General features: G+C 35.7%; 3 protein-coding genes and 1 pseudogene across 3 annotated transcripts; 2 read left to right on the top strand and 2 right to left on the bottom strand.

The window, feature by feature from the left end:
- The first annotated feature begins 4170 nt into the window (after positions 1-4170).
- On the top strand, positions 4171-6039 carry LOC143543218 (1-aminocyclopropane-1-carboxylate synthase-like). Its single transcript, XM_077035590.1, has 2 exons — positions 4171-4676; positions 4782-6039. Exons 1-2 carry the CDS (start codon positions 4207-4209, stop codon positions 5773-5775), a joined length of 1464 nt encoding a protein of 487 aa, XP_076891705.1. The 5' UTR covers positions 4171-4206; the 3' UTR covers positions 5776-6039.
- An 11752-nt stretch (positions 6040-17791) lies between these two features.
- LOC143543199 (protein ROH1A-like) lies at positions 17792-20073 on the bottom strand. Its single transcript, XM_077035570.1, has 3 exons — positions 19081-20073; positions 18617-18784; positions 17792-17962 (listed from the first exon to the last, which is right to left on the bottom strand). The coding sequence occupies exons 1-3, from the start codon at positions 20023-20025 to the stop codon at positions 17792-17794; spliced, it is 1284 nt and encodes a 427-aa protein (XP_076891685.1). The 5' UTR covers positions 20026-20073.
- Positions 20074-28289: 8216 nt separating this feature from the next.
- Positions 28290-29910, bottom strand: LOC143543187 (geraniol 8-hydroxylase pseudogene; annotated as a pseudogene).
- Positions 29911-51171: 21261 nt separating this feature from the next.
- On the top strand, positions 51172-54146 carry LOC143543217 (COP9 signalosome complex subunit 5a-like). The gene is made up of 5 exons (XM_077035589.1): positions 51172-51606; positions 53041-53470; positions 53553-53635; positions 53708-53785; positions 53874-54146. The coding sequence occupies exons 1-5, from the start codon at positions 51202-51204 to the stop codon at positions 53961-53963; spliced, it is 1086 nt and encodes a 361-aa protein (XP_076891704.1). The 5' UTR covers positions 51172-51201; the 3' UTR covers positions 53964-54146.
- The last annotated feature ends 6802 nt before the right edge of the window (positions 54147-60948 follow it).

Genomic DNA, 60948 nt, shown 5'->3' with positions numbered 1-60948 from the left:
GTCTTAAATGAAATTAAAAAAGTATGAGATTAGAACTATTACATAGCATTTTGAATGAGAAAAAAGAAAAAGTAAGAATTTTATTTCTATTGTAATCTTAGTAGTAGTTTTGGTGGGGGTGATAAAGTGGTTAGTGTATAGAATAGAAAGTTAAGAGTTCAATCCTTGTAAAGTGTAATATTTATCTGTTCAAAAATAAATAAATAAATCTAAGCATCTTGTTTGCCGGTTCAATGGTTCGGCACTCAAATGAAGGTAATAGGTTAACCTATTTTTAAATGGTTTATACATGAGTAACATATTTATTAGACATGTTAATAGGCCGTGTTTGGATTAATATGTTTATTTTTGAGTAATGTTAGGATTTATGTGAGCAAAATGCTTACTTCAGTTGTATAAGTAAATTAGTAAAGATACTAAGATAACAATATAAACATAAATTAATTGGTCTTTAGCGTAGATATATAATGTGTCTGATATATGTGTTCCTACTCATTTGGTCACGGTTAAAGTTTTGTGATGAACAAATATTATAGACTTAGAAGTATGATAGAGGGCGCGTGAGTGACATTGTAAGAAAAGTTATAAAAAATAGTTATAAGTTTTTTTTTCTTATTGTTAATAAATGAATAACAGTATAAAAGTTTCAAGATTTATTGAATTTTAATAATTCTAATTAAAGGTTATGGATGATAATGATCCCAACTGAGTTATTCTTCACTGATGGTCTCAATTTTAAAGAACATGCTCTCAATGACCATTCGTTAAAAAAACTTAACAACGTTAAGTTTTTTCCGAATTTCAAAATGATTTATAAAGTTTTTTTTATCAGACGAAGAATACGGGTTTAACAGCTCGAAATGATTTGATGTTAAAACGAAGATTGAAGCATTTAGTTATGACTTATGAGCATCTCTTGCCCACTCCATGGCATTGGAGTGGTGGTCCGACAGGAGACCAAAGAAACGGTTGAGGATGGGGGTGGGTTGTAGGAGGAAAAAAAAATTTGTTTATAATAAACATAATTTTTGTTTTACTTCCTTAACTTTGAGAAATGACATAATTTGTCAGAAAACTAACAAGGCTAGTCAGCGTTAGAAAAAAGGCTTGGTGAAAAGCCAACATGATGAAGATTAGAATTGACCTATGAAATTTCTTAAGTTGTGAATAATGTCAGCCAATAGACCAAAGTTTAGATTATTCAAATCCGATATCTTTTTTGTTAATTTCAAGAATTAAATGATAAACAACATTTTAATAAAAATAATAAGAAATGATAAATATTCTACTTTTAGAAAAATGTTTCCCATTTAAAAAAGACCCTTTAATTATCTTTGAAGTAAAAAAACAAAAGTTTTAGAAAAAAGAAACTATATGGACTTATAGTTACAAAATATACGTTCATATAAACACTTTTACAAGGGAATTGATGAAAACACCCAATACTAATTGCTTTGTATAGAGGTATTATACACCTTTTGTTTTTAGGTTATGCTTATGCGATAGATGTGATTGATATAGTGCACATTCATGCACTTGAAACACCAAACCATACCTTTAGAAACATCCTTTAGTAATTGATTTGCAGGATATCACTTTTATTAGAAAATGCAATGCCTTTTTAGATATTAAAAGGGAAGGACAGAGTGGGATAATAGGATATTCATGCACTTGAGGCACCTAAGTATACCTAAAAGAAACATGTTTTAGTAATTGCTTTACAGGATATTATTAGAATAGATTAGTGTTGAAATATCCCAAAGTTTTGATCTTTGATAAATAAAAAAATAAATAAATAAACAATCAGTTTTTACTTAATAATAATAATAACTTATAAAAAGAAAATAAATAAAAATATACAATATACACACACACTAAGCACTCGTTTCTCGTGGAGTGCCCACGAGTGTGTTGTTGCCCCATCGACAACATTTGCTCATTCCCTGGCAGAGAGATTATACAAGTGTATGTGGTACACATGTCCGTTAGGAGGCGTATGAATTGATACTAGAATTTATTATAAGGAAGTGGATAACTCATAACGGGTATGCCAACTCGCCATCTTGTGTGATAAACGTGCAAGAGTAGCTACCTGTGTGTTGTTTTAGGTTTGGCTTATGGGTACATCCGTATGGTATGATTTAGTTAACTGAGTTACCTTATCTTATACCTTGAGATCATTTCTAATGATAATTATAATTGTTTGAGCCTATTATTCAGTACTGATCATTTAGTTCATTCCGTAAAACATTTGTATCCAGAGGTTACTTTGGGTGGGGTGAACATAGATGAATAAATTATAAGACTAATATGAAGAGGTTTGTTAGCTATGTATTATCAGATAATTATGTATTTGTGGTTCGAGTTTGAACTATCCTTCAGTTGTATTTCCAACTTTTACATTAATAGAAAACATGTTTTTTTTATGTTTTTTTGTTTTTGAACAACTGTTATAGTGACAAGTAAGCCCATCCGAGTTAGGTTGTTACAAGTATAGTAGTTTAACTTAAAAAAATAAAATAAAAATGGTTGTCATGTTACCATCACATAAATAGAATGCTCTCACTCATATATATTTTTTCCCACTTTTTTTGCGCAATACTTTAACTAGGTAATTAAATAAAAGAAAAAAAAAACAATTACAAACAAAAAGGCTAAAAGTGAAACATGTATGAATGGGATTGGTGAAAAATTGATGGGGGCATTCAATCTCTACGCCTTTGCACCCGTTACTAGAGGTGTGCATGGGTCGGTTTGGAGCGGTTTTGAGCCAAACCCATAACCATAACCGATATGTCGGTTAATGGATAACCATAACCATAACCGATCCGTTATGGTGGCTTCGGTTAATCGGTTTTGAAGGTTAAAGCGAGTCGGTTATGGGTCAGTTAACCATAACCAAAACAATATAATTAAACCTAAAAGTTTGATACCAAATATTAGAAAAAATGACTTGACATAATTCAACAATATATGTAATCCATAATATTAATATCACATGTTGAAAAAATGGCATTATATAATCTAACAATGAAATTTAAGATAATTTGATAACAAAAGTTGAACCGAGCACATCAAAAGGGTATAATCTGACAATATTTTTGTTGAAAATAAATCCCAAACATATTGTTGGTTAAATAAATGGGTCGGTTCGGTTATGGCGGATTTGGAAGTGTTTATAACCAAAACCGACCCACTTTGGCGGTTTTCAAAACTTCATTAAAACCGACTCACCGGTTATGACGGTTATCGGTTAAAATCGGTTCAGTTATGGCGGTTATGGTTCGGTTAACGGTTATGCCGGTTAAAGTGCTCACCCCTACCCGTTACCAACTTAACGGAAGAAGGGGCTCAAGCCCTGCTTAACCCCCTTCCCTCAATAAAGATTAGCGGATGAAATGTGGGTGAGGTGACAAGAGCGTCACCCCACTACACATAGTTTTATAAACTCGTATATTACATAAACAAACAAATATTAAACAATAACTTTTTTTTCATTTTGCAATTCTAAATCTATATTCTATATATTACAAAGAAGTGAAAAGAAAAAAAGTAGGTTGTATTTATAGAATTGTAAAACGTGACGCTAGATACTTATAGTACAAATACAAAAGTATCCGTATTGGGGCATTGCCAACTTGTTTTTTTTCTTTAAAACGCCCCCACCTCGCTATTCGTGGGTAATTTTTGACTCTTTTCCTTTTCCTTTTCCCATCAGACGTTTTCTCCATGACGGTTTTGCTACATGTGAGGGCCAGTCACATTTTTGCAAGCTTTGTAATTAATCGCATCAGCCAATCATAATTTCTCATTTCCATTTTTTTAATTGTTGTTTGTTTAATTACTTAAATTTTATTTAATCATTACAATTTACACCACTAAGTTTTTCACAATCACTACAAATGTGAAATGTGAAATACCTATTGTCTTTATGTATATTAAAAGGAAATTAACAAAGGGTAGAGTCAACTAGTCAAACAAGGATAACTTCATCAAGTCAACATTATGAAGGTGGGACCAAAATCTAGAGCAGATGATTTGGCAGCCACCGAACCTTCTTCCTCACTTCACCCGAATCATCATCTCATTATATGTCTATATATACCTCTTATCAGCCTTAACAATCTCCCAACTCAATATCTATTTATTCACACACCAAATCAATTCTTCTTCTTATTATTATTATTATCATTATTATTCAAACCAATGGAGTTCTCCATGATCAACAACAACACCAACACTTTATTATCAAAGATTGCAACCAACGACGGCCACGGCGAGAACTCGCCTTATTTCGACGGCTGGAAAGCCTACGACGCCAACCCGTTCGACCACCAAAACAACCCGGAAGGCGTAATTCAAATGGGTCTAGCCGAAAACCAACTCTCCTTTGATTTGATCCAACAATGGATTGAATTGAACCCAAGTGCATCCATTTGTACCCCCCAAGGGGCTGCCAGTTTTAAAGTGACAGCCATTTTTCAAGACTATCATGGATTGCCTGAGTTCCGGTCCGCCGTCGCTAATTTCATGAACCGGGTTCGTGCCAACCGTGTCAGGTTCGACCCTGACCGGATTGTCATGAGCGGTGGCGCAACCGGAGCTCATGAGACGTTGGCTTTTTGCTTAGCCAATCCTGGTGAAGCATTTTTGGTCCCCACACCTTATTATCCAGCGTATGTATATTAATTATTTTTTAGAACGACGACTTTCTTATTTTATGCTACTACTTATTATTATTTATTGAATATAATTTGACTTTAATTTGTTGACTTTTTCAGTTTTGATCGAGATTTGAGATGGAGAACCGGAGTCAAGCTTGTATCGGTTGTTTGCGAAAGCTCGAATAACTTTAAGGTTACTCGAGAAGCTCTTGAAACCGCTTATGAGGAAGCGAAATTGGCAAATATTAAGGTTAAGGGGTTGCTTATAACGAACCCGTCTAACCCTTTAGGTACTTTCCTAGACCGGGCGACTTTCAAAGATATTGTGAACTTCATTAATGACAAAAGCATCCACCTCGTGTGTGACGAGATCTATGCCGGCACGGTAACCAATGGTGACGAGTTCGTGAGTATCGCGGAGGTGATAGAGGAAGTGCCAAAATGCAACCTTGATTTGATTCATTTAGTTTATAGTCTTTCTAAAGACATGGGGTTCCCCGGGTTTAGGGTTGGGATAGTGTACTCGTATAATGATAAGGTTGTGAGTATTGCTCGTAAAATGTCGAGCTTTGGGCTTGTTTCGACTCAAACCCAACACTTGCTCGCTTCCATGCTCTCGGATGATAAATTCGTTGAGAATTTTATTTCTGAGAGTCGGATCAGACTGGCACGTAGGCATGATATGTTTACTCGTGGGCTGGGAAAAGTTGGGATTAGGAGCTTGGAAAGCAACGCGGGCTTGTTTATCTGGATGGACTTACGTCGGTTTTTGAAAGAACCCACTTTTGAGTCAGAGATGACGTTCTGGAGAATTATAATTAATGAAATTAAGCTTAATGTGTCACCAGGCCAGTCATTCCATTGCTCTGAGCCTGGATGGTTTCGTGTTTGCTTTGCAAACATGGACGATGAGACCACAATGACCGCGCTATGGAGGATTCAGTCATTCGTGCGAAAGAACAGAAACCTCGAGATCAAGACCAAGAGACAATGTTGGCAGAACAACCAACTTCTAAGGCTATCATCAAGAAGGTTCGACGACATCTTGACTCCTCACCGAATGTCACCTCATTCTCCTCTTGCTTCGCCCCTAGTTCGGGCACAAAATTAGGTTGCAATATACGGTATACCGTATACGGTTGGTGTACTATAAGAGTGATACAAAATATATATAATTGTCAATAAAGTGTGTGACATTGAAATAGATATAATTTGACCCAAAAATAGGGTTTGGGAATATTAGTGTTATGACATAAATATTTGATGCATGACATTACATGACCGGCTTATTGTAATAAATGAAAGTTGATGTATGTGATTGGAAATGTATTATATATAGTTTTAAATAAAATTCAGAATAAGTTCAAAACTGGTATCCTGATTGTTACCTTATTTGGTCCCCATGCTTCATAAACTATACCTATGAGGCTATGAATTAGTCATTTAATATTTTGGGTTAATGTTTAGTTGTATGCAAACTAGGCGTGATAATCGTGTCACGTTGACAAATTGTTATGTTAGTTGACACGTTGATCGTTTAAGGTTGGTGCCTTGGTGGGTTGTATCCCGAACACGACCTAAATATTAATTCGTATTAGAAACATCAAACCCTAGCGTACATATATTTAAAATCGTGTAACTCCAACATGACCCTTTAAATCATTATGTAAACATGTCAAACAGGTTGGCGGGATCAAGCTGTAAACATGTTAATCAAGTTAGTGAATTGTAGTATATGGTTTATATAGGGTGTAAGTGAGTTAACAAGTTGATCTATTTGTTTTAACGGGTTAAGCATGCTAATTCAACCCCAACGTGTTTATTAAACAGGCATAGATATGACAAGTTGACAAACTAAAACTTGTTTATTTTCGTGTCGTGTAAAAATGCGACCGATTCCTTTTAGAGATGTCACTCCTGTCGTTATTTAAATTCATATTATAAAGATTATTTTTCTTAATCAACACAATGAGAGGAAATTACTCCAAACTAGTTATACAAATAATAAAGGAAATAATACTCGTCTCCTTGAGACATTGATGTAACACCCCGACCAAAGGCGGATTATACATCGGGGAACCACATATTGCTTCATTACTCGCGACACTATTGGTGTCAATATTTATTAATACACATTTTATCGCGCACGCGCAGCGGGGAAAATAAAGAACATAAATCAAACATAAATCAATATATTATAAATTATAACATTCAAACATCATTAACTTGTCCTGATACATTTTAATTCTAGGTCCAAAAGTAAAAACGTCCTACGTGTCCACAAGCTCCAAAACAGCTACTGCAAACCTGAACATGTGTTAAAATAAACGTCAAACACTTGCGTGTTGGTGAGAGATCAAGTTTAATACAATACATAGATAACAATAAATCTGCGCGCAACATGTGTATGTCTGGTTTTCAACAAGGGTGTAATCTGATCGGGACCAACTCTAAGAGACAAGACTGCCAGTGCTCACAATTGAGCTCACAAACAAGACTAACTGTGCATGTGTAAACAAAAGAGAAAATCATAAACGAATGTTCTCCCGTGTTCATCTAATGGTACCATGAAAACTGCGGAATAGACCGTCCATACGGTTAATGATCCACACATACAAATAAACAGCCAAGTCTACGTCCTCAACACATGGGATACTGCGCGACTAAAGTTCATAAACAGTTTAAGACTCAAGTTTTGTATGAACACATGAACATCCCAAAGCATTTAAAATAAAAAGGGATTAGATACGAGATAACTCACTTGATAAACGATGCGGTGTAAGATAAAGCAAGAACCAACTTTAAACAAGCACAAGTTAACCTATAAATAAGATTATTGTTTTAATGATCTGTTTTAAGTCTTGATTATAAGTTAGCATAATTAATAAGTAAATTATTATATATAATATATATATTACCGGAAAAGCAGGGAGGAACAAGGAGGAAGACGGCAGGACAACGGCAGAGAGCAAAAAGGGAGGAAGAGATAATAAGAGAGATTAAGTGTTTTGTGTGTGAAGTGTTAGGAAAATATTATTATTACTTATAGAGAAACCCTAGGAGACATAAACCCTAGAAAAAGGGGAAAAGATCTCAAAAAGTAAAAGAAAAGATATCAACGGTAAAAAGTTCTGAAAAGTAAAGATATCAAAAGATATGGCAGCTGCAGGGGGCAAGATAAAGCTGTCAGGGAACAGTAAAAAGCATGGGCGGATCAGATAAAGGTACTGGTCAAGCATGGCAAAAGCAGATCTCAAAAGATAATGTCAGTCACTTTTTCTACCAACCAATGGGGGTTGGTACGCATGCTGCGCCGAAAGTAACTATTCAGACATTAGATAGGTTAGGTCAACAGCACAGAAGATAAGACAACACAAAAGCAAACGGCTAGATTTAAACAGAAGATACAAGGGTTAAGCGCGGGAAGGCTGAGTGCGCGAGCGCGAAGGCTGGCACAACAATCCTTAGCGCACTGCGGGAAGAATCACATCCTTAGCGTGCTGCGTGAACTAGAATTCTAAGCGCATCGCGGGAAGAACATGCATTCTTAGCGCGCTGCGAGAAGAGTTCTCTTCACGCATCGCAGGAACAAGATGTCTTCACGCAGGCTTCCATGTAAGGAGTCTGGCGCGTGGAGCTGCAGACATCCTTAGGCGGGAAGAACCAAAGGACAAGCAAAGAGTTAGAGGGAAACAAGGCTTAAGGGCGGGACGGCGACAAGAGGGAAAAGAAGGCGGAAAGAGAGAAGGAAGGGGGAGGGGACGGCGGAAAGAAAGAGAGAGAAAAAGGCGGGAAGGAAATATATATTTTTATTAAAAGTAAAATATAAGTATAAATAAATATTAAATCATAAAAGAAAGAGATCGGATAAGGGAAACGGGTACCTGGGTCGGGTCGGATCAGGGCAGATGTCACAGTCTCCCCTACTTTAAGAAATTTCGTCCCGAAATTTATCTCGAAGTAGGTTGCGCAGAGAACAGGTGCGGGTACTTGATCTTCATTTGATCTTCCCTTTCCCATGTAAACTCGGCTCCGCGCTTGGACTCCCAGCGAACTTTCACGATAGGGATACGACTGCGCTTGGTTTGCTTAACCTCGCGATCCATAATCTCAACAGGCTTCTCAACGAAATGCATAGATTCATCAACTTGAACTTCATCGAGTGAAATGTGAAGGTTCTCGTCAGCTAAACACTTCTTGAGATTGGATACATGGAACGTTGGATGCACATTACTGAGCGCGGGCGGCAGGTCAAGTCTGTAGGCAACTTTTCCCACACGCGCGAGAATCTTGAATGGACCAACATAACGAGGAGCAAGCTTACCCTTCTTCCCAAAGCGGACAACACCTTTCCAGGGCGACACTTTGAGGAGAACAAGATCACCAACTTGAAATTCGAGAGGCTTTCGCCTACGATCTGCGTAACTCTTCTGTCGGCTTCTGGCAGTCAGCAGATGATCACGGATCTTGGCGATTTTATCGGTTGTCTCTTGAACAAGTTCGGGTCCTGTGATTTGAGTTTCACCCACTTCGCTCCAACAAATCAGGGAGCGGCACTTACGACCGTAAAGTGCTTCAAATGGGGCCATACCGATACTGGAATGATAGCTGTTGTTATAAGAAAACTCGATCAAAGGCAGGTGTGAATCCCAATTACCTCCAAAATCAAGAACACAAGATCGGAGCATATCCTCAAGAGTTTGAATAGTTCGCTCAGACTGTCCGTCAGTCTGAGGATGATATGCAGTACTCATGTCCAAGCGAGTTCCTAGCGCAGATTGGAGAGATTTCCAAAAGCGAGATATAAAACGGCCATCGCGATCGGATATGATGCTCAAAGGAGTACCATGGCGGCAGACGATTTCCTTGACATAAAGCTGCGCGAGATGCTCAACACGGTAGTTTTCACGAATGGGCAGAAAGTGAGCAGATTTAGTCAATCGATCCACTATTACCCAGATGCTATCATGTTTGCTTGCTGTCAAAGGTAACTTGGTAATAAAGTCCATCGCTATACCTTCCCATTTCCACGTAGGAATTTCTGGTTGTTCGAGCAAACCAGATGGGCGTTGGTGTTCAGCTTTAACTTTAGAACAAGTCAGGCACTTAGCTACGAACACAGCAATATCCTTTTTCATACCGGGCCACCAATAAGTTATGCGCAAATCCTTGTACATCTTATCAGCGCCGGGATGAATAGAATACCGAGATTTGTGTGCTTCACTCAGGATATCAGTGCGAAGATTCTCATCAAAGGGAATCCAGATGCGATTGAGATAGCAGAGAATTCCACTCAGATTAGGTACAAAGAGTGCTTCCGCGCCACACGCTAACTCGGCGCGAAGGTTACCGTTACTGATGGATGCGCGCTGCGCGTCACGAATACGCGATTCAAGGTTGCTTTGAATCGGCGCGAAGTGAAGCTGGGTGCGCGGCAAGATACAGTTAAGTTGGCAGGGTTTTCGGCTGAGCGCGTCGGCTACCACATTAGCCTTACCAGGATGATACCGGATCTCACAATCGTAATCGCTGATGAGTTCGTTCCATCGGCGTTGCCTCATGTTAAGTTCCTTTTGATCAAAGATATGCTGAAGGCTTTTATGGTCAGTGTAGAGGATACACTTAGTACCATAAAGGTAGTGTCTCCAGATCTTCAAGGCAAAAACAACTGCACCAAGTTCGAGATCGTGAGTTGTATAATTCTTTTCATGAACCTTGAGTTGCCTTGATGCGTAAGCGATAACCTTGCCTCGTTGCATAAGAACACAACCGAGACCTTGGTTGGATGCATCGCAATACACGACAAAATCATCATTACCCTCAGGTAGCGCAAGAACAGGAGCTTCACACAACAAACGCTTGAGCGTTAGAAAGGCTTCTTCTTGCTTCGAGCCCCAAATATACGGTTTACCTTTGTGCGTCAGAGCTGTTAAAGGCAAAGCGATCTTCGAGAAGTTCGAAATGAATCGCCGGTAGTAACCAGCTAAGCCCAGAAAGGAACGGATCTCAGAAGGAGAGGATGGCGTAATCCAGTTCTTGATTGCTTCAATTTTGGATGGGTCGACATGAATACCCATCTTGTTTACAACATGACCAAGAAACTGTACTTCATCAGACCAGAATTCACACTTGGAAAGCTTAGCATAGAGTTGCTCAGCTTTAAGCTTTTGCAATACCAATCGGAGATGTTGCTCATGCTCGGCCTTGGTCTTAGAATACACCAGAACATCATCGATAAACACAATCACGAATTTATCCAAGAAAGGCCTACACACCCGATTCATTAGATCCATGAAAACGGCGGGTGCGTTGGTTAGACCGAAGGACATGACCAAGAATTCAAAATGGCCATAACGAGTTCGAAAAGCAGTCTTCGGAACATCTTCATCGCGGATGCGCAACTGGTGATAGCCAGAGCGGAGATCAATCTTCGAGAAACAAGAGGCACCTTGGAGTTGATCAAAGAGGTCGTCAATACGCGGTAAGGGATACCGGTTTTTAATGGTGAGTTTGTTCAACTCGCGGTAATCAATACACATGCGAAACGATCCATCTTTCTTTTTAACGAACAACACCGGAGCACCCCAGGGCGAAGAGCTAGGGCGAATGAATCCTTTAGCAGTCAACTCTTGAAGTTGGCTGGCCAATTCTTGCATCTCAGCGGGTGCAAGACGGTAAGGAGATTTAGCTACGGGGGAAGCACCAGGGACAAGATCAATACGGAACTCGACTTCACGAGCGGGAGGGATACCAGGAAGATCATCAGGAAAAACTTCAGGGAAATCACGCACAACAGGGATATCGCGAAGCTTCTTTCCTTCATCGGGTTTAACCACATGGGCTAGAAATGCAATACACTTCTTCCGCATGAGTCTTTGGGCTTCGGCGCAAGACATAAGTTTAAGACCACTGGAGGGTTTTTCGCCGTAAATGTAAAGATCACCATTTTCTCGAGGTAGGCGAATCAATTTCTTGGCGCAAATAACTTCGGCGCGATTATGCGAGAGCCAGTCCATACCAATAATAACATCAAAGCTTCCAAGAGGCATAGGGATGAGATCGATCAGAAAATCGTTTTCGTTAAGGTTAAGCGTACAATCTTTAATCACCGAGTTAATTAAAACAGTTTCACCGTTAGCCAATTCAACTGAAAAATCCTCTTTTAAATCGCTGCGCGGTCGCGCAAGCTTCTGCTCGAAGGCGCGAGAGATAAAACTTCGATCGGCGCCAGTATCAAAAAGTACAGAAGCATAAAATCCGTTAAGCAAAAATGTACCATTAACTACGTCATTATTCGCTTGCGCTTGGTGCGCGGTTATGTTAAAAGCTCGTCCACGCGTCACTTGGTTTGAAATCTGGTTCACCGGATTCGCCTGTGTAATCTGAACTTGTAGTCTCGGGCACGCGTTCCGGAAATGACTGGGATCACCGCAGTTAAAGCACGATCTGGGTCGTGGGTTTTGGTAGGTTGGTTGTGGGTTCTGCGGGTAGACTGGTGGTGTTGGCGCAATTGGATTGGCGGGAAGGACTCTACAGTTCTCAGCAGTGTGACCAGTACGGCCACATCGGTTACAAAGTCGACACGGGGTTTGGGTTGGGTGGTGAAATCTACAGGTTGGGCAAAAGGGATGGTTTCCTGTGTAAGGTTTCTTAGTTGGCGGGGCAGGGAGTGCTGGATTGGTTAAGGCATAGTTGTGGACTATAGGGGGAGTTGGGTAGGCTGATAGTGGGTTAGGCGCGTAAACTGAGGGTTGGTATGCGGGTTGCTGGACAATGGGCGGGTTGGTAAGCGCATAGGCCTTGCGTCTGCGCTTGAGGTTGTTATGGTTTGAGGGTTCAGGTTTGGTTTCTGTTGGTTCAGGGGCAGTCTTGGTGGGTTTGGTCTTCTCAGTTCCCCGCAGGAACAGGGTTCCTGCTCTGACATGGTTGTCGCTGAGCACAGCGGCCAACTTGATGGCGTCAGAGAGGGTTACTGGGTTTCTGGCCCATACAGAATCTTGAATTTCCATGGGGAGACCCCCAAGGAATTTCTCTATGGCTCGGCGGGAAGGGGTAACAAGGTGAGGGACAAGCAGGCTTAGTTCATGGAAGCGCGTCGCGTACTCGCGCGCTTCACCGCTGTATTGCTTCAAGTTCCAAAATTCTTCCTCCAGGCGCTTAACTTCGTTGGGAGGGCAGAATTCTCGCGTAAGAATTTCCTTGAATTCCTCCCATGTCATGCTAGAAGCAGCCTCTGCGCCACGCGCATGAGCTACTCCATTCCACCATGTAAGCGCTCTGGATTCCAGGACACTGGAAGCATATAGGGTTCGTCTTTCTGAGGGGCATTGGGTATGGAGGAAAGTGTTTTCTATTTTCTCAAGCCACTGGAGCATCACGGTGGCTCCTTCAAGACCTGTGAACTTTGGAGGGTTACCCGCATTAAATGTCTTAATGTTATAACTCGAGGTGTTGGTATTGTTTTGGCTCAAAGCTTGGGCTATTGCGGCGGCCATTTCCTGGGAACGTTGCTGTCTACGCATGCGCGAGGCTTCTCTTCTCTGAAATCGGCGAGATAGCGGAGGCATTCTATAAAAGTTTTAATTTTAGTTAATATCTTGGTTTTTATCGCAAAGTTTTAATCTTATAAAGCTTGGTTTCACGGAGTTAGATGCTATCAAAAGTTAAAGTAAATTAAATGACTTTAAATGCAGACTTAAGAAAGGTAACAAACTTGAATCAAGAATCGACAATTCATGTATCACCATGACTTTCCGAATTCCCAATTTTAAAATATACGAGCAAACGAGTATTGGAGATTGACGATTCATGTATCACCATGACTTTTCAATCTTCAATATAAAACATACAAGAAAATGAGCATTGGAGGTTGACAATTCATGTATCACCATGACTTTTCAAGTCTCCAACCTCAGAACATAATCGTAAATGGAAATTGAAAATCAACTATTCATGTATCACCATGACTTTTCGGATTTTCAAACCCAACAAACGAATATGTAAGAAAAATCAATAAAAATCGAAATTCGACAAAAATCGAAATATCGCGAAATAAAACATAAAATCATATACTGCGCAAGTGCGAGCATATTCATAAATAACGAGTAATTAACAATAAGCGCGCAAACATGAGATTTCTCTCATGCGCGAGAAGGGACTCTTAGGTATTCTAGGCCGTTACGTCTAACCACCTATCCTAAAGTCGACGAGCTCTGATACCAATCTGTAACACCCCGACCAAAGGCGGATTATACATCGGGGCGCCACATATTGCTTCATTACTCGCGACACTATTGGTGTCAATATTTATTAATACACATTTTATCGCGCACGCGCAGCGGGGAAAATAAAGAACATAAATCAAACATAAATCAATATATTATAAATTATAACATTCAAACATCATTAACTTGTCCTGATACATTTTAATTCTAGGTCCAAAAGTAAAAACGTCCTACGTGTCCACAAGCTCCAAAACAGCTACTGCAAACCTGAACATGTGTTAAAATAAACGTCAAACACTTGCGTGTTGGTGAGAGATCAAGTTTAATACAATACATAGATAACAATAAATCTGCGCGCAACATGTGTATGTCTGGTTTTCAACAAGGGTGTAATCTGATCGGGACCAACTCTAAGAGACAAGACTGCCAGTGCTCACAATTGAGCTCACAAACAAGACTAACTGTGCATGTGTAAACAAAAGAGAAAATCATAAACGAATGTTCTCCCGTGTTCATCTAATGGTACCATGAAAACTGCGGAATAGACCGTCCATACGGTTAATGATCCACACATACAAATAAACAGCCAAGTCTACGTCCTCAACACATGGGATACTGCGCGACTAAAGTTCATAAACAGTTTAAGACTCAAGTTTTGTATGAACACATGAACATCCCAAAGCATTTAAAATAAAAAGGGATTAGATACGAGATAACTCACTTGATAAACGATGCGGTGTAAGATAAAGCAAGAACCAACTTTAAACAAGCACAAGTTAACCTATAAATAAGATTATTGTTTTAATGATCTGTTTTAAGTCTTGATTATAAGTTAGCATAATTAATAAGTAAATTATTATATATAATATATATATTACCGGAAAAGCAGGGAGGAACAAGGAGGAAGACGGCAGGACAACGGCAGAGAGCAAAAAGGGAGGAAGAGATAATAAGAGAGATTAAGTGTTTTGTGTGTGAAGTGTTAGGAAAATATTATTATTACTTATAGAGAAACCCTAGGAGACATAAACCCTAGAAAAAGGGGAAAAGATCTCAAAAAGTAAAAGAAAAGATATCAACGGTAAAAAGTTCTGAAAAGTAAAGATATCAAAAGATATGGCAGCTGCAGGGGGCAAGATAAAGCTGTCAGGGAACAGTAAAAAGCATGGGCGGATCAGATAAAGGTACTGGTCAAGCATGGCAAAAGCAGATCTCAAAAGATAATGTCAGTCACTTTTTCTACCAACCAATGGGGGTTGGTACGCATGCTGCGCCGAAAGTAACTATTCAGACATTAGATAGGTTAGGTCAACAGCACAGAAGATAAGACAACACAAAAGCAAACGGCTAGATTTAAACAGAAGATACAAGGGTTAAGCGCGGGAAGGCTGAGTGCGCGAGCGCGAAGGCTGGCACAACAATCCTTAGCGCACTTCGGGAAGAATCACATCCTTAGCGTGCTGCGTGAACTAGAATTCTAAGCGCATCGCGGGAAGAACATGCATTCTTAGCGCGCTGCGAGAAGAGTTCTCTTCACGCATCGCAGGAACAAGATGTCTTCACGCAGGCTTCCATGTAAGGAGTCTGGCGCGTGGAGCTGCAGACATCCTTAGGCGGGAAGAACCAAAGGACAAGCAAAGAGTTAGAGGGAAACAAGGCTTAAGGGCGGGACGGCGACAAGAGGGAAAAGAAGGCGGAAAGAGAGAAGGAAGGGGGAGGGGACGGCGGAAAGAAAGAGAGAGAAAAAGGCGGGAAGGAAATATATATTTTTATTAAAAGTAAAATATAAGTATAAATAAATATTAAATCATAAAAGAAAGAGATCGGATAAGGGAAACGGGTACCTGGGTCGGGTCGGATCAGGGCAGATGTCACAATTGACTAGTCTAATTTTTGCAAACTATTTCTCTCATTTTATTTAATAGGTTCACATAAAACGTATATCTAACATGCTGTAAATTGTATATATGGCAAACATTTAAAAAAAATATTTGATAACAATCACCTGACGTATCCTTTAAATTAATATGTGCGAACGCCCATTATGAGACTAGGACCTTCAACTACGTAGAGATAAACACCTTTATTACACGCCTTGAAATAGCTAGGCTAGAAGATCTTAGGTACGGGTTTTTTAAATAGCATACTTGTATTATTATTATTATTATTATTATTATTATTATTATTATTATTATTTTGTAACCACTATTGTCAAAATCGGACTGGATCGGCCTGCTGATTGTGATTTTTACATACATCTTATTTCATCTTAATAATCTTATGTTACATCGTTATTATCATTAATTTATATTATGTTGAAAAGAATCAAAAGTTTTGAAATCAATTATGTTGGTGAACTCTATACAACTATACATATATTTGGGCATAGTTAGGAAAACTGTTTGGGCTGCGAAATTATATGATCACCAAAGTGATGGAAAATATCAAATCTTTTGACTCATCTTTGGAACAAAAATAGATTGTCCTTTTAAGTCTATATTTTGGATTGATTAGTGTAATTTATCGCTTTAATTGTGTTTTTTTTACCTCTAGCATCTTGCTTGTTATGTATTTTATAATGAAAGTTGCCGCTTGAAAAAAAAAATTATAAAATGGGCTAGGCCAGGAGTCGGGTAGGAATTAAGAAACGCTCATTTGCGTCGTAAAATTAGACTGAAGCATAATATATAGAAAAAAAATAACCAAGTCAACTTAACGTTTGCGCGTTGTGACGGGACTGTTAAACGGGAAAAATAGGCATAAAAACGATGAACCACACACACGTTGCAACGTGTTAGCTCGTTAAATTTAGACCGAAATGTTAACAAAAATTTGTAAAAGATGAAAAGTATATGAGATCATAGTTGAAAGTGAAAAATGTTAGGGGCTAACACTAAAAAATGTGACATATTTGTAAACTATGAAAAGTGTTGGCACAAAAAAAAAATCACAACAAAGAGGGTACAACCATATAAGCATGAAGAACAAATTTGGAAACACAATACTCCCACTTTTATCTATAATATAATACATATAAACGAAAACATAAAAATCCTACGTGTCGCGATGTGGTCGCTCCCCCTTTTTTTGGAGTCATCAGATTTGCTTGATTTTAAATTGAGGCTTCTCATGCATTTGACCCGAATTCACGGGTATGGGTCTTACCAAACCCAGATATTCCTTAAACGGGCTATAGGATCTCATTTAATTAAAAATTATTTTCACCAAATTATTGATGTGAAAATCCTATAAAATAGGATATACTAAAAATTATCATATGATTTTTTTTTAAATATTATTTATAATTAAGAAACAATTTTGTAGTACATAAGCGGGTCTTGGGTCTTACTAAACCCATATAACTTTTAAACCGGGTCATAGCATCTTATTATTTGTGAAACATTTTTATCATCAAACTCTAAGTATGTTATAAATTTTATTACAATAATTAGAATTAAACCCAAAAATGTATGTAAAACAATCACCGTAATACGGGGAATAAAAACTAGTTATTATATAAATAATGTTTCAAATAGACAGGCCCAAGCTTACCAAATTTCTAACTTAAGACACTCCTTATAAATAAAGGCCCAAAGCCCCAAACTCATCAACTCTCTTGTTCCAACTTTATTTTTTGGCCCATTCGTTCAACGTTTTGAAAGTTGGAACTTTGCTAGAGTTTGAAATACGGTTAACCGACTCATAACCAAACCAAATTAATGTTCAAAGCTGATTTACCGAAACCGATCAGTTTTGGTTATAGTTATGATCTAAAAACTGAACCATGCACACTCCTAAATTTTACACGTCTCTAAAATTCAAACAAGTGTAAATATTATTTATATTTCAAAGAGAAAAATGATATACACTTGAATCACAAATTTGATGCATGAACATGTTTATCTAATATGGAACCTGTGAGGTCATCTTGTTGAGTTGATCAAGCACATCAAGCGTCTCCGCTCGGCTCCTCACAATCCGGTTAAACAACTCTCTCACTTGCATATGCAACGCCACCAATCCGTCCTCCATTCTCTGGCATATCTCCCCCATCTCCGTCACCATCACCGCCACCTCCTCTGCAGTGGCGGACCCAGGATTTTTTGTCAATGGGGTCCCAATTTTTCCGGTTTACAAAATTTTTGGGTCGGTCGTTATTCGGGTCGGGTCGAGAGGAGGAACATAATAAAACACGAAAATATGGTGTCATCGGAAACGAGTAAGTAGAAAGAATATAGATTAGAAACTAGATAGAACATACACTTTTAATTCATTTTTATTCATACCCGAAAAACATAAGCGTAAGCTATATATATATGGTCTTACATGAATAACCAGGACATGAAAAACTAACTCTTACACAAATAAATGATTAATTATAATATACATACACAAGATAAATAATTTAAGTATATGTAAAACTCATGTTGTCATTATATATGTTGCATGGTGATAATGGTTATATGGGATAAACTAAAGAAAAAACACAAATACCCTAACCAAATAACTAATATTGACTAGAATATTAAAAAAACAACAAAAACTGGGTATGGTGAAGCTTGAACCTGCAACCTCTCAAAGAAAAAACAAGGGACTTTCCACTAGACTAGTTCAGCCTTAATAGTATGGGTTCTAAGTATTAATTTTTATGGGGTCCTTACAAAATTTAATATATCGTCTCTAAGTAATTTTTTAAAAACATTGATGTCCCGGGACCCCGATGGGAACTATGTGGGTCCGCCCCTGCTCCTCTGCCTTCTCGACCTCCACGGGAAATGTAAACCCCTCCGAAAATTCCACCAAACTCTGCCCTAATTTCTCCAATCTTTGTGTCTCATCCAATAACCCGCTCCTCCCTTTCTTCTCCTTCTTCTTCCACTGCTCCCCGATCTTTTCCTGCGGTTAGAGGTGTTCAGTATTTAAATCAGATTCAAAAGACTCGAAATTCTATTTTATTGAATTTTGAATCGAATTATAATTTATGATTTTTAGTTTGACAAAAAATCTAACTTAAAATAGTTTTTGTAAAAAAAAGTTATAAATTTGTAGTATTTTTTAAATTAGAATTAAAATAAATAATTTTTTGGTTGAATTCAAACCAATTAGAATTCATTAAATCATGCGGCTTCAAAATTTCAAAATTCAGATAATTAATTCAAATATACGAAATTTTATTCGTTGAATATCCCTACCTGTAATCCAATCATTGGTTGGGCCCACGCAAACTGCTTCGATAACTGCAAATGCGCGCCAAGCCCTGTACGTTCCTGACACGGAATGGCAGCCACCATGGCCCACATAACAAACACCAAAACAGAACTCATTAAATAAACCGGGACCACCAATCCGGTCGGCTCCCCGCCACGTGGCGCTGCTAAATTCGACGACATTGCTTGAATTTGGTTCGACGCTGACCATGACTTCGCAAAAGGATACAATAACGATTTTAGATTTCCTATCGTCGCATGATCCTTCAACGACGCAGAGGTGGATTTACCGCCGTGGTGGTGGCTCTCTTTATCGTCGATTGCAATAGACGATAATAAAGTGTTTAATGCCTTTTTCGCCCTCCTGACATGGCCTTCTCCTATTGGTTTATTTTGGAGCGAATCCACGGCTATTTGGGCGAGTTTTTGCCAATGTAGAAGCAAATCTAATCCATGAGTAATGGCATTGCATATATCGAGGGCTTTCACCGTGCGATCAAGGTGTTCGGGGATCAAACGGTCTAGTGGCGATTTAGAGAAGTTGTTAGCGTCATGCCCCATGATCACAACCGCTTTGAATTCGGCCTCGAAGCATAAAAATGCGTCGAGGAGTCTACGAAACCATGCAATGGACAACATTGTTTCGGGCGGTTCATTGGTGTCTTCTGGTGGATGGAAGAGGTCGAAGAGGCGATCAGCGACGTGTTTTTGGAACTGTTCGAGGTCCTCGACCTCATGCTCGTACACGACTTGGTTTCGACGGATGCTGATCCGGTTTAGGAAGGATCCTTGGTTGTCCGTTGGTGGCATTGTTGTGGGTGTTGCCAAGAAAGATACAAGTTTTGAAAAGAGGTAATAATTAGGAGGAAAAAGGGTGGATTTAGTTTGATTTGAATGGTTGGTAATTAAGACTAAGAGGTGATTATGCATATGTTTGGAGTTAATTACTAAATATGTAGTAATTAGTAAATACAATGTTGTTGACAAAGACATAAGAGAATGTTTTTGTTGGTCACCATTCTTTCTCCACAATTTCTTGGCTCGCCGCACTGTCGTGCTTCGGTTGAGTGTCTACGGACGTTGACCTTAGGTGAGGGTTTACGGTAAAATATCATACTACATAGCACATACCATATTACCATGTTTGCTCTATAGTCTATACAACTATACATTAAAAGCTATACAAAAATATAACAGAAGTGAGACAAAACACTCAGTACCAAGTTGTAGTTTGCCCAATACAATAATTGTGTCATTCACATGACCACTTGCTCTCTACTATCATTTCCAACTCAAAACTAATAAAAGTTAATATATAAATAATGTTACCCAAACATTGATAAGGTAAAAGACCACTAAAATATAGTATAGTAACATGCTCCACATCCCTATAGCAGGTTTTGCTACTGTCAACCAATATTAATTTATCCATCTTTTTAAGCACACCACTTGCAATTTTCACATAATAAATTACTTGTAAAAATAAATTCAAAACCATTCAATCAAAAACTGAATTAGGGGTGTGCAAGAAACTGTTAAAACTGATATGAAACCGAAAAACCCAAAAAATTCAAACCGAAAAATCCGAACCGAAACAAAAACCAACGGGTTGGTTCTATGTTTTTGTAAAAACCGAACTAACGGTTTGGTTTTGGTTTGCATGTAATAAAAACCGAAAAAACCAAACCGAACCGAATTCCTATATTTTTGTTTTTTAATAGTTTATATTAATTAATATACAAGAATTTAATGAATATGTTAATAAGATATTTTTGTTCAACTGTATAATAGTCTATCATTTTAGAATTAACAAATTATTTATACTTAAATTCATTATTTTTTTTAAACGTATTTTTCGGCCTAAATTTTTCAAGCTCAAATGGCAAAAACCGAAAAAACCGAAACCGAGCGTTTTCAAAAACTCAAAAAACCGAAGTTTTTATTTTGGTTTGGTTTTAGCAAAAAATCGCACCGAACCACACCATGCACACCCCTAACCTGAATTCAAAACCCGTGAACACATCACCTGGTTGACTCAGTTTTTTAAACAATTATGAGACAAAACGAATCATGGGCTCAAAAGAATTTGTTGGCATTGTCAGTTTGTCACACAACCACCTACAAATCACCAATCAAAATATTAAAAAATTAAAGATCTTGTACAGTGTAACACAAAATCTTGGGCTATATAAGCCCAACTCAACATCTAATTGATCATATATTCATATCCATTAGATTCAAGTCATTCAACTATTTAAGAATTTGGTTATATTTCTTCAAGGTTTTTAAACATGCAAAACAAGCTAAGAACAAGTTTAACAAGTCGAAGGCCGATACCGAAGAGAGGGCAAATCAAGGTGAAGATAGTAGCAACAGCTTACCACTCTGTAGTGTCCGTGTTCTTAAAGACGCCACACACGGCCACCACATTTCGTGTGGTGGGTCGAACTTGAGAGAGGTCATGATGAATGGAAGTTATTAGTTTGATGCATCTTGTTAATGTAGTACTTGTAGTTTCTAGATGTGTTTTCCAGTTGAAGCATTGTTCTTGAATGTCAATATGCTAATTAATGAGTATCTGATAATGTAAAGAAAGCTTTTTCCGAAGCAATATTGCTACTTAAACTTGATTATTATGGGAGCAAATATTAATAAATTTAGACTTTTCATTATTTTTTTTATCAAAAATTCATCCTAATAAGTTTTATGTTTGTCACATAAGATATGGACATGCGTATGATACGTACATAAAAACCATCAAACTAATTTATATTGTTAACAACGCAAGTATAAGTTATATAAATGAATTTATATATGACACTAGTTGGTTATTCTTTTGTTGAAATTTATGAGAGATTAATGATAACCATTACATTTATAGTATTTCCTTTTTTATTTTCTAGCTTTTTGAAATTGAAAACTATTTTTTTTTTGTAATAATTTGTGTTATTGTTATCTACCAACTTCAATTCCAAATAAGAAAACGTGAACCAATTATCTGCTAAACTTTGAGCGGGTGAATCAAGAATACGAACACGAGATTTATAGAACTCACTACGACTCTTTTATTAAGAAAACGACTAACGAGAAAAACTTAATAATAATTAACACACTGAACCTAGGGTATATATAGACCAAAGGTTCTAATCCTATACCAACTCAAATACATAATTTGAAACTAAATACAATTAGGATTAAAGATAAGACTAACTTATCTATAGTAATAAACTAATTATTATTATATTGACCGAGGTTCTAGGAGTCTTCAATCTGAGTTGGTGTTGGACATGTTTAACATTATCTAATTCTTACATTTTTTAGAACACCTATATTGAAGAAAGTATAAAAGATAAGGCCAAGATCCCCATTGTCATTGATAATCTTATTTCAAATTCTTCAATGGTTGTACCAGCTGGAAGGGCCTTTCCCTCTAGAGTAGGAAAATCAAGATCTGGATAGCGGACCAAAAGTTATGGAATTTGGTGTGCGTTGAAATAGAATGATGACCTTTTTCTATTGTTATGTATCATAAATGAGTGAAGCATTACGGAAGTTGTAACATGCATAAACTATGGTATTGCACATTCGCAGCATCATATGATGATTTGTGAATTCTTAATCAGTAAGCAAATTATCTTATGGATTTAATTAAGTCCCCTTAAAGATCATATTCCAAAGCACAAAGCAACCTTAATTACCATAGAAAGAGCTTGCTTTTGATTTTATAATTTTATAAATCAAATACTTTAATTTTTCACAAAGATACAGAGAAAGCCATATTCCCAACTTTTTAGTTTCAAATTGTTTTATTGGTACAAAAGTTGGAGTAGCAATCACTTTTCATTTACAAGCTAAACAAATCCTTTTCATGTTTTATTCACAAGGTCAAATCTAAATGTTATCTATGTTGCATGTTGAATGCCTTTCATAATATGTTTTATGTAATTATAATAAAAATTAACTGAAAATTGGTCTAAGATTTTTAGTGTCTCAAATGAGTACGACTGAAAAATAGCCTATATGTATAAAATAGTATTTCAACAGAACTTGTGAAACAAGGTTGTATTTTTGGCATGTTATAGTGGAGCCAATTTTGACTTGTTCAAGCAACATATGGTGGTTCCCTAAAAGAAACAAGGGAGCAATTCAAGACAACCATATGCTCCATCTACCAATTCAAATTGACTTTTTAGATACTCCTTGTCCACACCAAGCTATGTATTGCACCCAAGACACCACTCTAAGGTTTTCCTACCTTTATTATTCGAATCGGACTTGAAAAACAAAATCAAAGTTCGAACCATGGGGGGTTTGAATTATGAACTCTTTGAATTGATATTGAATTTATGATTTTTAATCTGATTCAGTTACATATAACTTTTTAAGCGGACTTGAATCGCTTACATCCACCGCATGGTAAACCGCCACCTCTCCCCTCGAAGACAGCTTACAACTTTCATCGCATTGAGCTGGAATCTCGGTTTTTATTTTTTTTATTATATACGTCGTTTATTTGTATTTGTATATCCACGTTATTTGGTGTTCGAAATCTAGCCTAATCGGCTTTTCAAATTCTAACTAGTATTTGAACATAGTCTCAAAGACTCCAAATTCGAATAATCGAAAATCAATCTGATTAACACCTCTGCCTCAAATTTAAAAAAGACACCTATTGTTATTTTTATCTTCAAATAAAAATATGATAACCATATGCATCCCACATTGTCCATCACATACATAGTTACCTGCACAAACAAATGTTTACTTGAAAACGAGTTTAGTTTTTATGGTTAAATTTTATCTTCAACATATCAAACGAGTAAAAATAAAAAATAGCTGAAATAGTACATTTGATCACTTCTATGAAAACATTTATTAACCTTACCCGTTTGTACCCCTATATTTTTGTAACATAAATACCAAATATAAACCAAATAACACAAATCTTACAATACTAATAAAAGAAAATGTTGAATTTTAGGTGTCAAGCCTATATTTCTCTTAATTTATAATCTCTCATCTCATTCATTCTAGATATCCATGGGTCATGGGTCAAAATCATATTGTCAATTGGGTTATAACATAGTGTAGATTTTATTCATCATTGAGTTAAGTGTCTTTTCATACCCAGAGTTTGACCAACTATGCAACTTTAGTATATTTTTTAAATTTCATGCAAATAAACACCTAATGTTTCCAAAATCATGCTATTTTAATACTTTTCGTACTTTTTTTTTTGTTTTTTTTCCATTAGGGATAAAATACTTTTTTTTCTCTCATTTACTTAATCCTTTACACTGTGTTCCCGAGTTTCATTTAAGGAGAGAAAAGAAAGGAAGGAGAATTGAAAGAGAAAAGAAAGAGAGTGGAAGGAAAATGTGTCACTTTATTTCATGTTTCTGAGTTTAATGAAAATGAAAGGAAATGAAAGAAAATTTATGAGTTAATAGGTAGTTAATGTTATACACACACACACACACATTTTCTCTCATAATCTTTCTAATTTAGAAGGATGAGTATGGACTACAATTTTCTAGCCTTTTCTCTCCCTTCCCCTCCCCTCATCTCCTTAAAAAATCTCTGGAACATGATTCCTTTCCATTTTCTTCTCATTTCATTCCCCTTCCCTCTTTAATTGAGACTCGGGAACACAACCTTAGGTTGGTGGTTGTTTTCAGCATTGTAGAAAAAATATATTTTTATGTATGTATTTATATTGTTTAATGACATTATGATCTATATTATTATTTATACACATTAATTATTATCTTTTAAATATTATTACACGAGAAATTAATTAAGTTCATATTTTCTATCATGTGTAGTACACGGGGTGAAATATGAAAAATATACATTTCATAAGTCGTAAACTGAAAAAAAAAATATAATTAATAAGTTTTACTTTATACATTAAATTTATTTATAAGTATTTCAATTGAAATAAAAACCTTATTTATTTTTATTATTTGATCCCGTGTGATACACGGGTTCAAAAGCTAGTAGAACATGTACAAAGAACATAAATCCACCCTAGATTCCATTTGTGTTAAAAGAAAGGGGTACACTTTCACCCCCGGTACTAAACAATAAAATTAAATCACATGTAAACATATATTAGAATATTGAATTGATATAAACTTGTGGAATCGGTTAACATTGGACACAAGAATCTCTTTATACTTTATATTATAACAGGAGACAAATTGTTGGCGTTGCCAATACCACATATATCTGTCATAAATTCACCTTTTTGGAAAAGTGATTTTGGTTACTAAATTGCATTAATGATTATGATTCAGTCCTGTTTTTATATTCAGACTATTAAAGAGGAATTAAAGAGGACCCCGGTTACATTATTCACTCACATGTAACACATTTAGTTCTTGAAGTGGATGTCCGTTAGAAATTGTTGTTTAAGTGCATATGAAAAGTCCAATTAATTAACCTTAAAGGCATAATAAGAACAAAAAGAAAGACAATCAATCTATATATGCTCAGTAAAATCTTACTCATAGCAAAACTATTGGTATGGACTGAGAAATAAATACGCGTAGCTTACGATGAAGATAGTTCAATTGGAGTGCCTTCATTAGACGAAGGAATTAGAAACAAATTAAGTTGGAATATTGGAGGAAGGAATTTAGGACGACAAAAGGGTGTGGGAGAAATGATGGGGAGACAACACCCGCGGCGATGGTGATGGTGGAAATGAGTTTGGTAAAAACCAAGGACTACGAAGGGAAAGAATTAGGGGTAAGTCTTTGTCATTTTCATACTAAGGGAAGAATTGTCATTTTTCACCAAAAATCGAAAAAAATGTTAACCGCGAGTGAAGAACAAAAAGTGTGTGAGGAAGGAATTTAGGACGACGAAAGGGTGTGGGAGAAATGATGGGGAGACAACACCCGCGGCGATGACAGTGGTGAAAAGGAGATTGGAAAAAGCCGAGGACTACGAAGGGAAAGAATTAGGGGCAGGGTCTTTGTCATTTTCATACTAAGGGTAGAATTGTCTTTTTTCACTAAAAATCGATAAAAATGTTAAATACGAGTGAAGAACAAAAAGTGTATGCGTAATTCTTGAAAACATGGAATCAAAATATTAACATGACTTCAACTAGCTTTATTGTAGGGAACATTCATGTAATATATTCTTCAATTGCGTTATAAAAATTAAAAGACTTATCACATCAAAAATAAAAAATTAATAGATATATAATATATTCGTCCTTTTTATATATTTTCTTCTAGTAGTGTGAGCAGACACTGCATCTTAGCAAGGGGGACATTAATCATGTTCCAAACATGTTACTTAAGATATGAGCATCGTGTAACCTTTTATTAAAATTAAATCTTCAAAAGAAGAAAAAAAAACAATTAAAATATTCTACTCTACTCTTATTTAGTGACCAGGTACGTGTCGTAAATATCAAGATTACTTAAAAGCCTATACTACGTACTATACCCAATCAGTGACCAAAATCTGTACTTTCAAATTAACTAATTAATCAAATCAATTTATAGATTTAGTCTCAAAACGAATCTTTATACACCCACTAATTGCTGGCATTGTCCCTAAATCCCCCACAAGTCAAGAAAAAGAATGTTAATAATCAGTCTTTTGTAAATAGGAGTAGTAGACTTGTTGTAATTGAACCGGACAAAACCTGAGGGGTTGGTTTATATTTTTACTTATGATGTTACGTACACGAAGAACTGTTGCAATTTTTAGGACATTACTAGGCGCAGTAAGTTGGTCATGCAGATGTAGCATTTGTGTTTCCAATCAGACTTATGACAGTTTTTTGAATCATGTATATTTCACATCTTATTTCATAGGTGGTATACAAATCATATTATGGCAGTCATTTGACGGACCGTATAAACATAATATGGCTTGTCTAATAACGTATAACCCGTCTAAACTTTAGACATTCCGTATAAAAGAGATGTTAGTCAAACAGTCAAACCCTAGGTCATACGAACCGTCTAATCATCATACGGTCCGTATAAACCTAAGTTTGACTATTTTAATGAAAAATAAGTTTTAAACATTTTAAACGAACTTACACGTTTAAACGAGGTTTAAAGCCATGACAAAAAGGCTACAAGAGTCTGAAAACTAGATTCATAAAGAATCTAGATATTTATATAGATTATTTCGAACTACAAGTCCGAGATAATTAAAGGATAAAGATCAGTTATAGACTGACCAACGCAAAAATGTGAATACATGCCAAATCTTTTAAACTATTAAATCGAGTCATTTAATGAGTCAAAGTTCACATGAGACTATAGATCTCTAAAACTTAATAAACAAGTCACTAGCACTAAGGCTATAATATATGTTGTCTCGATCCACATATATATAGTCAGTCGGTGGGTACACCGATCCATACTTGGTCCTTCCCTTGCCCGCGGAGACCAAACTAAAGTACTTCGTTAAGGGAATGGTCTTGTGTATATGAGTAGCTGCTAAGGCATTGGACGTTGTCCAATGATTCATTTCGAGTTGAGATAATGTTTATAATTGTATTATATAAAAGGTTTAGTATCAATGTATTCACCAACAAACCATGCTAACATATTTTCCAAAACCGTTTTACATGTAATCAGTAGGAAGGTGTATTAGAAGATGGTGGGATAGCCATTAGACGCTCATTTTGGTTTTATATTAAACGATGTAAATTAAGGTTTTGTTACTATCAGCTGTTGTAAAGTAATATCATGCATTTAATTCCCGAGTTAAGCAATACTTTAATATAAAAATACTTCCCCTCCGTAACACAAACTTTGATATATTATAATACATGTTTTAACTTTTAGTCACACACCTAGACCCATGAAGTCAGGTGTGACATCTCAAGTCTTATTCATTATAACATAAAATAAGTTTTTCTTTGAGAGTTTTTTAACAGCTAAATTTATCTGAGGAGTATAGGTGTAGCAACAAATTCTGTTGAAAGGTCAAATTTGCCATTTGCGTCCACTTTATGATGAAGATCCCAATCAAAAATAATACACAAATGATGCCACCATTAAAGTTACCATCCTGTGAGCCAAAGGTGTTCCGGGACACATCCTTCTACCTGATCCAAATGGTATATATTCAAAATGTAGACCCTTATAATCAACCTTATTTCCCAAAAACCTTTCTGGCATGAACGTTAACGGGTTTTCCCAGTATCTAGGGTCTCATGCCACCGCCCATGCATTCACAAGAATTTGTGTGTTTTTTGGTATAATATAGTCCGCGAGTTTGACTTCTTTCATGGTCTTGTGAGGTGCCAATAAGGGAATCGGTGGATGAAGCCGCATTGTTTCCTTGATGACAGCATGTAAATAAGGCAAGTCGAGAATTTTGGGTTCGCTCACTTTTCCATCTTCTCCCACGGTTTCGCTAACTTCTTTGCGAACTCTAGATAATACATGAGGGTTATACAACATTTCAGCCATTGCCCATGTTGCTGTACTTGGAGATGTGTCTGCTCCAGCAAGAAACATATCCTGCAATAAGTTGAAAATAGTGAGAACCACGAGCACCGCATATCAAAGTTTATAATTAGTGTATAAACTATGATCATAAGTAACAACAGAAAAAAAAAATTAAAATGCGTGGTTATATAATCGTATTGTGTACCATATTTAAAGCAATATATAAGGCTACCCGTATTGGGGCGATGAGGGGGTGTGGGCGACTAGTTTTTATCGCCTGCCATGTTTGTTTTTTTATTATTATTATAATACTTTGTGTATGTGATATATATATATAGGGTGTCTTAAAACAAAAACTCATCATTTGATGATTGAGCTCTACATGGCCCAAGTCGTCCCATTTTATAGCTCATCCACTACACATAGCCTAATGATATTATACAGTTCTCAAGTTCTAAACAAACATATCGATCCGCAAAAGAAAAGAAAAGCGAAGACATACCACAATTAAAGACTTGACGTGTATGAGACTGAACATCTCTTCGTTTTCTCGGCTGTAGTCGAGCAGAGAATCGAGCATATCACCACACTTCAACATCTTCAACTCTCTATCTTTTAGCCTCTCACTTAAAAAACCTTGTACAACTTCATCAAACAAGTGGTAAGCCGCCTTCATTCGACATCGTAGGCTTTGCGGATTAAATGGTTTCAACACGGGAAACATATCTGCTATATTAAACTTCCCATGTGTCTTTTTAATAGTATCCATAGCCACCTTAAACTTTTCAACACTTTCTAAGTCATCATAATTAATCACATTTTGTGAAAAAAATGTGTTGGACAGTTGGTTAAGTGAAACCGAAAACAACAACTTTCCAACGTCCACAACCGTTTTTTTCTTGCTAGACTCTTTTAAGAGCTCCAGCGCCGCATCCACCACGTCCTGGCGAATGTCCATAACTTCGTTAAGTTTTTTTTGGTTTGTGAGAAAATTTTTAAGTGCTTTTTTAATAGCACGCCATGTTTTGTCCGGTGGCATCCATAGGATACCTGCTTCAGGGTGGTCCAACACAGTGGCAACATCAGGCATAGTCCTGCCCGAGCACACGTTGTCACTGTGTTGGAGGACTTCTCTTGTGGCGTCGGGTGTGGATGCGATCACAGTTGTGATGGCTCCTAGTTTAATGGTCATGAACGGACCGTGTTTTTGTGAGAGGTTGGCTAGGGATTCATGGGGTTTTGGTCCAAGTTCAAGGAGGTTTCCGATGATGGGGAAGCCGACCGGGCCTGGAGGGAGTCTTCGACTCCGGTAAAGGTCGAGGAGATGGAGGAATAAGAAGAAGAAAACGATGGAGATGAGAATCACAAGTAAAGGCTCCATGGTTTCTAGTTATGTGCATGCACTGGATTGCATGGTATGTGTAAATACTAAATATTGACTTTATATAGTACAAAATAGACACGTGAATTCTTTAAAGTTATTAATACAAAATAGTGAGGAAACACTATTTCCATTTTTAGCACGAGCATTTTGTGTATATTTACTTATCTAGGAGTACTATTAATAAAGCCTAGATCTTAAATGTAAAATAGTTTTTTAATCCGGCATTTGGATGACACTCGGGGTAGTCGAATTTGTTTATGTACCCCTTGCGTTGTGGTTATGCATTGTTTTGGGTTCGGTTGATTAACATATAAAATATTAAAATTTAAAAAGTAACATTTGTTCGGTCGGTAAAACCTGAATGTTGTTGAATCTGAGCGTTGCGATGGTGAGTCGGTAAAACTCGGACATTGGTAAAACCTAAACGTTTCTGGTTAAGCGTTGTGACGGCGGGTCAACGCGAATTCGGCCAGTTTCGGTTATGGTCGTTACGATTCCAAAAGTAAACAAAAAGGTTGGTAAAACCGAGACGTTGGTAAAATCTAATGTTGTCTGTCTCGGGCGTTTCAATAGCGAGTCGAGACAAATAACAGTTTAATTATCAAATTTGAAAAAAACAAAAAAACAAAATGATGTGGAGCACTTTGGTGCCGCCACTTGGCCCTACAGGGGTTTAGCGGCACCAAAGTTGTCAATTATATATATGTATAATATTTAGGAAGGTTTAATAGGATGACGTTTAATATATTGAGTTTCAACCAGCATTGGTAAACGAGTCGGGTCGGGTCGGGTCGGTTCGGGTCAAAACAGATCAAACTAAAAAAGGGTTGTTAATATTCGTTTGGAACGGGTTCGGGTTCAAGCGGGATCATGTCATAATGCGTCCTGGTTGGAATGGGTTTCGGGTCAAAACGGATTTTATATATATATATATATATATATATATATATATTTCACTCCTAAAACATAATTTTATCATTTATATCAATAACTTACCTTTGAATCGAGTCAGGTCAGTCTGGGTTTAGGTTGGAATGAGTTTCGGATCACAGTAGGATTCAGTTTAGCGGTTTCAATTCAGAACACGTTTCTTTTGGGCGACAACGGGTTTCGAGTCGGCACTTGTTTCAGCATGGGACGACTTTCGAAGTAGAATGGTCTCGTTTTGGATCGGGTTCTAGGCTTGCATTCAGAACGGGTTCCAGGTTCAAAATGGGTTTAAGATAGAAACGAGTTTCCGGTCAGATTAGGTTTGAGTCGGAATGAGTTCGGATCAGAATGAGTGCAGAAACTCGTGCCGGCCTGACATTAAACAAAATCGTTCTGATCTGAAATCAGTTTTGTGTTGAAACCCGATTCATACCCGTTCCGATTTAAAATCAGACCCGTGCAAAATCTATGCCTACTTGAAACTAGTTATGTCACACTCCAACCTATGATTGAACATGTCAGGGGCGCGACGAAGATTGCTCATAGCTCAAAAAATCTAATACATAATTTGACAATAACTAAATATTTTATACAAATCAAAATACACAAGTTTTCAACAGAAGATAATAAAGTAAAACCATTACATCAAACTAAAAATCAATATTATTCATTGTTTTATCAAATTCCTTAGGTCAATTCTAAGCCTTCAAACTTCACTTCATCTCAAATAGCTACCTATGATATGCGTAAAAATAGTACATATTTGTCAACACAATGTGTTTAACGAGTAACCACAATTTGATATATATATATATATATATATATATATAATAAAATGAAAATAGACAATTCCTTGCGACATGTGAATTACAACCAGCATAACAAATATAAATGTCACTCCCCCTTGATACAAAATTTGGTCAAGTTACTCCGACGATATATGATCATACTATGAGGATGATGATATACCAACCATTAAGCAATAATAGCATAGCCCTTTAGCATTTAGCAACTAATCAAGCAATATCACAACCACACAATTAATGGAATTGTGTTTGAGTATATGGTAATAAGTTTGGTTTTCATACTCATAAAGCCCCCAAAACAAAAATAGGAAAAAGGGGGGATGCGATTACTCATCTTTGTTATAATGCGAGTTAAAGTAGACGAGGAGTGTGAGAATGAGTGAGCCGACCAAACTTAATTGAAAAATCCTAAAAATTAAGAAATAATAACTACAAGTAAAATTAAGAAGAAACAAACTAGAATTACAAAAATAAAAATATACAACTCTCGTTATAAGGAAAACAAGAGATAAGCAAGTTAACTGAATTTTAAATAAAATATTCTACAATAATGAATACAAGTTATATTAATGAAAACGAACTGAACAAGAACTATTAATTAACTCATTTTCTAACTCTAGTTATTGAAAAAGCTAGAGTTAAATGAGTGTTGGTTCGTGTGTGACCCGGATGTCGGTATGAGACTTAATTTGGGTCTAACATGTTCAAGGTAGCTAATCCGGGTCAATTCATTGAGAAATTAAAAAACGTCCCAAATTAACTTTAAAATAAACCCTAAACAGGCCAACATAAAATTTACCAAAGAAATCCCATTAATCAGTGAAATTGATTAAAGGGATTTCTTTTAGGAGACGAAAACTAACAACTTTTATGTTTAACACTTACCCAAAAGTTGATGGAACAAGGAGAAACTAGACGATGAACAAACTCTGACTTTCAAAAGTCAACTTCAAAAACTTGAGCAAAGAACAACCAAGAACACAAATTGAAGGTGAAATGAGTTGGCGTAACCGATTAGCAGTAACTAGGGGTCGTTATACAAGGGTGAATTGGGATATTGATCAAGTTATTAATAGGTTGATTAGTAAAAAATGATAATTAAAGAAGAAAATCACCAAATTAACGATATTGATGAAATTCTTGGAGAGGAAGTTAGTGTTATAGGTTAACAAACATGTCTAGTTTCATAATTAACCATAATAGGAAGGTTTAATGGCGGATTGAATAAAAATGGGCATATTCCATCGGTGAATAACAAACCACACCGACAGTGGGGTCCCCCGCGCTAAGTGGCGGACTACCCTTGGTCCTCCGCGTAGCGCGACGGACAATGTCGGTGGGCTTGATTTTTTCACCGTCGTGTTACGATGCAGGGAAGCCTTCGCGCCCCACGTAGCACGCGATGGTGGAAGAATATGAAATTTGATTTAATACATTTTAGCCCCTGAACTTTGAATAATATCAATATTAGGCCAAAATAAGCAAGTTTTGGGTTCGATAGTCGGTACACATGACATAAAAAAATAACTACACCCTAAATACTCAATAAATACGAGATTTTTTTAATGCGGATGATACGAATACCAAACCCGAGGCGGGTATAAAATACATATACACTAAAATGGAAAGACCGAAATGTTACAGTTTCGAACCGAACCCCGAAACGATCCCATCCTGCTTTAATCTTGGATATGATTCCTACCTTTCCTCTTTCTTTATCTCCGGTTATACGAATGGTTTTATTATTACGTGTTCGAATGTCGATGGCTCTATCGTTACATAAGATACAGGCTTGATTACACGATAACCAGTCCATACCTAAAACTATATCAAAACCTGCTAATGTCATAGGTAACAGTCGTACAGGTATGACGTGATTGGCTAAAGAAATTGTGGCATTATCTAAAGCCTCGGTTATTCTACTTACGTTGCCATCAGTTGTCCCGACTTCATAATGTTTATCTAATTTAACTAAGGGCTCATTTAATAGACTACAAAATTTATAATCTATAAAGCTTTGGTTTGCACCCGAGTCAAATAGAACTCTAGCATAAACATTATTTATAGGAAACGTACCGGTGATCACGTCCGGTATATCAGCTGCTTTCTGGGTGTCTAGCATAAAGACACGAGCGTTTCCTTTCTTGGCATCGGTCTTCGCACCGTTGCCACCTGCACCAACCGTCATTGTTGTTGGTTTCTTCTTCGGACACTCATTACTATAATGTCCCTTCTCCCCACACACGAAACATTCCACTATTTTTCTTGTGCAATTTGCTTCCACATGACCCGGTCTCTTGCAAAAATTACATGTAACCGAGTTGTTTGGTCGAAGACATCTTCCAAAGTGCTCCTACCACATGTCTTGCAAATGGGGCGACTATACACAAATCCCCCCTCTCTTTTCTTCTCCGGTTTCTTCATCTTTCCACCCACACTCGTTTTTCCATCATCCTTCTTATTTTCATCACGGTTCCTAAGCATCCCATCTATCAGGTATCCGACCAACTCCATAGCAGATTCCGTCGTGGATGGCATATGTGAACGGACTAAGTCACGGATTTCTATTGGCAACCTGTAAATATAGCGCGTCACTTTATTGATTTCAGGAGTGACCAAGTGAGGTACGATTCTACAATACTCAAGAAACTTGGTGTTATATTCCTTGAGATTGGTTCCCACAACTTTGTGATTCCAGAGTTTAGTCTGAATCTGATCCATTTCATTGATTGGGCAAAACTTCTTCACTATCAAGGCTTTAAACGTTGCCTAGTCCAGATTGTATAAGCTTTCTCTACCCTTGATCCCAATCAGGGTATTCCACCACTCTAATGCTTCCCCCTTGAACATCTGGGAGGTATATTGCACCTTCTCACTTTTTCGTACACTTGCTGATTAGCACAATCGGTTCCATTTCCTCCAACCATCGGAGGGTATTTATCACACCTTTATCCCCGTGAAATTCTTTGGGGTTATAAACTTTAAACACCTTGAAATCACAACCTTCATGTATCTTTAATTTCTTCGTTTTTTCATGGAGGTTATTTTCAGTAGTGGAGCTTTCGTCACTGGCTTCTTTCTTTTTCGGTTCTTTCTCTTTCTTACTTTCTTTCTTTTCCGATTCCTTTTTCGATTCTTTCTTTGATTCTCTTTTCGAAGTAGCAGATTCGCTTTTACTTCGACTTGTTCTTTTGTTAGAATGCGAGGCGGTACGACTTTGATCATTTTTCAATATTTCATACATTGGATTCACAGCCTCTTTTATTAGATCACGGATACCAAGCACATAATTTTGTGGTATGGCTTGTATATTTTCCGCAATTGCTTTTTCTTGCATGATTTCCTCGATAGTTTTTCCTTTATTATTTTGTTGAGTTTCTTGATTACTGTTTGCTTTAGACATGCTGTTACATGAATAAAACAAAATTTAGAAAAGACACATTTTATATTACATTGTTTATTTTACAAGAAAAAGATCACAACAACTACAACAATACATAGCTATGATTTCTAATCCTTAATCCATTTTGTAACAATATTTTTCATCTTGTCACATTTCTTGGCAATCTTTCTCCCTATTCTCTTTTTGTCCACTTTCTCGTTTCTCAGCTCGTCCATCACTGAATTTAGCGGGTTCGGATATCCCGTTGGTGCGGATGCGGCTAGAAAGAGATAAGCGTTCTCTTGAGGATAGAGATGCGAGTTAGCAACGTATGCATGCATTTCTTCATCGGGGATATTATTGGTGTAAAACTCCTTGATTAGATTTGCTTCGTCCAGAATCTCTTTTGCTTATTGGGAGATTGAAGGTTTTGGTCCTAAGAATGGAGGAAAATCAAGATTCTCGTCCTCCTCTTCCTCGGGATCTTCCTCGGATTCATAAGGATTCTTGATTGTTGCTTGAAAAGTTATCTTTTCATGGGGCATTGTAACCCTCATTTTTGATTTCCGACTTGGTTCAGCAATGGTTGGTGGGATCTGGTATTGATAACCCAGTGGTGGTGATTCGAATTGCCATCTCCTTTGATCAGAGTGACAATTCATCCAGCTTGATGACTCCAATTCAGTTTCTTGCTTGATTTTACTCTGCACCTCCTGTTCTTTGGAAGGATGGTATGTCGGGATGTCGGAGGGGTAATACTGGGGAACGTTGTCCTCGGTATTGTCAGAGATTTCGATTGGACATTGTTGACTGCCTGGGAGATACACGGGTTGGCTCCCATACGGTAACACCGGATTGATTGGTTGATCGCGATTGAAAAAGCTAGTGTAGTAAGTATTGCTACTTTCCATATCGGATGGTTCGTAAATGATTGTCGGTTTTGATCGAATGGCTACTTGGTGTCTACGGCCAAAGTAGTTAGTATAAGACATCTGCTCTTTAGTTAGATTAGGGATAGGAGGTTTACCAATCCTATATTATCCCTACGAATAATAATAAAGATGATAATAATGGTTAAAGCCTAGGTACTAATGTTTAATACCTAATTCGCTGAAACCTATGGCTCTGATACCAACCTGTCACACCCCGACTTAGTGCCTAGGCGTGTGACCACAAGTTGGAACCTTTTTTGTAAATATATCAGAGTATTGGGTTGATTTTAGCGGAAGACTTTAAGTTGAATAGAATATTAATTTACATTGAAAATTTACTCGGGAATTAAACACCCGAGTATTAGTTTACAAAATATACGTTCATATTACAAGGATTATTAGTTATAAAAAACGGAGCCATCTGGTATGCGCTTCTATCTTCATTAAGACTCCAATCCTTGTTAATGCTACTTATGCTTAGTTACCTGCAATGGGTTGGAAAAAATACGTCAGCTATATGCTGGTGAACACGTATGACTCAATAAAATATTTGAATGATAATATAATACAAATATAGTTTTCTCTACAAGCTCAGCAGAAGCATTTCCACTTCTGGTCTATGTACCACTGCCCTACACACACAATTGTTCCCGAGCCACGTAGCCCTTACTATGAGACTAGTTATGACCATTAACCCGCGGCCACGTAGCCTTAGAATGATTAGGTTGAACGGTTATGTTTGGATCCAGACACATGTGTATTCGGTCTGAGTTGACTTTATTTTCTACTTTGTATTATAAAGTTTTAGAGATTACTTGATCTCATATAAACATTTGATTGACTCGTTAAGACAAACACCCGTTCGTCTTATTGAGTATAAATATGTTTTGACTGATTAAAAGGTTAACGTATTCACCTGTACCGTCGGTGTTGGAAACCTTGACTGATTGATTGATTGTGAATGATATTTAACCTATACATAAATAGGTTCGTATGAATGTTTTGAATGATGTTAAGCTATGATTGTAAGCTTAACCTTGAAATCATTTATCTTTGATTTGTGAATGAAAACACTTGTTTTATGTGACGTTTGATATAGCATGTTTTGGCCTAATAGGTTCTATCATGTTGGTAAGTTTCTCCAGGTAAGTAAACGGGTCACTCGGTTGATTGGGATTTATACGAATTACTTTTCCTTAGGCAAGAAACTTACTACTAGTGATATCCCCTTTCCAGCTACTACATGCCCGTCAAAATATATCTTTCGTTTAGCTTTACTTCATCATGAAGTAACGTTTATGAAAACATGATTGTGAATGTTTTTGTAAAATACGATCAAGGTTAAAGGCCATAACCTCGATTGATAGTCTAAGCTATAATTCAATTAACTTAAACATAACTCCTACCTTAATTCGGATGCTTAGATTGATAATAAGAAAAAGGCAGGATCTTGATCTACTCGCTTAAGTGATTGCTACTTGATTATAACTTTGTTTCTTGCACGAAATACGAGAAAACAGCACGTCGGCTTGTTACGGCAACGGGGCACGCCTTTCGAGGTTAAGTATGTGAAGATGGAGGTGTGTTTGGGATGAATGTAGCTCATGCCCGTCACCCCCCTTTTATAGGCGATTTGGACCCCATCGCGGTACGCGATAGGGTCTTGGTGACCCGTCGCGTATCGCGGCGTCGCACTTTTACGTCGCCTTATGCGGTGATGACACGTGGCCTGTCATATTGTGCCACGTGTTGACACGTTGTTGGACACGTGTCCACTGACTCAGCAAGTCCATCGCGCTACGCGATGGGTTAAGACTCACCCTGTCGCGTATCGCGATGAGTTCATATTTTCAGAATTTACATTTTTGGTCCTTATACTTTCTAAGTTAGTAATTTTGGTTCAAAATTAATATGGTAAAAGACGTGGTGTTACAAAACCATATCCAAGCTGCACCCATTCTAATCTGAAACCCTTTTTGTGTTGAAACATGTCTCGTGCGGAAACTTATGCTGGACTAAAACTTGTTCTGAACTGATATCCGATCCGAACATAACTCATTCTTGATTAAAAACATATTCTGATCAGAATCCCAGTTCGAAGAAACTTGTTCCAATAACCCCTTCACCTGCTAAAACTCGTCATGGCCTGAAATTCGTTTCGTGTGAAAACTCGTCTTGGCTTGAAACCTATTCGAACCGAAACATTTCCGAGTCGAAGCCCGTTTTGATCTGAAACCTATTTCGTATCGAAACCTATCTCGTGTGGAATCCCATGTCAGCCTAAAACCCGTTTAGTTAAACCCAAAATAATAAGGTGGAATTCAACGACATATTCTGACTACTATAGTTAAAATATCTTACCTAAATCAACCCATATACTTAAAAGAAATTCAGACAGGCTAATTTAGAGGTTTTAGGACAAAATTACCCCTTCTAGTTTCAACTTTTGCATTTAAAGTTTTAAGAGAGGAAATAATTTATATATCGATTCATTTAAGCTAGTTTTAATTTTTTATTAGCATTATAATTTGACTTCAGCATTGTAAACAAGCCCAACATAAATGCATTAGTGATATATTTGGTTGGTTTAAAACCGTGAAACCGTTTAAACTTGTCATCAGTTTTGATTTCGAAGTTGTTTTCATTTCTAACTTTCAGTTGGCCTGATTCAAATTTTTTTCATCGTTATGATCAGTTTTAGATTGAAAACTAGAGGACAATAAGACTTTATTATATTTAATAGCTTAAATACTGCATATTAGATTTTTTTTTTTAAAGTTAAACACACACCGTTTTAACTATATCACCCTGTTTAAATCATGTTGCTTAAGTTTGAACATGGATCTCCACTAAAGAATATTTGATATTAGATTTTGTTTAACAACAATGATCACTAACGACTAGCCCACCCGATCATCTCTAGTTTTCATGTATTGATATATTTAGTTTTTAATACTTAAGTTACTTAAAATATAAATAGGCTAACTCAATTTCAATTAAATTGGGCTATTCAAACTTTGAAGTACACTTAATTAATATGACTTAACATGACCATTTAATTGAGTAGCACCAATAAGGGGACTAACGTGACAAATTCAACCAGCTCTTCAAGAAACTTGAGGCCCCAGTCCACCATGCTTGTACATTGGGTTTGGCTGGATCTCCAACCATGTGGGCATGTATATAGTGAAAACTTATTTGAGTTGAGAACAGATGGAATTTTATGTAACATTATTTTTTTAAACATATGTAATATGTGTTATTACATTTAATACAAAACAAGTGGGGTTTATTTTATTCTAACTATATATATATATCGGGGATGGATTTTGCGAGAAGTAATCTTATAACGAGAAGTGCGAGAAGTAAATCACAACCAATGATTACAAAGATCAATTCTTTATGTTACAACGTGTATCAAGAAGTTATAACCAGTTTTTTATTGCTTGAAAGGGCATAATAGTAAATCTTGTGTAGCTATAAAAAAGGAACGACTGATGTATCCCTGGTTTCACTCTGGAACTCCTGCACACAGCTTGAGGCACGAAATCTTTTTCATTTGAAACATGGGATTTTGAACAGGGGTGATGTTTGTGTGAACGTTTGATGATGTATAAATAAATGATATTTACCAAAGAAATTAAAAATATTTGAAACCTCCTACAATAAATATTTACCAAATATAAGATTATGTTATATTACTAATATACCCTTATATATAATTTAGAGAGAAAACAAAAAGAAAAGACATGATTGGTTGTAATTACTTCTCGCACTAAAAATATTTCTGAAACGAACCTAAACCTATATATATATATATATATAGAAAATGGTTCAAATAAAAATAAGAAGTTTTCTAAGAATGGTAAGAACCAACAGATTTTTAACATTTGGCATTACAAATTATGGTGAAAGAACAATTCTAGGAATATGTCGGTTATAATGATGAAAGAGTAATTCTATGAAACTATGTCGGTTACTGGTAATTTTAAATCTCAGTCATTGATTAACATGTCCAATAGCTATGATTCATTCATAGTCTTCTTGGAAAACTATTTATTTTTAGGATAACCCTCCCCTATATGCATATATGTATAGAAAAAGGTTCAAATAAAAAACAATTGTTTTATGAGAAGTGTGAGAAAATTTTAAAATAAAGTACACCATCTAAATAGAATACTATAACATGTAAATAGGAAACTATACAAATTTTAGAAACTAACAATCTCAACCACTAGATCCTAGATCCAATGGTGTACATTTATTTTTATGTTTCTCACAAAATTATTGTTTTTTACATTAATCATACCCTATATGTATATATGTCACTCTATTGTAAATAAATATATAAAGATCAATATTGAAAATTATTTACCAGCACCAGTGATTTTTGTGTTAGATTGCAAATATGTTCTTTACGTTCATCAAAGTACTTCGATTAAGAATAGGCATTCCGTTACAGTATGCTCGTCTAGTTATTTAGGATAACAATTTTGATTTTCTATATTTACCGTTTCCCCTTTTAATAACAACAAATCAATCATGAAATTTCATCTTAGCATTTGTGAAACCATCGACATCAATCAATCGACTCTATATGTAAGAATGACTTATCATCACGCCTCAATGCGTGAGACCATGAGTTGTGTCAACCCGTATATGACAACACACAACAATAAACAGAACCACTTGTGACATTTGTCATTTTCCGATTCGATTCGTTTTTGTCTTCGTATTGTAAACCGACCTGATTCGTATCCTAAACCCTTCGATATTATTAAAATGATAGATTATATGTTTCATAACCATCTCACGCTTGCCGGATCACGAAAACACCTTTTACAGCTCTTAAAACGCTTAAAACGCCTCGAAACGAACTGCAGGGACCAAATCTGCCAAACAACCAAACCTGACCCCCTAGCAAGCCATGCCGCGCGGCCAGGGAGGTCAGGCTGGTCGCGCGGCGCCTCCTGGTAGCTGCAGATTCGTTTTTGGTTGTTTGTTTGTATTATTTAACTTGTTTAACCAATTTAAACACATGCAAGTCTTGAGATAAAACATGGAAATAAACTTTGACCATTACCCTATATAAACAAGCTTATCTTCTTCATTTCAACATTGTTCATTCACTTCTTTTCTCTCCCAAACAAAGAACACAACTTCATCTCTTCAAGGTTTCTTAATAATCATGCAAGAACCATTCTTTAATTTTTGTTTTGTTACTTAGTAATTGAAGCTTGTGGTACAACATACATATAATATGCATCCCTTGCTTCCTTCGGCTTTCACCTTCTCCGGCCATGGTCGGTTGAGGTGATACGCTACAAGGCAAGGCCACATGGAGGACTCATTATAGTAATTGATTATATTATATTTCCTTTAATGCTTACTAGTCTTGTTTAAATTATAAGTATTTTAGTTTCTAATTCATGTTTAATGAGTTCCAAGGTATTGGGTATGTGGACACTATCCTCGGTTTTATCCCGAGTTGAGAACCGAACCAAAACCGAACTCTTGTTTACTAGTTTTGTTTTAAATAGTCAAATAAACATGTTTATGTAAGATTTGAATATTATAACTTCTAAAATCGTTTTTTTATAGTTCTTTGGTATTTGGGTATGTGGAAACCATCCTCGGTATTATTCCGAGTCAAGGACCGAACCAAACCCGAACTAAACCGAGTTCACTTGCTTAAGACACACAAGTGTGTTTTGGGCCACCGAAACTCATCTTTTCTTCAAGAATGTATTTTAAACTAATTTTAATTTATTTTCACAACATACTTGGTGTGTTGGAATCCAACTTGATCTTATAACAAGTTTGGACCGGTAAAACCAAATACTCGCTTAATGGATGTTAATGTTCTTCGCAATAGAACTATATACTTGGTTAAGTCTTTTGATTTTTATTGAGTTATCTCATAACATTTATCACTTTGGAAAGTTGCCTTTGAGTTTAGTTAATTATCAAAACTCGAATCGACAAATCTGAACACTCGATTAAAACCTCGTTTTGGTATTTATATAACAAAGGGTCTTGCAATAATGCATTATAACCCACATAATTACTTGGCATAGGTTGAGTAATTTTTATGGATGGAATACCAAGACCCGATTTCGGGTAACTTATTTTTCAAGAAACATGTATTTAATTTCTAAAATATTTACATTTTAAACCATAAACTTCATTTATTTACTTTACTTGTCATATATTTTACTTTAAACCCTCTCAAGACTACCTACTAACTTAAGACCCGTTTAATCTAGGTCTTGCTCGTTAAACCGATCTCCGATTATTAATGAATCAATCTTTCAAGTTACTTAGTTAACGTGAGTACTTTTTCATCCCTCGTTTTCCATATTAAGTTTTGGGGGTGGCATTGTATTCTTATTCAAACTCAAATGATTTGTACTTGTGTCTCAAACCACAAACTCTTTAGCAGACCTCGAGAAGTCAAAATAAAATTTGGGCCGAAGGCGAAAATATTTTTTTTGCCTCAAGCAAAATGAGTATTTTGTTAGCTTTAAACAATTACATTTTTAAACGGTCATACTTGGTTATTATTTGAGTTGTGTAAAAAAGTTTTATATAAAAATAAGCTTAAACATGTTTCAAATGGAACTAGAACTCACAACCTTTTGGTTGAGAGTAATACCTCTTTGTCACTAATCCAAACTAGTTATTATTTAATTGAGTTTAAACATTAAATATACATCTTGTTATTCATAAAAATACATATAATTTTTTTAAAAAAAAAAATCGGGCCTAACGGGGTGTCGGGCCGGTGACCGTCGACCACCCCGCCCACCCTAAAGGTCGGCCCTGCTTCTTAGTATATATTACGTGAATAAATGTTTGATTTAGTGTTATATGTTTTACATGATTACATGCTATATGTTTATTGCTTTAGGCAGGTTGGCCTCTATAAAACTATTAAGTATGATTATACGCACCCTATAGCATCTGTCAATTTCAAATCTCGTTTTATATTCATTTTGTAATCATTTTGTAACATGTCAATTTTCGCGTTTTATTTTAATAAATTATACTTCGTAGTTGTGGTTAAGCGTGTAACCCCGAACCGGTAAATTATCGAATCATTGATAATATAACTATAGCGTGTGCGAGGTTTGTCAAAATTCCGTTACTTTTAGTTTATAAGTTTGGCTAAATAAACTTTAGGGACTAAAGTGGATTTCCTTAAAGCTATACAAGTTTTAAATCATTATAAACCACCTGTATAAACAAATAAATCCCTAACCCTATCTCCTTTATACTCAGCCGCCACCCTCAGTCGTTTTCCGGCGACCCCGGGATTCCGGCGAGAAGCCGGCGACGCCATCTCCGTCCTCCTCCACTCTCTTCCTCGCACCTCCGACGTCAGCACCCCTTTTCCAGTACACATTTCCGGACATCCCTCCTTCTTTTTCCCTCCCTCGACTTTCCGGCAGCCACTTCCGGCGGCCGGAATCTGCTCCGTCTCTCACTCTCGGCTCTCTCTATCTCTCTCAGCTATCTCTATCTCTCTCTGTATCTCTCTCTCTCTCTTTGTCTCTCTCTCTCTCTCTCTGATGCGTTTTTCCGGCGCGCCTCAGGCGGCCGGAATGGGCTCCGGCGACCCTTGTTTCCACCTCTCCTTCAGCCTTCATCTCCGACGACCCCCGCTCGACTCCGACAATTGTTCTCGGCCAAACATCGTATGGTAAGCATGAGATTTAGAGTTTTTAATCGTTTTTGTGTCAAACTCATGACCGGTAATCGAGTCACGAGTCCGTTTCCCCCCTTAAACCGACTTTGGAGAGTGTTTTTGGAATCATTTTTATTAATCTCATAACTTATAATAAATCTTATTATTATTATTATTAACTAGATGGTTATTATTATTATTATTATTATTATTATTATTATTATTATTATTATTATTATCCACTTGTTTTATTGAACCAAAACCCATGTCGGGCCTAGTTGTCGTTTAACGTCATTGATACTCGAGTTATATTTATATCACTAATACTATTAGTATTAAAATGTTATAAGTATTTATTTATTATTTTTAATATGGCACATATAATTATTATAATAATAACTATTATTATTAGTAAAATTCGTAAACCTAATAATAATGTATTCAACAACCAAAGTAATTGTTATTATATTTATTATTATTACTATTATTAGTTTTAACAACAAATTCTCGATGAGTAGTATATTTATATATTATTATCACCATTATCTTATATATATATATACATAACATGTTCTAAAACTATTATTATCATTACTATCTTTATAATTTAAAATATCATCATAAACTTTATTATCAATTCATTTTTATAAAACCGAACTATTGACTTAAACCCGTCTTGTTTCTATTCAATATTGGGTTAGTTATTTAAAAGCCCAATAAAATAATATTATTTTATTTTTAAAATTACCAATTAAGTACGAGTCCCTAATCGTTAACAAATTAACCGGTAATCCGATTAACAACCGAACCTTCTTGTCCAATGTTTCAAATGTAATTTCAATTATAAGTTCAAGATCATTAATATTTTATTTATTTGTTTTTAATTAGCTTTCAAGTTGGATTCGTTCGTTTCGTTCACAAGCTTTCTATATGTCGATCATTTATTAGTTCTCAATTCGTCAATCGAGGTGAGTACTTTCATACCCGTTTTCCATCTTTCGTTTTGGGGTGACATTTCATACTTATCAAACTAAATGTTTTTACTTGAATCTTTAAACCCACAAACGTGATTGTATACTTTACTTAAATACTTGCTCGATTTGGTGTTCTATGCTTATTTGCCTGTGTGTTTATCGCCTTTGGTTGGTGGAAGTCTATAAATCCGTGAACTATCTGCTATTCTTTTATAACACGGTGTCGTTACCGTAATGCAATTAACGATATTCTATTAAATCCTAGACTACTTGGCAACCCCTTGTAGCTAGGTGGTGCTAATGTGTTTAGCAGTGGTCAATAAAATCCTAGACTACTTGGCAACCCTTTGTAGCTAGGTGGCGCTAACGTAATTCTATTAGTGATTGTCAATTTATCCAAGTTGTTGCTTTTATTTATTGTTTTGTATACAAGTTTTGTGGCTTTCTTTTATTCTTATATACTTATATGCTCAAGCTTATGAATTGCTCACCAACCTTTATGTTGACAAACTTTATTTTATGGAATGTTACATGTTTGACTTTTTTTGACTCGAGGGCTTGACAAAAAACGTTATCAAGGCTATTAGGGTATTAGTAAAACGAACAATATGATTGCTACTTGTTTTCAGATTTGTTTATATGAACGAGATGTGTTGTTTATTGATTTATGAAATAAAATGAGTTAATTAAATATTGTCACTTTAAATAGTGTCTTGTGTATTTGGGCAATCGGTTGCACCCCGGCATGTTCCGCCGCCTTTGGTCGGGGTGTGACACACCCGTAACTACTTTAGCCTAATTGCTAGTAGCATAGGGTAACTATTATCCGAGTATATTTGGTTGTTACCATATAGAAAGGTGTCTCAAATTATTTACTATTTGCATATCTCAATTGTTATTATTATTTATTGTTCCATATACGAGTTGTGGATTTCATCTATTACATACTTATTGTTCAAAACTATGAAAATTGCTCACCAACATTCGTGTTGACAAATTCTATTTTATGCAATGTTACAGGTTTGATAATTGCTTGAACGAAGAATTAAGGAACGTAGCTTGTTCTAAGACCACTAAGAATTTAGATGAATAAGCAATATATATTTGTTTACTTGTATTCGATTTGTTTGTACGAACAAGATGTGTTGTTTATTGATTTATGAAATTAATGAGTTGATTAAATGTTGTCACTTTAATAGTGTCTTGTGTTCTTGGGCAATCCGTTGCACCCCGGCATGTTCCGCCACATTTGGTCGGGGTGTGACACCATTCGTCATCCTCCTTGTAACGCATCAGTGTTGGTTCATAACTTGACGAGACCAACGCTTCGCTACCCATGCCCCGCCACCAACGGTACAGGGGTGGCGGTGGAGGGTGTCGAAGATGACGTCATGAACCGGATGTGATCGCCACCGGCCACCATTGTAAGGATGGTTGAATGTAATGAGTATGTATGTGTAGTAGGCTGCAATTACATTGGCAGTTGGGGTGTGGATGACGATGTATTTATAGGCGATTATAACAGTTAAAAGACGGTTAGAGTGGTTAATTGAGAAACGACATAACGGTTGAACAGTTAATTATGCATATGATGAATGATGCGTTATGAATGATGTGTTTGTGAATCAATTTTCTTTATTTAATATATGTTGACATACTTATCATGTATGAATTAGATTTTTCAAAGGATGTGTTGGTTAAATAACTCCTTATATCCTTCAATTTTCAATTTTTGACGATATATACAAAATTATAAAATAAGAATTATAATAAAAGGATGACTACGTGGAATTATAATGAAAGCAATGCAAAATGGAATAATAATAATAATAATAATAATAATAATAATAATAATAAGATTGCAACCAATTCTAAATGTAGTAGATAGAATAATTATCTCATTCTATAGAATAAATACCGTAGGTAATTACCATATTATTTACTTAATTTACCTTTCCAGTTTTTTTAGTTACGTCGAGACTCGTCACTAAACGCCCGGAAAGTCAAAATGGATGATGTTGTTTAATGATACCCCTTTGTCTGGTAGTGCTCACGCTTACTGCAGTTGCGGGGTTATGATTTAATACAATATGCGATGAATAGACACATATTAACTGATATTGTTAATTTTTCACCGGAAGTTAATGATTTTGTGTTTTCACCCCTTCAATGTCAAGGCTTATGAAGTTAAATGAACAAACTTAAACGAATACAATAGAAAAACTGGCATGCTCATTTTCATAATCAAACCAATTATTGTGTTCATGTTCGTTCATTATGAAAAATGGCATGCGAATGCTCGCTCATGTTCGCTAATTTAAAACATAGTTAAACGAACAAGCTTAAACGAATGCTATAGAAAAAAGATAAATGAACGCAAATTAAACATGAAAGGCAAACATAACTAAGTATACACACATACGTATAATTTAAACAAGCCCTTTTATGTGTATATTTATATAAATATATAACTACTTGCATATTTATTAAAATTTAAATGAACATAAACAATTGTAAACAAACGAACATAAATGAATGAAAAAAAATGTGTCCGTCTGTTTAGTTAAAAGTCCTAGGGTTGGTGCCTAGTGAATCACCTAAAGGTCCATGGTTCAAGTTCTACGAAGTAAAAGCATTTGCCGTTCCAACGAAAAATGAACAAAATTATTTTCTTCAAGTTCATTCATTAACAAACTTTTCGCCGAGCAGTTCATAAACATTTGATTCGTTTACAGGCCGTTATCCTATTTCCGTCCCATGCCCCAAAAGAGTTCTTATGTCTTGTCCAGCAGTTGTCTCAATCACATCACAGCCAGCCTCCTTTGAAAGTTGAAACCGTTGTTTTCGTTTATTCTTCTTCAATCCCCTTGATTTCTCTTCTGCAGCCCAACCGAGAAATGAGCCCACCTAACTAAATGCATTATTTCAAACCGATAAGAAGCCCACTTTCGGTATTAGATGTTTCATGTTAAAAGTTCCAAGAAGAAAAACAAAAACTAGGTTGAAATTTGAATCCGGTTCTCAACCCAAACGGAAGTCTAGGGATGGCAATGGGTCGAGTTTGGGACGGGTTTAGGTATTATCAGACCCAGACCCGATTATAAAACCCCGTCCCAGACCCGTCGGGTATTTATCGGGTAAATACCCATCGGGTATCGGATATACCCGTTAGTTTATTAAAAATACCCGTCGGGTATGTCTAACTCAAATCCCATCGGGTTTTGAAAATACAACACAAAAGTTTTTTATTCTAGTTTTATGATACACTCAATTCAACAAAAAGAAAAAATTATACAAAAAAATATATAAAAAAGATCTACGTAGTTTATAGAGGATAAGTGAGTGGCGGGATGTAATACAATATATATATATATATATATAATATAATATAATATAATTTTAATATTCATGGAGGACACACAAAAGACAATTGAACACAAATACCATTTTTTATTGGTACTGTGTGTGTATATATATATATAATTATGTCGGGTATATAATCAGGTAAACGGGTCCATATTTTCGGGTAATCAGGTCGGGTAATTGGGTATATTAGAAATCCCAGACCCGCGAAAAATATAAAAACCAATCCCAGACCCGTCCCATACCCTAATGGGACGGGTAAGACCCGTCCCAATTATGTCGGGTTTTGGGTATTCCCATGAGTTCGGGTTTCAGTACCATCCCTAAACGGAACCCAATTTGAAAAACTGGTAATTGAACCATAGAACATTAAGAAAAAAAGAAGAAAAAAAAAGATAAAATTCGAAATACTTTTTCCACTTTAATTTAAAATGGGGCTGCGTCGCAGTTTGCTGCCCGTTCAGCCGTTTGCATGTCACTTTATTTTAATCGTTTTAATTTTAATGAGAAAAACTTAACTTGCTTAGAAAAATCACTTTTTAACCAAGTAAGAAATATAAATATCTATAATATATATAAACGAAAACATAAAAATCCTACGTGTCGCGATGTGGTCGTTCCCCTTTTTTTTGGAGTCACCAGATTTGCTTGATTTTTAAATGGTGGCTTCTCATGCATTTGACTCGAATTCATGGGTATGTGTCTTACCAAACCCAGATATTCCTTAAACGGGTTATAACATCTCATTAAATTAAAAATTATTCTCACTAAATTATTTATGTAAAAATCCTATAAAATAGGATATAATAAAAAATAATATCTTATTTATTTTAAAACAGATATATATATTATTTAAATTAAAAAACTAATTTGATAATAAAAAAAATAAACGGGTCTTGGGTCTCATCAAACCATAAGTATATTATTAACTTTCATGCAATAAAAAATATATATATTAAAGAAATAAATAAATATTAGAACAAACAATATAAAACAACCCCCGTAATACAGGAGATAAAAACTAGTATTTCATAAATGCCGTTCAAAAATAATATATTTCATAAATACTACGTGAGGTTTGACTTATCGATCAATTGCATCATGTTATCGCTTAGTTGCATCATTTTAGCTTGTATAACAACTTTTACAAACTATATTTCTTTGATTTGTATAATGTTTCTAGATTTCAAGATAAATAAAGCTAAATCAATGAATTATAAAAAAGAATATATCATTAGAGTTTTATTACTATACTCTTACCATAGTTAAGTGATTATATTTATCTCTATATTGTATATTTATTTAGAGAAAAAATCCAATACACTAATGCTTATCGTATAAAAACGTACGCGAATTCCGTTTTTCACGAATCGATTCATGAAATCACATCCAAATATCTCGGAATCGTCAATACATATCCAATCAATCATTGCTTCACCGAAAAAAACAATTTTGGATGGTTAATCGATCAATTTTTGACTTTTTTTTTCACAAAGACGGTTTTTGAGCATTTAACGAGCGTTTAAGGTTTTGCGAGCGTCTTCTGAGCATTTTAGGTTTTTGCCTTTAAGCGTCTCGCGTACCTACCGTACGTTAAGCATTAGCGTACAGTAACTGCACCCTACTTATATATGCGAATAATGTTATTATGCCACGTCATATTTTCAGCTAGTGTACTAATTATTACGTAATAGTTTACAACTAGCATAACAATAATAACACTACAGTTTTAAAAGTTAAAGTGTAACGTAATAATCATTGCACTAGTTGTAAAACTATAGTATGATTATTCCTACACTAGCCAGAAAAAAGAATCCCCAAGCATACAATAAAAATAAAATAAACTAACAAAAAACAACGTATTACAAAGGATAAGTTTTGTAATTGAAACACCACCAATTCACCCAAACCAAGCTAGCCTGTTTGCTTCTAGATTTCACCCAATTGAATGTGTCTTTTTGTCACCAATCAACTTCGTCAATGAGCATTGCCTGCTCTTGTAGATCTTCACGTTTAGAGCTTTCTAAATTAACCAAAATGAGGCCGTAAGTATAGCCCTGATCAACAGCTCCGAATTCTTTAATACCTTTACCATCATTTGGAAGTTTCACTCAGGAAAGAATCGTCCAAGGAATGGTGCGAGTGTAACTACAATAATTCATCAAAAGATGATCTGAGGGGGGGTGTTTGAGATTGCTTATTTTTATCAACTTATAACTTATTAGCTTTCTAAAAAACTAAACGTTTTTTGGAATTGCTTTTGTTGTGAAATGATAAGTTAATAGGTCACAATGTTATGACTTATTAACTATTTGAAAATATTATAAGAAACAGCTCAACTTTTCTGAAAAAACACTACATATGGCCACAATTCACGTCATCCATATTATTACGCTAGTTGTAATTTTGGAGTGCAAACGAGCTGAGCTACTCACGAACCACTCGAGATCGGCTTGTGAAAGGCTCAATTAAGCCCGATCTTGAGTGGCTCGTGAGTAGCTCAACTCGTTTAATAAACGATCCCGAACTTTACTTATCAAGCTCGAGTCGGCTAGCAAGCCTGTCACTTATATAACTTTTATAATTTATATAGATGTATATAATAACTAGAGTTTAGATCAAATACAAATGAAATTAACGTGTTAAACGTGAGAATCATGTAGAGTAATTATATATATACAAGTAGAGTATTTATGTAATTATATCATAGAGTAATTACATAATTACTCTATGATCTAACTACATAATTACTCTACTTGAATATCACTTTTAGTACGTTAATTTCATTTGTACGTTATCACTTTTAGTACGTTTATTTCATTTAGTAACTCATCGACGCCGAAGAACGATAACTTTGTTTACAGTAGGATCGTTTTTGCCATTCAAAATGGGTGGCGGCGCAGCTTGTTGCCCGCTTACCTGCCTCTTTATTGTAATTGGATTCTTTTATTTTTAACATAAATTTCATAAAGATTAATATATTGAAAAAATATATAAAAATACTTAGAAATTTAATTAATAAATAGTAAACGAGCCGATCCTAAACCAAACTCAAACTTGAAAAACTACTGACAGGTCGAGCTCGAGCTTGAGCTCAAGCTCCGTGTGAGTTAAACGATCTCGGCTCCTTAAAAAAAGCAATAAATATACCCAAAACAACAACAATAACATCAATCGTTTTGTTTCTGAATTCCAAACCTTCCAAACCCCAACAATGGAACCCTACTCATTCTCCACGTCAGCAGCCATGGCTCAACAAACATGGGAGCTCGAGAACAACATCGTGACAATGGAAACCCCTCAATCCTCCGAATCCGACAAGATCTTCTACTACGACGAAGCCGCACAAGCCAAGTTCCAGCAAGACAAGCCATGGGTCTCGGACCCACACTTCTTCAAACGGGTCAAGATCTCAGCTTTAGCTTTACTCAAGATGGTGGTTCACGCTCGCTCTGGCGGCACCATTGAAGTCATGGGTTTGATGCAAGGTAAGACTGACGGTGATGCGATTATTGTTATGGACGCTTTTGCCCTTCCGGTTGAAGGTACTGAGACTAGGGTTAATGCTCAGGCGGATGCGTATGAGTATATGGTTGAGTATTCGCAGACGAATAAACAGGTGGGTTTTGGTTATTGTGGTGTGTTTGTTGGTGGGTTGGTGTTTAATTTGGTTGTTATGAACCCTAACCCTAAACGCCCAAATTTGGGGTTATTCTGTGGTTTGTGAAATTGAGTTTTGAATTTAGAAATTGAAGGCGTTTGATAGTGGCTTTGATCTTCAATTGTTATGATTATGTGATTGTTATTATGGATTTTGGTATTTAGAAACCCGGACACTAATTACCAGTTTTTTGTGAAGAGTGCATAGTTTGTAAATGTGAGTAGCTAATTGTTAACCGAACCGGGGTGGAACTGCTTTACTATGCGGTCGATACTGTCGGAGATATAGGTGCATAAACCGGTTTAAAACTCAAAAGTGGTTTGGGTTGTAACCGGTTTGGTCAATAAAAGTCAAAACCGGTATATGATTGGTTTCGGTTCGGGTTGAAACTGGTTTCTTGACCGAGTTACGGTCGGTTTCGGTTCGAGTTTTGACCGGTTTGTGGCCGGTTTTGGTTCGGTTAACAGGTTTGGAAACGATTTTTGTGGAGAAAATTACAAAGCGGTTCTGAACCTACGGTTTCAATTGGTTCCTTACCGGTTCTACATAATCGGTTTCAAATTGATTCGATTTTGGGTCGGTTCGGTTAACCAGTCTATTTGCTCACCTCTAATTGGTGATATATCGGTTATCGGTCTCCATGTGAAATATCGATCAAAATATCGGTCCCGATAATATCGGCGATATTGGACCAATATTTAACTGATATATCACTCACTGATATTCCCGATATCATTGTTTTAAGTCTTAATTGTCAATTTTTGGTGTTTAACCTGTTATAAGTCTTAATTAGTTCCTACTTGCTACAATTGTTAGTGTTTTGCAACTTGTGAAAGGTTAATTTGTTAATAGTAGGAGAGTATACTGAATTGTTAGTGTTAAATTGCTATATATATATAAGTTTTTTATGATATTAAAATTAACGATATTCCGCTGTGATAATTGATATCTCAAATGTTGGTCCTTGACTGAAATCCGGTATATTTCCGCATTGACTGCATAGCTGCATTATAATTCTCTCCATTAAAACCGGTTCCAAATCAGTCAAGAAACTGATCATAAACCGGGTTCAAATCAAACTGATTTCAACCTGAGTCGGTTTTACTTTGGAACCTGTTTGTAGACTTATTGAGTTATTGTTTGGAAGACAGCAATGCAACTCACTAGATCTTGTTTTAATTGCTTTGATCTTTCTTTTTTATTATTACTATATTATTATTGTTGTTTTTATTATTATTATTCTGTGGCCGTTTTCGATTTCAGCGTTCTTAAACCCTAACCATAAACTTCTTATTATTAATACTTGTACATGTGCATTGCTAGTTCAATTACACAATGCTAAAGACTTCAATATTTATGTACATTTGATCTGATTAAAATATTATTATGTAGGCAGGAAGATTAGAAAACGTTGTTGGATGGTACCATTCTCATCCTGGTTACGGATGCTGGTTATCTGGAATTGACGTGTCTACACAAATGCTGAACCAGCAGTATCAGGAACCGTTCTTGGCTGTTGTTATTGACCCGACAAGAACTGTTTCTGCTGGAAAAGTTGAGATCGGTGCGTTCAGGACGTACCCGGAAGGATACAAGCCATCAGATGAGCCCGTTTCAGAATACCAAACAATCCCACTTAACAAGATAGAAGACTTTGGCGTCCACTGCAAACAGTACTACTCACTGGATGTCACTTATTTCAAGTCGTCTCTCGATTGTCACTTGTTGGATCTTTTATGGAATAAGTATTGGGTTAATACTCTTTCATCTTCGCCTTTGCTCGGGAACGGTGACTATGTTGCAGGACAAATATCCGATCTAGGTGCGTTTTATTATCATGTTTTGTTTCAACTTTTGAAATATGTTTTCTTTATGATATTGGTTTTTCACTTTTTGTTACGCAGCTGAAAAACTAGAACAGGCTGAAGGACAGTTGTCACATTCACGGTTCGGGCCGCTCATAGCACCTACTCAAAGAAAGAAAGAGGTTAGTGTTTAACCTCTATATTTGTTAAGAGTCTTGTTTCTTATATAAATGTTATCGATTTAATGGTTACAGGAAGAATCACAACTGGCGAAAATTACACGTGATAGTGCTAAGATTACTGTCGAGCAGGTTCATGGTTTGATGTCACAGGTGGGTTTAACTGTTCAAGTTATTAAACTTGTTAAACTCTGTTTTCGGGATGTTATTGTTTTTAATACGTGGTGATTATGTGTGTTAGGTTATCAAGGACATACTCTTTAACTCGGTTCGTCCATCACATAAATCTCAGCCGGAGTCATCGGGCCCTGAGCCTATGGTTCAGTCTTGAAGAGACCCTGCTACAGGCGGTGGTTCAATCGTGGAGATGGTCGCTTACTTAGTATTATGATTTCTCATGTTTAAAAACCTAATACTCTTTTGACCGAGACAGTTTTGTTGCTTGCTTGTTCATACTGATAATGAGGGTCTTTGTTCAATCTTGTTTTTATTTGGGTAATCGATTTGGTGTTTTGTTCCAACCTAGTGCTGCAAACGAGCCAACACGAGCTCGGTATAGCAGTTATGATTAAGATAAAATGGCAAAACTAGTCTTTTATGTTTGGACGTTTTTTCAACAAACATCCTTTAGCAAACTTAATAACAAAAAACGTCCTTTATATTTAAAAACTCTATCACGTTTTGTCCTTTAACCCTATCACGGTTAAAATTTTCCGTTAAACCTGGTCATGTGCAAGGTACATGAGGGTATTTTTGTAACTTGACATGTTTATTTATAAATTAGAAAAAAAAAACCTCAGTTCTATCACCACCTTCTTATCTCTCCCTCCAAAATCCAAAACCATCACTTCCAACACATGTTGCCGACCACCTGCCACATGTCGTCACCATCACAATCCCCTTCATATTTCTCCAAGCTCAAATTCACCCACGACCTGCCGCCATCATCACCGCCCCGACAGAACGACACCTTGGAGAAAACAAATCCCGCCACCTTCGTCTTCGTTAAACAGTACACCCACCAACCACGTCGTTGATATATGGATCTCGCCGTTGCCCACTCCGCCGCCGGTACACATCACCAACCCCTCCGTCAACCGCTGAAAAACTTCCACGGCTTTTCTTCGACTAGCTCAACAACACCAACATAACAGACGCTAAAACCCCCAATTTTCCACAACCAATTTCCGAATTAGGGTTTCTAAACTTCAATGGTTCTACAACCCCATTCGTTAACGACGGTCACATTACTTGCCATTACACTCCTCTACACGTCTAGGGTTCAATTGAAAGCTGATTAAACTGGGCCGCTGCCGCCGTACACGGTTGAAGCTTGAAAGCTGAGTAAAGAAGGGTTAGAAGCTTGTAACTTGAAAATGACGTTAATAAATAGAGTAAATAAGAGAGAGGGAGTATACGGTGGCAGTGGTCAGAAAATATGGTGGCTGGAGATGGTGTAAAGAGGGAGAGAGAGAGAGATGATGAGTTGCAGGTTGCAAAAATAGAGAATTTTTTTTTAGCTCAAAAGTTTAATTTGTTAATTTAAATAGTCCCTTAAGGAGTGAAAGACGAATTTACCCTCATGTGCTTTGCACATGACTAGTTTTAACGAGAAAACTTAGCTGAGTTAAGGCCAAAGGATAAAACGTGATAAAGTTTTTAATCATAAAGGATGATTTCTGACATTCTTTTCGCTAAAGGACGTCCACTGAAAAACCATGTAAACATAAAAGACGAGTTTTACCATTTTGTCTATGATTAATAAGCGTGTTTTCGTTTAGAGAAAGACAAATTCGAATTAATGGTAAGTTTATGATTAAACTTTTAAGGACGCTCTAGCTCTAACTAATTTAATTTAAAAGGCCGTATGTTTTAAAATATATATATATATATATATAATAAATAATAAATGTAATATAAAAGCTTGTGTTTTCATTAAAAACCATTATTTTTTATATTAAACCTATTTTTTTTCATAAAAGAATCTGCAAGCAGAAGTCCAATAGAGAAGAGAGAAGAATAAAGGATCAGAAAAAGGAGATATAATCAACTTATGCATTAAGTGCCAAATAATAAAAACCAGCATACATAAAACATCAATACCATAAGCTAAAAGGTATATTACAGACTGATTAAAAAACAAGAAAGCATAAAGCATAGAGCTTGGCAAAACACAAAGACGCATTAAGGTTCTATAATCTAATATAGTTAGGATAGTTCGGATACAGACAATTCAAATACAGATAGTTTTGAACACCCCTAGCTCTAAGGTAAGGGTTTTGTTCATTTAATGATTGTCCACGAATTATATGACTGGTCATTTTAAAAACTTGTGCGGTATGAAAAATATAATGAAAACACACAAAAAGATAATAGTAAAAACGCAAGAAAAGAAAAACTAATTAGCAAAATGTAAAAGATATTATTTATTATAAAAATAAAGGCAAAGATAAAGAGTCATTAATAATAAAACATATATATTCTATCATGTAAGATATCATATAAAGGTATCATATATATTAATAATAAAATTATATGCGTTTAAACATCATGATTTAAATGGTTATGTGTGTTTGAAAATAAGGGTAAAGTTAAAATACAAAGGACAATAAAAATGAGAAGGGTGAGAAGGAATCTAATCCATTGATCTTAGATTTGAATAACTGAGATTAAGTTAATAAATAAAAATTGATGAAATGGGCATGAAGGTAATAACCCACCTTTGTTGACTTTCTCTCTCTACATGCAAGCCACATGTCAATTCCCCATCATTTTAAAATTTCCATAACTTTTTCATACGACATTATTTTAAAAAAAATATTCACCATAATAATAAGCGTTTTTTTTATCTTTAATATGAGTATCATATTGTTATATAAAAATAAAAAAAATTAATGGGTTTTTTAATTGTGTTTTTTGTTGTTCATTGTGTCATTGTGTAATATGTTGTTTCCATTGTGTTTTACGTTTCAAGTCATTGTGTTATATATATTCACCATTGTGTCTTACGTTTTAGGCCATTGTGTTATACGTATTCACCATTGTGTCTTACGTTTTAGGTCATTGTGTAATATGTATTCACCATTGTGTTACATTTCAAGTTATTGTGTAACATGTGTTAATAATTGTGTTTTATGTATTAGATAATTTGTTGTTATTTTATCATTATTTTTACATATAATTATTACACAACGTTGTTATTAGTGTTTAAAAAACATAATGATGAGTTGAAAGACACAATAACGAAAAAACACAATGACGGAAAAAGGACACAATGATAAGCGAAAAGACACAACGGTGTGCGAAAAGACACAATGACGAAAAAAGACACAATGATAAGCGAAAAGACACACAGACACAATGGTGTGCGAAAAGACACAATGACGAAAAAATACACAATGATAAGAGAAAAGACACAATAGTGTGCGAAAAGACACAATGATAAGCGAAAAGACACAATGACGAAAAAAACACAATGATAAGCGAAAAGACACAATAGTGTACGAAAAGACACAATGGTGTGCGAAAAGACACAATGACGAAAAAAAACAAAATGATAAGCAAAAAGACACAATGGTGTGCAAAAAAACACATTGACGAAAAAAGACACAATGATAAGCGAAAAGACACAATGGTGTGCGAAAAGACACATTGACGTAATTTTTGTTTTAAATTTTATATAACAAAATCATACTCATATTAAAGATAAAAAACGATTGTTATTATGATGAATTTATTTTTATAAAAAAATATCATAAGAAAAAGTTATAGACGTTCTAAAATGATGGGGGTATTAACATGTGACATGCATGTGGAGAGAGAAAATATGTACAATTACCTCTATACCCTTTTCTTTTTGGTCCACACTTGACACGTGTCAATTTTTTATGCCTTCTCACACTTCTCATTTTGTTACCCTTTGTAGAATAACTTCAATCAATCAATCAATCAATCATACCCAGTAAAGTCCCACCGACAAAAAGCTATAAGTAGGGTCTGGGGAGGGTGGGATGTAGGCACACCGTACCTCTATCCAAAGGAATAAAGAGATGGCTTCCAGAGAGACCCTCGGCTCTAAGTACATGTGTATGAAGCAAAATAAAGGAAACCAAAGTTTAACAGTTATATAAAAACTACTACTAATAATAATAATATTAATAATAAGATCACAGTTTAACAACTATATAAAAACTAATAATAATTATAAAAATAATAATATATGTAAGAGAAATACCATTATGGTATGTGACCTAAATAAGTTAAGTCTAAGCCCTAAGGTATTCAATTCTCCCTAAAAATCCATAACTTTAATTCTACTTCTTCACGAATTCCTATCCTCAACCATGTCCTCGGAGAGGTTTAGGTCTATCAAATCATGCATAATCCTCTCATCCCAAGTCAATTTCGGTCGTCCTCTACCCCTCCTCCCCTCTATAGTAATGTTTTCTACGGATCTAACAGGATTCGTCGTCTGTCTTCTCTTCACATGTCCAAACCATCTCAATCTCCACTCTCTTATCTTGTCTGCTATGTTCGCCACCCCTAATCTCTCGCGAAACACAGCGTTTCTTATTCGGTTTAGCCTTTGTAGAATAACTTGACCCTTGAAAATAAATCAATAGATAGACAAAACAGATAATCGGTTTAGATAGTTTCACGCTTTCAAACAAAAACAACCAATGTAACATAAGGCATTTTTATTCCTTTTGTGACACAAAGTACTATTGATAGTGATATATCATTTTCTTTTATGTTTACTTTAATGTAACATGATATATCACTATCATATTTTTTGAAAACTTAATTATTTAATTATTAAATGTTATTAAAAGCAAATAATATTATAGTTAAAATTAATTAGTATGAAATAAAAAAAAAAATATGTAGAAAGGACATGTGACCATATAAAGATTTGCAAACTAGTTTGTTGAAACAAACTTAGCTCCAATCTTTTTTTTAATTGTGTAACAAACCATAAATGTGTTGCCACTTTCATGTCAGCAAAGAAAAAAACTAAAGAGTTCATTTTCATCGGTAAGAAAAAAAAACAAAAGAGTTGTAAAGGATGGTCAAAATCAATGTCTTGATCTATCCACTTTCCGTGTGTACATTACTAGACATACTCGATTTGATGAAACCGTATTTCCTTTGAAGGCTCTTAAACTTAGCAACCCACCACCAATATTCAAACAACCACATTTTGTGAATTTGACTCTTCTAAGGGATGTTTGGGATTCCTTATTTTACATCCTTATAACTTTTCATTAAGTTAATAAGTTACATAAGTGTAACTTATGAAACTTTTTCTCTCACAATATAAGCAATACCAAACGCCTTATTACTTTTCAAAAAGTTCATAAGTTATAAGTTGGTGAAAATAAGCAATCCCAAACACCCCCTAACTCTCCATTCGTTAACACTCCAGCCCAACCTCATATATACCCACGACCGAATCCTTAACAATAACTCAATACCCACAACATTCTTCTGCACCCCACCTTGTATGGATTCCATCTCCATGCATCGACTTCAACGTACTGCTCAAGATAGTCCACATCCCCTAGCTTCCACCTAGGGGTGTTCTTCGGGTTCGTTTTTTAGGTTTTGGGTTTTTCGGGCCGAGTTATTCGGGTTTCACAGTTTTAAATCTTAACCTGAAACCTAACCCAAATCTTTCATGGATTTTTCGGGTTTAGGTAATTCAGGTTCGAGTTTTTTCGGATTGGGTTAATCGGTTTCGAGTATCCTAGAAAACAAAACAAAAAACAAAAAAAATAAAAAAACTTCAATGCTAAAATTAAAACAACATATTCTTCTTTACCCGTAACGCAAATAATCAAATAATAAAGCAACATAATTTGATAAAACAATCCAAAAGAAAAATAAAACTAAGTAACTAACTCGAACCATAATATTCTTCAATTGGACGTGATTTGGTTGTTCGATTACGATTGCTATTAGTAATAAACGGAAAATATGAACTAACAATAAACAATCGATCCATAATAGTTGTAATGACAACAATCAATTAGGGTCAACAGCTGATAACTTTATTGCCTAAGCCAAAGCCTATTATGTCTAAAAATATATTTAATTTCAAAGCAAAAATTTTATTCGGGTCGACCCAAAACTTATAAATCAAACCCGAAAACCAACCCGAATTACTTCGGTTCGGGTTCGGGTTATTCTTTTCTCACGTTCGGGTTAGTTCGGGTTTGGGTACAGGTTTTTTCGGGTTGGGTTTCGGGTAAAAGTGACAACCCTACTTCCACCCAGGGCCAGCCGGCCTCAATGATTTAAATACTTCGGTCGGGCAAAAATAAAAAAAGGCTCGCATAGGTTAAACGAATTACGGATAAAAAAGTTTTAGACCAATATAATGCGTATAGCTTAAACGGATTAGACAATAGACAAATAATCATTAATCGGTTATGTAAAACATGATCGCCAATGATTAAAAAAACAAACCTTTTTTTTAGCCTTTTTGAGTTTCGGTTTCATTGGTATTTAAAAGATAAAATACTCCGTGTAACTCATCTATTGTTTAAGGTTTTTCTTAAAAAAATATTCTTTTAGAGAAATATTTCCAAAGAAATAAACATGCTTCTTAATTAGAAATAGAGTAAGTCGAATAAATTTATAGCCAGCATAAAGTTAAAATTTTTTTGACATAGATGATATAATAATCTGATAAAATAAAAGATTAAAACTATTAGTCATATTAAATCATTTAGTATTAAATAAAAACTATAAATAAATTACCCCTTCAATTAAGTTAGATAAAAAGAAAAAAAGAAGAAAAAAATGTATGTGTATAAAGTGATTGTTGAGTTTTGGTGTCAGAAAAGAAAACAAGAAAACAGAGAACATCCACTTGGCGGAAAACAACATCTTCTTCTTTGCCGTGCCTCTACAATTCATCTTTGCCGGAAAACTTCAACAACTTCCTAAAAAAACGGGGAGATATGCATAAAAAACTTCTGGCCCCAAAAAATTATGTGTCTCGGCCGGTTGTCTGGCTTGCACGGCCCTAAGGTCGACCCTGCTTCCACGGTACCCTTCCTATCCATCATGCTTTTTTTTCCCACTACTTACCCGAATGCGTTAATGCTTGTATGTTAACTAAAGTTAATCACTTTTCTGATTTTATAGATTTAAGCAAATTCTTTAACTACAAGCAACATGCAATACCAGCGTACACAAACTTAATTAGTAGCCCCACCAAACAATTGACACATACAATTTTCAATTGATTAGTCAAATAACACTGTTTGTGTTCGTGAACTGTTTCCACATACTTAAAATCATATTTAGTC

Source organism: Bidens hawaiensis, unplaced genomic scaffold (genome assembly GCF_021521415.1).
Source record: "Bidens hawaiensis isolate Kalapana, Puna unplaced genomic scaffold, B.hawaiensis_p1.1 tig00013078_1, whole genome shotgun sequence".
Classification (NCBI taxonomy): Eukaryota; Viridiplantae; Streptophyta; class Magnoliopsida; order Asterales; family Asteraceae; genus Bidens; species Bidens hawaiensis.
This window is presented reverse-complemented; position numbering and strand designations above follow the sequence as displayed.

Excerpts from the sequence above, each read along its gene's own strand:
- LOC143543218 (XM_077035590.1), top strand. The coding sequence starts at position 4,207 with ATGGAGTTCTCCATGATCAACAACAACACCAACACTTTATTATCAAAG. Across the intron at positions 4,677-4,781 it reads CCCACACCTTATTATCCAGC|TTTTGATCGAGATTTGAGAT; the intron begins GTATGTATATTA and ends TGACTTTTTCAG.
- LOC143543199 (XM_077035570.1), bottom strand. The coding sequence starts at position 20,025 with ATGCATAATCACCTCTTAGTCTTAATTACCAACCATTCAAATCAAACT. Across the intron at positions 18,785-19,080 it reads AACCAATGATTGGATTACAG|GAAAAGATCGGGGAGCAGTG; the intron begins GTAGGGATATTC and ends CTCTAACCGCAG. Across the intron at positions 17,963-18,616 it reads AGCAGGGGCGGACCCACATA|GTGGCGGTGATGGTGACGGA; the intron begins GTTCCCATCGGG and ends ACTGCAGAGGAG.
- LOC143543217 (XM_077035589.1), top strand. The coding sequence starts at position 51,202 with ATGGAACCCTACTCATTCTCCACGTCAGCAGCCATGGCTCAACAAACA. Across the intron at positions 51,607-53,040 it reads ATTCGCAGACGAATAAACAG|GCAGGAAGATTAGAAAACGT; the intron begins GTGGGTTTTGGT and ends ATTATTATGTAG. Across the intron at positions 53,786-53,873 it reads TTCATGGTTTGATGTCACAG|GTTATCAAGGACATACTCTT; the intron begins GTGGGTTTAACT and ends TATGTGTGTTAG.